This window comes from Bombus bifarius, unplaced genomic scaffold (genome assembly GCF_011952205.1).
Source record: "Bombus bifarius isolate JDL3187 unplaced genomic scaffold, Bbif_JDL3187 scf7180000010271, whole genome shotgun sequence".
NCBI lineage: Eukaryota > Metazoa > Arthropoda > Insecta > Hymenoptera > Apidae > Bombus > Bombus bifarius.
Genome location: NW_022885586.1, coordinates 6,387,980 through 6,460,068, shown reverse-complemented (window position 1 = coordinate 6,460,068; position 72,089 = coordinate 6,387,980). Strand labels below are relative to the sequence as shown.

Genomic DNA, 72,089 nt, shown 5'->3' with positions numbered 1-72,089 from the left:
GGGTCGCATTCTCGGCTTAAGTGAATTCCACGCGCGGCGTGCGGGTGTCGAAAACAAGCACAGGGTCCGAGAGTGGCTCGAAGCCGCGAAGCGTACGCGTGTGCGCGTTCGCTAGCTGCGGGCGTCGCGCTAAGTGCATCGTGTGCACAGGTTGCGGGCGCGCGTTTATGCACAGGGGCGGATCCTTTGTGTTCCATATAAAACGAATCATCGGGCGGCTAAAAGGGACCGCTGGAATTACGACCACAAGGTGCAGGGACAGCAGAGAGTTAGTTAGAAGCTTCGTGGACAATCTCCCCTCCATCTCCCTCCGGTCAAACGGAATTACGTAATGAAATTTATAGAGCTACCTCCGCTAGATTATACAGAGGGAGAAATAGAAAGAGAAGGAGAAAGATTACGTGTGTGTATGTATTCATGGTGATGGTACGCGTCTTTTCGTTACTTAAAACTGAAATCGACCTTAGCCTCCTTCACCCTTGCGTCCGTTTTCTTTGGCGCGCACTCGGGGAAGCAATTGACGCGCGACATAAGTTCGCATCCAGCGAGCCGGTGGCTGGTACATAGAACCACACTTAGGGGATATATATCCGGTCGGGAGGCGCAAGAATACGGAACGTAAGAACGATGTCCACTCGGTGGTTGTCTTCGCTCGAAGGTTAAGGTTCCTCCCAACACGCAGCCGCGGTAGCCACCTATAACCTCGCGCCAACCAGGGACGCACTAATGTTCGAGGTTTCTCGTAAACCTGGCAGATTTATGTACTACCGTGCTGCAGGCTGAATCCGTTTAAATAAAGTCATGACAGATGCTGTAAGATTATTATCGACGTGCCTTCTGCCACGGATGACGACCGTAGGATAAAGTCGTAGGAATTTATAGAGAGATAAAATTTTCAAAGGAAAGTTGGTATGAGAACGAAGGAAAAATCAACGGTTCATCGTGTAAAATACTTTCCCAGCGAAATGTAGATCGTTGTATCGGAATTTCCCTGTAAACGAGAAATTGGAAAATGTTGAAAAACGCAAGTGGGACAGAAAGATTTACCACCTAGACCGATCGCGGCCCTGCTGGAATTTGCCTTTCTGCTTAATATTCACGGTGCCGCACCGGCGTGTTAATTAATTCTATTTAACGAATACTGCTTAAGAATGCTCGACACACGCTCAGGATTACGACAATGTACGCAACGACGCGTACTCGCCAAGTAGAATTGTGTCGTGCTTCTTAACCCCGTGACTGTTAAAGTGTGGTTAAAGCAAGTTACACGTTCCTTCGGCGAACATGCAGAAAATTCACCGGAAAAAAACATGAATTTACCATTTATGGGGAGTTGGATCGTACGACTCACAATTTCATAGTGACTTAACCGAATGTTATACCCAGGTACAGTTAGACAGGAAGTAATTCAGCGTGCAGGTACAGGGTGAATATCCCATGCAAACGTTAATACAACAGGCGAACGTGGAACAGGAAGGTGGAAATTCCGTACGGATTTTCGAAAAATCTCACCGTCTCTTGGCAATCGTAGAAATTATGCGACGTAACGTGGCGCGTTTCACGTGGGCGCCCCGAGTTTCCGGAGAAGTTACGATACACGTTTGATCTACGGACAACAATTAAGCATGCCATTATAAATACCGCAGCGCACGCTTGCAAACATAACTTCTCGGCCTCTTTGGTCGCCCGGAGGCACCGTAATGGCGCCTGGAAGACGCGTGTGTGCGCTTTAACGCGCTTAGCTTCACCTACGCACCCCATGAAAAACCTCGTCTTCGTCTAGCTGTCCCTCGACTCCTTGTTCCAAGTTGACCAGCGGTCCCACCGTAAAAATTAGTTGAAGGTGTTGAAGGTGTTCTTCGGAGACGATCTACTGCATCGTTTCGCTCGCTGCAACCCATTTTATACCATGACTATAGAACGAAGATTAAATCTTCCGAGTCTCTAAAACATCATCGACGAAGGCGACCAGGTTCGGACAGTGTGTTTCACGTTGCTCGTTAAAATCGTTGCCCTCGCCTAGGTTTAAGTTTACGAGCGATACCGGCGCGAGCCAAATATGCTTAAATTATCGTAATTTACATCGGGCGTTAATGGTGTACGCGTGTAATCGATAATCGCCTCTACGAAAGCGACCACGTAGCGTCAGGCGTATAGCACGGGGCTGAAGCGGCGCTTCGTAATAAATGCTCGTGTGTCACGGTCATCTTGCGTGCTCGATCTCGAGCGTGGACCTCGGTAGTTTATAGTGGGCCCTCTGTCTTCCTCCCTTCTTCTCCCCCGCGACGATAATGCACGCTTTTCTCCGCTAGTGTCACCGACACGAGGAGGCATAGCATTAACTGGTCGTTGCTCGCGCGCAACTTGCCAGAGCATTCACAGAAGAGGCGATCGCAGCCGACCTAGCAGCCACTATGGTAAGAGAGAATCTTCGGTCTGTCAAGGGAACGGTAGTGCCATACGGTAGCCGTCAGCGTGTCAACCGCTGACTAATGGATCTACGGTGATGAGACGACGTGGTCGCGTCCCCTTCGTCGTAAGTAGCGGAGTCGGTAGCAGTGCCGGCGATCGGTAGCGTCGCAGCATCGCCTTATTATAAATAGATTCCTAGGTGGATCGAGCCGGTACTCGGTCGAGCCCATAAGCATGCGAGATTCATCTTATCGAGACCAGAGAGAAGAAATAAATTACAGTCGTCTGTTTCAGACCGAACGATTAGAACGGAGGAATGAACTTCCTCCATAGATCGCGTTCCCCTGTTTTTTCGATCGGCTCTGTTCCGTCACCATGTACGAGGATACGTAAAAATTACATAAGTTACATCTCTCGATTCGTTCGCAACGAATTACGAACGATATGATCGAATTTATTAATGAATTTATCGATCGACATAATGCAGCTATCGTCGATTATGAAAGGTCGCTGATAGGAGAGAAATCGTAATTAATACGTCGCTATCGGCTATCGACACTAAATAATGTCCTTATCGGTTTCGCTACGAACCGAACCAGTATTTTGTATTTTTATCCAATTATCAGAGAAGTCTCGCGTGAAACCCTCCAACGATACCCTTCAGCAACAAACTGGAACGTAAACCTTTACGTCTACATCGGAGGTCTGGCGAAACGAAATTCTATATCTTTAGGATCGAAATAGGTAAGAAGGAACGCACGTGTATCTCGTAGAAACGCAACGATGCCCTGGGGTGAAGATAGAAAATAAAAAAAAAGTGGTCCTCCGCGAATAAAAGGAAAAGACTGACATCACAATCATCGATGATTTAACCCCTCGCGTTCTCCGTCATCTTCGATCACCCTTTTTCTTCGAGTTTCCCACTTGTAGCTGGCGATCCAAGTGGAATCAACCCTCGAGTGATGCCCACACGGTTGATTTATCACCCGTTTGGTCTTCTCCGCGTTTCCTCTGCCTCGTCGTCATCTTACCCCACGATGTTTTCCCTTACCTCTATTTCTTCCTTGTTTCTAACTCATCGAGAATGATCGTGCATGAAACAGGTGACAGGGCCTCATCTAATACAATTACCAATGATCACCGTTATTTATAGCTCATGAAAAACGTCACTGATATGTGGACGCGTATCGGCAAAAAGGGAAAGAAGCTACGAGTTGCCTCGAGCAACGAGACTACTCTGAACACGTATCATGATTGAGAGTGCATAATACAAGGTGTTGGAGCAGGCCCGACCGCGGTACTAATGATCGGGCGTGGGTGCGAATTAAACGGCCAAAGGAAAACGGGCCACGGTAACGATGTTTAATAACGCGGAACGCGATGGAAACGGTGAATATTATACGTATTGTCTGTCGTAATAAATTACACGATATGCATATATAACTTTTTTTAACAAGTTTTTTACTTCTCCAAATGTACTCAACGAGGTGTCGAATTTAACATAGTCGTTAAGGTAACTGCGATTTTCGGAGACGTTTAATCAGACACGTTGTTCGACTCTTAAATTCGACGTACAATATTTGGACAATAATGAAACGCGAATTCCTGCGATAATCCGTGCATCGTAGCAGTGGTGTGATCCGAAGTATATATCTAAAATTTATGCACGATAGTTGTAACAATGTATCCTTTCATCTTCGACCGCCTACGAGCGAGGTGCACCTCAGGGTCAACGATGAAATCGAATAAAAAAGTACCAACGTCGTCGAGGTGGCTGGCGTCAATGTTAATTTTCGCGTCGCATGCAAATTTCACGATATAAATTTCACGGTGCAAAAGGTGACTCGAGGCATTATCGTTAAAACCATCGAGAAAAAAGTAATCGAACGTCGCGTTATTTTCGCCAATTTATTTAGCAAAAACGATTGCGGCGTAATCGAGAAATGAGCCGAGAGAGAAAAAAGAGAATACGATACGCGCGCATTCGTTGAACATTTTGGCTATCTTGGCGATTCAACGACACGTACGAGATAGGAAAGAAATTCCCCGCCGACGATTTTAACACTTGGTTCGTTTAGCGGCGCTATTGACCCGCGTCTGGTTCGATTTCAATTGGTATCGAATCTCAATTACTGAAGATTACGAAGCTTTTTTCACCTGCTACCGGTACTAGCAACCGAAGCCTACCCACGGCTCCACGGTACGATAAGGTGCTTATGACTGGAAGAGTAGGGGAGAGTACCACCTACTCTCTCGTTCTCTTCCATCGATCGTGCAACATCTGTATGTCCCTCTCGCTCGGGTTCCGCTCGCGCGGTTTCAATTTATCGGGCCTTAAGATATGCGGCCAGCGCCGAGGCGTGCTGGAATATCATTTCTTCGTGGCAGTGGCGGCGACCGCAGCTACTTACAGGAGAGGCGTCGTCTCTTCCGCCTCCGTAAAGGATCGTTCGCTAGCCGGAGTCTTCCGCGCGCTACCACGGCCAAAAGAATCAGGCAGTTCCAGCACGTGTACGCGCGTGTGCGTGTACGTCCGTAAGGGTCATAACTCATGCGACATTAACGGAATTAGCATAGCAATCTGGCTGCGCAGCTATACGTGTGTCCAGCCTTCACTTCAGTATTCGAGGCTTAAACTCGGCCGAACCATGACGCATCCAATACGAACGCGCGTAACCGAGATAGCTTTCGTTTCTTCTCCAAACTATATCGGTTCTCGATCTACTAATCGGTCTCGTAATATGGCGGTCCCTCTATACCAGACCCTGGTACACGCCGTAACTCATGCGTGACTCCATAATTTTCTAGAGCGGACCATGTATTCTGAATTGTGTTAAACAAAAATCGGTCGACGTCTGTTTATTACTTCTCATTAGGGGGACGAGATTTCGCGCGAGATCTGGCCGGGACGGGGCTACGATAACGACAGCTGTTTCGATTATCGATCCCCGATCGAACACCGATTTCACGTCGTCTGTGTATAACCCTTTACCGCCGTTTAGATCTCGCCCCACTACGCTTCCGCGTTTCGACGATAATTTACGAGGCGATGCGAAAATTTTCCACCGGTTGGATTTATATCGGCTGGACGTGCGCCGGCTGCGTTTCACGCCGGCAACCGTGAACTCCGGGACAGACGCAGAAACACCTTCGTGGGGTAATAAGTTTCGAAAGTGGGTTAGAAAAAGTGTGGTTCGCTGCGAATCGACTTGACTGCTTTTGCGTGTATCAACACCTTCGAGCGGCGGAGGCGGTGTCTTTTAACGCAACTTCAAAAGGTCGATATAACTATATAGCATTCACGAGAGGAAATGGGAGGCACTTCGTCGAAAGAGACGAGAAGGAGAGCAAAAGCAGAGAACTCGGGTTAAAGCAAAAGACAGCGAGGTATAACGCGAAGAAGAGAAAAATTGTCTGAGCTGTGATTAGACCGTGCCGCCTAGTGATTTGTGGCCGAGCGGGTCTGTTAATTGTCACCAAGACGCCCCCACAGTTTTATACGCGCGTGCACGACTGCGTTGCGCCACCTTTTATGCGCCGCTTGTAATGCACTATCAGTTGCAAAGTTTATTTCGTCGGTATACTCGTCGCAGGGAAAAGGAACACGTAATGGCTCCGAATGAACTGCGAGCCGTCGCGAGACCAGAACGCTTTATAGTCGCCTATCTACGAGCATGACGACTCTGGACGCTTCTAAACTCGTGGATGACACCGTATAACTCTGCCCGATAATTCACTTTTCTGTTTGTAATTTAAGCCTGATGTCTTCACCAAGGTTCCTTCTTCGCATGAAATACGCGCAAGTTAAGCTCGAGTTATGCGATTCTCCGGTGTCCATAAAATCCTAATAAAGAGTCTAACGATTCTAGGCGATCGAGGAAACTCGATCGTATATTTTTATGCCCGGATGGCGTGCATACTTGGAAACTATTTACTCTTCTCGGAGGTACTTTTAAACGATAGCATAGAAATGGTACGCTACCATTCCGACAACCTTTAGCGTGCCTATTAGATGCAACGACCTTTCAGATTTTTCATGCAAATCAAAAGACAAACAATTGCCGTGGATGCCGGCGCATAGGGAGGGTAGATGGGACTAGCAACGATAAAGAGAACTACAAGATACCCTCCATAAATGGCGTACGACAAGGACGAAGGGCGACGGTGTCTCGACGACGTGTACGTATGTGGATACGTTTAGGAACGCATCACGCGCGGGAACGGAGGAAAAGGTGGAAGGAGGCCTTGCCGTGCGCGTGCACAATGGCCACGTCCGTCAAGGTTGGATCCTCTTAATTAACTCGACTGGTTACATCGTTCCTTCTCTCGTGGACATTCCGTGTGCACTTCCTCCGCATCCCTTCGTCCATTCCTGAAGATGCTCTTCTCCGTCGGAGCCCCGTTCCTCGACCTTCCATTCTCTTCTCTTCCAGCATCAGCGAGAGAGCGGTATCCTTTTGTCGGGATGAGTTGTGTCGCCGAGTACCAGCCGCTGGTGTCCGTCGTTATTATATCACTCTCATTATGCGCGCTTGCGCCAAAGGCGGTACCGGTCCGATCTCTCATACGTCCCGTTTTACTCCAGCTTGAGCACCGGCATGGGTACGTATAATACGCGAACAAACCGAGCAAAGGACACAATGAAGCGCAAACGAGAAACGGGCCAGCACGGAAAACGAGCGTGAGACGATTACCGGTGCTCTCGATTCGCTCGCAGGTGCTGGCTAGATCGGCGATAACGGGAGAAGAATCGACTTCCGGGGTGGTTGTTACACACACGATACAACCAGATACGATAACGACACGGAGCAGGAAGAAACCCGGGAGAGAGGTACGTTCCTTTCGACCCTTTTGTTCCGCGGTGTTGTTCCGCTTTTTCAGCCCAGGTCGAACAACCTGTTTTCTGGAATTCGATGATATCCAACCAAGCGCACAGTCACAGGTGGAGCGAATTCTTCGAGTATCTCGAACGGCGTTGTATCTTTTAACGAGTGAAATAGAGAGAGCGTGTTTCAACTAGGTAGGAGGAGTGCGTAAAGCAAGCCACGTTACTGAGAAGTCAGCTAGATCGATCTTCCTACCAAGGAGGCCGGTGTATCCCGCGTGACGCGAGAGGTCATTAGGCTCCCAAGCTGCGTCGGATCTCGGATGTCGTCGACGCAGGACAATAAATTTCCGAGGAGGTCCACCCGGGGATAACGAGGATTTAGAGATACAGCAGGACGGTCCAGGGAAGAGGAAAAGGGTTAGGTGGTGGGGCCTGTTTCTCAACCCTGTCCGTGGAGCTTGTTGATCCCGGTGTCAGCGGAGGAGGATGTCGAGAGTTGTCGCAGAAAGGCTGCGAGGGGCATCCGTAACGACCGTAAACGTAAGGGCGTAAGGAACGTAAACGCGAGCGTAAAGAGCTTAAAACGTGCCTCGTAAACTGTCCTCTAACAATGTATATACTGTATAGCAAGAACGAGAAGTCTCTGGATGAGACTCGGTCGAGAGACTTTTCTCCCCCGGCTACTTCTCTCCGTCTTTGACTTTTTTCAACGATATATCCTCCTCTCTCTCGTTTACCCCGGAACTCGCGAGATATACGAGCGAATGCAACCTGCCCGGTAATGAATGCAAGCCGTAAAACAAGGATGCCTTGATTTACTCACCGGGCTAATGCTGAACGCGCAGTATTAATAAATTATCGGTTATTAAGTGCGCGACCATACTTTTCCATCGCGAGGTCGTTTCGTTACGTTGCTTCCTTTTTATCGCACGGACTTGTTATATTGAACGATTCACATTGGTACTATCTATGCCTGTTACACGCCCGACTACCGAATGACTATCGCAATCATGAGTAATTTAAGCACCTTACAACTGTTATTTTAATTTTATCTTCGCGAACCGTTGTAATTTTCATCGGTCTGTTGGACAGAACCGACCGTATTCTCGAATCGGGACTAAAACGACGGTATCGTGCAGCCAGAAATGTCTGGTTGCTTCTAGGACGCTGATAATCCTCGATCGAACGTGTATAAAGTAAATAAAATGGTGGCAGGCGTCGTATACTCTCTTGGACCGATGCTATACCTGTGTATAAATGGTCCGTAATCTCGGGACGAGCAGGACCACCATGACCGCTCCGTGGTCTCTCCCGTGTAATACGACAGACTCGTAACTCATATCAGGGCGCCCACGCCCTCAGGTAGCGGCGACAACGCCGGACAACATCGGACACCCAGCGCGAGGACACTCAATTAGGTTCCTCTCCTTCCATCGCGTTCTACCGATAAAACCTCCCTACTCGCGTTTATGGGCGGGAAGAGGATGGAGGATTATCAACCTGACGTCGGACACCTTGCGCTCTGTCGCCACCTTTTCTTCGCACCGCGCCACCCTTCGCGGATTCATCCTCGAAATAAATTCCACGGTCGCGTCATAAACTCAAATGCAAATTTACATATGTAATTGACTCTGCAATGATTTGTAACGAAGATAAATAAAAGCACGCGTTCCACAAATTCAATCGTGGTACTTTTCCTCTACTTCCAATTTCGCTACAGACCTCCCAAGTGTATAATTTTCAGCTTAAAGCTAAGAAGAATATTATTACGATTCCATGCACCGAGAAAACCTCGACGAACGCAGAAATTCATGGCCGTTCGTTAGACGAAGGAGGAGTTTACGGGGTGCCGGAAGGACTTGGTCGAAGTGGGCTCAGCCGGTGGTCACACACCCACGACGACGTGGAGAACGACAAGGGCTATTACGACAACTACCACGGCGACGGTGGTGCAGGTACGATCGGCAAGAGATCGGTATAATGAGCAGAACCAATATTAGTCGGTGTGGCCACCGTCCGGCAAAGGAGTTGGCGAACGAGCACCGAGCCAAGGGATCAGCCGGGTAATTGCCATTACGATATCATCTAAATGCTCTCACGGCTGTCCGTAATGAAGACACACACGGACAACACGTTCGAACACCTACGTGTACGCGGGTGGATATCGACGTACGTATTCGCGACGTGGCGATCTTTCGCGCGTGTGGTTACATCGTACCTTACTCTCGTTGGATCCTCGTTCCGATCGAGCTTCTCCTTGCCTCGATCGTCCCTCACCTTCGTCTTCCGCCGTGACTGCCCAATGCCATCGACGAGATATGAGGCGTGTCTAATTACGCGATCGGTGCACGTCCAATCAAACTGCCTTCCTGTCGGCGATCACCGTCACCATTATCGCGATCGCCCCTCGAGTCGATCGTCTCACCCTTTTCCGTTCGCGCCTCCCTAAGATCTGTAGGCGTTCACGGAGTGTGTCGGTGGTTGACCTCTTTGAAAATCGCATCCACGTATAACCAACTAATCGATCGGTTCCTCCTATTTATATTATTCGTCCGACTTATCTTAACACGATAGACGAATACATTATCCTTTTGCTTCGAAAACGAAAACGTTCCACGAATAACGTTCGATCGATAAGATTGAATCGGCGAAGGAATGTCGATAATTTACAAGCGGTTCGTGGAATAATTTTAAAATTGTAAATGTGATACGCGCGCACCGGTATCGCATAATTATGGGCGTTCGGGACGAAATCTCGTTAAGTCAACACGAGCTCTGCTGGATACGCGTTAGTCCGCGACTAACCTTTCGACGTGACTTTCCTACGATCAAACTCGTTTCTTGATAAGATCATCGGATGGCGTTACGTTCGAAGCAGGTATGCGCGCGTAATCTCCAACGCTGTTACACCACGACGACGCGGGAGAAGCGATTTTTTTGTCGATCTAAAGGACTATTCGCATCAGTGCGGGGAAAATCGACTTAACGGGGTGTAATTCAACGTGCTATCTTCACGCATGATAGCTACTGGTAATTGCAGATTTTACTCGCAATCAGAGCATGAATTTATCGACTACGTATAAGAGATTCGATTGCTTCCACTGTTCATTTGCCTGCTAGAACCAAGAAAACGAATACCCGACTTATAGCGCCTCGTTATTCGAACGTCGCTAATTAGAGTCGTTGTAACATTCGCGGACGATCAATGGGCGAGAATCCTGTAGCAATTTGTCATTTAGCAGTTCGTAATTTCCCTCGTAAAATTTTCCAGATCGTACTAAAGTAACACCGATTATTTATGCGTCTCGCCGCGAGGGAAACGAGAACCTACAGATATGTTAATGCAGCCAATGAAAAGCTCGCCGATCGAGATTATTACGCTCGAGAATCAATGCTCCCAGATGATGTAAAATAATTACTCGCGGGATTACGTTGCTCGTGCGGCATCGCAAAAGCTTTTACAAGTTAAAAATGTTTACACGCTCTGAACTAACTAAATTGCATTTTGTATCGTTAAACCTTCTGAGGTGGAGATAATGTATAGTTGTGATAGTGCGCTACTGCTGGCTGTGTGTGTAACTCCACTGGTGTGTAGAGGCCTGGGGATAGTTGCTGGTGTAGATGTTGCTGCTGGGGTACTGCTGTTTTTTTTTCTAATTTAGATGCGTGGAAGCAAAATCGGATTCCGGTCGCCGGGATTCGAACCCGGGTCCCGACGTTCGCAACCTAAGGCGCTAACCACTGCGCTGCCGTCGTCCGGCTGTAGTTGGTTGGCTGTCGAGTGCCGCTACAGTACCCCCTTACCAGTGATAACGTTTCTTCTTTCTGTTGTGCATATGGTCGTACGACTTTCGCTTGTCGTTTTCGTTTCAATGCGGGGTAAACGTGAGCCGCTTGTTGTCAAACCCGTGCAGAAATGTTGCGCGAAGTCTTCGATGTGGCGGTGAGCGTTTGGTGGACTACGGACTTTCCTATCACTTCTGGGGTCCGCCATGCTTACGTCAAAAAATTCGTAGTGCAACACAGGCTAAGTTGACTGACCGACCCATCCCCTCCCCTTTTAGGAGAAGAGGCCGCTATATAGTGACACCCATGTGTCCACACTCTCAGGAAAAAATCGGACTATGGGTGCCGAGATTCGAGAACTCGGTCCCGAACGTTCGTAACCTAAGGCGCTAATCACTGCGCTGCTGTCGTCCGACCGTAGTTGGCTATCGATTGCCGCTACACTTCCTTCCTGTTGATATCTATTCGTTTCTCGAGTGAACCGTGAAAATTTTGTCGAGACCGTTATTTTTTTTAATGAAAGTCTGCACATTTTCCATTCGATCTTGAGACAGGATTACTCGATTTTCTATTTACGCGTATGTAGATTAGCGGTATTCACCGTTTTCTGATCGACGTCTCATTGCGAACACGATGATACACGGTCCTCGCGGGAGGATATGTGTAAATCCCGCGAGACTAATGCATCGCGCCGCGTATGTTTGCAGTGCAAACTTGTCAAAAGGCGTGTTCGTCGAATATAGGGGCACCGAGCTCCGACAACTTGGGTGGCGGACACGTTTCGAATCTCATCACCCTAGTGATGCTGGGTGTTGAACCCGTTTCGCTCAACCGATCAGAAAAGATGAACCGACAGGCTTGTTGCACGAGTGCCAGCCTTTTACGAGTACGTTTAACAAAACGTCGTTTAATGAACTGCACGCGGTTGACGTATCACACGAAGCTCGCTCGTCTACTATCCTATTAAAAGAAACCACTCTTCGTTCCGTAACCGAGACGATTTAAAGATTGGCTAACGAACGATCCACCGTGCTGGTCGACAAAGGAGAAACCAATCAATTTTCACGACGTTCGTAGACATCCACGAATCCATGAAGATTCCTAGCGCATGGATATGGATATCTCATTCCACGCGATTCTCTGCTCCAATATACAACAGCGTATGGTTGAAAATCCGTCTCGGCTTACAGATCAATTAACTTAACGACTGGCAGCTACAATGGCGGCAAGTTAACGCAGAGTTTCGCGTTAACATGCCGCCGAGAATGCCGTCAGAACTGGCCTCGTGGTCCGTTCATAAAGGCGCATAAACACGAGCGTGTCGACGTCGCGGGTTTATTAACGCCGACAATTATACCGCCGCCGGCTAGGCGTGATTTACAAGGGGAGTTTGTGAAACTTTGCAACCTTCGGTCGTCTCTTTAGCCTGGCTCACCAGGTACCACACACCGACGTCGTTCTTGAAACACAGAAACGCTTCCTGGAAGTATTCTTTCGGTCCGAGACGACGAGAGAATTTAGGGTAGGGCTTGGTTCACGAGCGGGTAACTAAAGTCAAGTTGACTGTCGCGTGAAACATTATCGTAAACATGCGTAGACACGGTTCGTACAAGGTGTTATGATAGCGAAGACAGGTTATAATTCGCAATCAGCACGGATTCGTGGTGATCTGTTTGCTGTTTAAGTTCCTTTGCTCGAACGCGCGGTGAAATTACAACGAAGGCGAAAGACCGAGAAGAGATGAAGAGTTTAAAGAAAGGATAAACGAGTCCGCGGTACCTGTAACTTGCCACGTAACTCTCTCTCTATAGTGAGCAACCGGCCCAAGAATGTGGCTACCTTCTGTTCCAAGAAGAAAGCCGAGTGGACTTGAACCCTGGAAAGCCGCGGTCTCTACCCTGGGTCCAGGATTCCCCTAATTTGTTTGAGTGAAACAATATCGAGTTACGACCGATGCTATCGCTGAAACACGCACGTGCTACGGCGCACGGAAGGTTCATCGCAGCCCTCTGACGAGCTACCGTGCCGAGCTATCTTCACGAATCTTCTTGCTCGCTCCGAAAAGAAGCAGTAGAGGGAGGAGGCGAAGAAGAAGGAGGAAAGAACGAGAATGAAAGAGCCAGGGAAGGTGACTCCCTTACGACGCACACGAAACGTATATACTTTCGTCGTATATACTTTCAACTTGTACCACCGTGATACTAAAATCAGAAAGAAACGAAAAAGAAAGAAAGGAAAATAACAGAAACGTCACTTTTTATGAAGTCTCTTTTGTTCGTTAAACGTTTTGTCGGTTAAACTACGATAAAGATCTCGCGGCTTTGTATCGCGAAGAAAGTTCATTCTTGACGTTTAGATCGATTGGCAGCGGTTCGAGGACACGACCCGGGGTTCAATGTAATAGCCGGAGCGCGAGCTCGGGGTTCCGGTCACTCTTTGTGAAAGGAACCGTGCGTAGAACGTTCCCTACTACCGTGGAAACTCTTTGACAAGCCGACACGCCACCCAACGCGCGAAATTAGGGCCGTATCGAGCAAAAAAGGGCCGATATCCCGAGCTCGACAAGATGTCGCTGCTTAAAATTCCACCCATGGCCCGTACGACGTGGCATCAATGATGGATCCACCTTCTTCCTCGTCTTCTTCTTATTCTTCCACGCCGTCATCCTCTTTTTCCTGGTCCTCCTCCGCCGAGGAAACCAAGAGGAAGAGTGACAGCAAAGGGACGGTCCGTGGAACGTCAAGAACGAGATCCCAGATGCGAGTCAGGGGACACGAGAAACTGTCACGTGACATCTGTGAACGTCACTCAATGAAGTGTCAAAACAACGATATCCTTCTTCGATCAGGAAGAATCCTATCCTTCTTCTTTATACCACCTTTCTTCTTTTTCCCTCTCTCTCTCTTTCTCTCTCTCTCTCTCTCTTTCGTTTTATTTAATCTTTCTTTCTTGGTTTCCTTCCTTTTTCCTTTTACTCTTCACCCGGGAAGAGAAGTCCTCCATCGAACACGTCGTACGCGCGTGCGGACCAATCGCATTTATTAAGGCGCAATGTCACCGAACACGTTACCTTCGTCTACCTTGTACGCGTACCTACAGCCTCGAGGTGTCAGCCACATCGATCGAGAACAGGTCGCGACGCGTGTCCCCCCATCGTGTATCCTAACGAGACAAAACGAAGCAATCGAACCGGTCGTCTTGACGCATTCACCGTGCGCCTTCTCTGCTGCCTCCAGTCCTTCCCAATTTCGAACTTCCAGGAACTCCTAGCTAATTGGCATTTTACAGTCATGGAGTAGAATTACGTGCTTCTCTTGACTCCCTTATGGATGTATTTTTCAACTACTTCTCTAATTTAAAGAGAAACAAAAAGAAGGAAGAAATCCGAAAAATCGGAATCTTTCAATATATTACGACAAATACTTGGCGCTATGAAAAAGAAAGCAGGTTCAATAATTTACTTGACACGGATGAGAGATAACATTCAATGGTTTCGTAGATGAATTTTCCAGAAAGCCCGATGTATCAGTCTGCTAAAAATCTCATTCAATTGTGGATATCGTACGATTAGAAGCAATTTAATAAAAGTACGTTTGTACTCTACTGCATTTGAAAATTCTCTTTTGCAGCATCACGTGTGCGTTTCTCTATGATTAATTGAAAGTATTTTGTCGTCTTCAAAGTACCCAAGCACGGCGACAAAATACGAATCGAGGTACGAAATTACACGCGGCGCGGGATAACGATACCGATGATAGTGCGCCATTTCGTAGAGACGCGGTGTTTTACCTGAACATTCGAAACGTGAGAGGAATGCCGGCTTGAAATCGGCCACGTCGGAGCCCGCGGGACGGACAAAGGGGATCGTGATTCCCGTCCGTCAGTCTCCGTATCCTGTCTCCGCGAAAGAAACAAGATCGTGTGAGGAGGATGCCGGAGGAGGTGGAGACGAGGAAGAAGAGAAACAAGAAGGGTAGAGATGGAAGGGAAGCGGATAGAGAAGAGTTGGTCGACGAAGGGAGGAAAAGGGCGAAGAGAGTCGTTTTGAATGCCCTGTCTCCTTTCGGAGAGCCGGATGCTCTCTCGTCTTGGGCGGACGCTTCGTAAGCGTAATCCAGTTTATGAAACCCTGGACGCAACGTGCACGCGTACGCGTGCACATGTGTGTGGGTAACAGTATGAATGTACACCTTCTATTTTGTCGGTACGGTGCGAATGGACAGGAAACGGCTTGTTCTGAATACTTCTGGAATTGGATTAAGACCATTCTAGATCGAGGGCAACATAGTGGCCCCGCAGTTTCGTCATGGCTTCGCCAAATGCCGCAAACGACGCACTATGGCTACCATATACCTGATCGTTGCTCCGATTTTCTGTGAAAAGCTACAGATTAACGGAGCAGATTTTTTACGGAGCCAAGGATCATCCGGGAAGTCGTCCGGCTTCCGAAGAATTACTCGATCCAGATTCTGGAGGATCAACGTGCAAGCTGATCCCACTTTATGGGATCCTAAGTACCTCGTGATGGAGCGAGATATAACGTAACGATCCTTAATTTATGAAGGATAATATACGTGCACGCCTCTTCGCCATCGAAAACACTTTCATATTTCTCCGTCGCGAATAAGGAATCAACCTCATCGAATATTCCACGCGCATAATTTCGCCCGTGTTCCTAACGAGTTACCAGCTGCCGCTAATTGCGCAATTAGTTTGAATTTGGGCGGAACCGCGTGTCCCGTCTCGAGGAGTGCGAAGTGAGGCGTACGCCCGGTTAACTTCATATAAACCTGAGGAGAAACCGAGAAAGAAGGAGAAAGAAAGAGAGAGAGAGAGAGAGAGAGGAAAAAGGAAAGAAGAGAAGAAGGAGGCAGAAAGAAAAGGGGGTAGAGCAGAGAGGAGAAGGAAGGGAGCGCGAGGGAGACGAGAACCGCTAATTAGGCGCCGCGCGCGAATACCGTGTCGGTATATATCGGGCGCCGTGATTATGGCTAAGCGAAGTCTCGTACGTCGAGAGTGAGAAAGAGAACGGGAGAAAGGGTGACGGAAGAGACGAGGGAGAGCGAGAGCGACTAGGTACGTGCGCAGCTCATACGTGGGCTTCATTAACGGGCCGTGTTAATTAGTCGCAGATAGCCGATCGGCCGTGGTTGGTATACAGTAAGGCAACCTCGTCGATGCCCTTCGTCCTGGAGCCAAGCGAGTGTGCACACACGCTCGACGCTGATCACCGAGAAAAAACGTACGTGATCCTTGATTTTCATCGAGTCCACGTGGACCCGGGTCAAGAAAAGTCATTCGTTTAACAAGGTTCCAGGATAAACCGTAACCAATTATAACGGGACGTTTGAGGACCACCCGTATGCTCTATTTATGCCAGAAAGGTTTGCTTGCTTTCCTTATCCCTTGACTTATTCCATGCGAACCTTTTCCTCGTCAAATTCTCGTATCACGAGCCTCATTTTATCGCGCCTAATTAGCGTTTACCACGAGGATTTTATCGTGGAAATATCTTGCCCGATTGTGACTCTCTGATAGAACATTAAGGAAAGATGGAGATAAAAGATCGCGATCCGCCGGGGATGAACTGGAAAGATTCGAAACGGTTGATGCGAATACGATGCAATGGTTGGAGTTTATATTTGAAATTCTATTATTGCTATCCCTTGCAAGAGGAAGTATAAATCGGTGCGAGCGTAATGCTCAGAAATTGTTGGCAGAAATTGATTGGACACGGAACGCGTCAAGTAATCAGGAAATATGGTGTACGAGGCAAAAAAGCTCCTGAAGATCTAGAATAATTCGTGCAGCGAATATACGGAACGAGACATTAACGACACGTGGTGAGGCACGCCTACCGACAAGGCGGCGCAGGTTGGCCAACCGCCTGCCGCAATTAACATTAGAGCCGATCAGAGAGGCACGGCTCAACGTTAATTAACGAAACGAAACGAAACGTTGTTCGAACGTTCGACTTCGGCCAGCAATGCAAGGTAAGAGGGGGTGGTGCAGCAACTGTTGGAAGCGCAAAGAAACGGCGGTATCTTTCGTCTCTAACACAAACTATCCGCGGCCGAGCTATTTAACAGTTTTCAGGCTGTCGCCGCGCGTCAGGTACAAGACAGGAGACGAGGACAGCCTTCGGCCAACCTTCGTCCATAGCAACGCTATGCATCGTTGCACCGGCTACCGCGTGGCGGATCGGCAGCAAAAGATCCTTTGCGGTAAGGCGGCTGCTGCACTTGTTCATTAAAACGGGAAGATTGTTTATCCTCGGTTGGTTAAAGGAAGAATTTTTACTGGCTGATCGGAGAGCTCGACTATTGTTCGACGAACGAAAATACGTTTGTTGGAACAGGCAGGTACACGCGAAGCTGTATATCAGAGAACACAAAAGGCGCAGGGGGATAGAGAAATGTAGAAAGTCAAGCGAACTGGCGGATGACGGGAAACAAAGGACCGTTTTCTCGATGCATTATAATAATAAAGGCCCGAAGTCGCTCGTTACTCGACGAGTCACTCTCTGGTCATGCACCTACACCTCGGCTTAACAGTCGAAACGTGGAGTGGGCACACAGCCGGGGTCGTTTCTTCAATGGAATGGTGGGCGATCTACCATGAATGGAGGTCATTTATTCGCATTCAGCATCGTCCGACTGCATCGTGGACCTGCCATTGTGTGCAGGAGGACGAAGACTATACGGGGGCAAAGTCTATGATCTGACAAAAAAGTCGGACACCTCCGACATGACACCGACCGGAGGTGACGTCTATCTCTCCTTCTTTCGTCCGCGTTCCCTTGAATCATTTTTAAAGGGTATCTCTGGCGTCCTGTCTTCAAGTTATACATTCAAAGATCACTTAGCCACGGATCCTTTTACCCGGGACTTTAACCTTGCTTCTGACAGTCACAGAACGACTGTATCACAATGATGATGGAACGACGAGCAGTTAAAGGAATCATGTTCTCTAGCTAGCCAGGAGGTTATTCACCTCTCTAAGAATAATTCTCAATCGGACGCGAGACGATAGAGCGATGCAACAAAGTTAAGTTACTTAGCTCGTGTCTGTAACGATAATTGATGCTGATTAACGCTGAACTCTACATGGAGTACGAGACGAAAGAGGCTATCGAAACAACCAACGAATGTTTTCTACGGGGCCACAATGCGTCATAGCATGTTCAGAGCCGCGTATCTTCCAACCCTGGTCACCGCATGAAATTCAAAGCGGACTCGTGTGAAACTGCTAGTGCCTCAATAGCTCAATGCTCACGAAGCGGTGTAGTATATGCAACAATGTCCGGGTGGTTCATATCGCGTAATCAAAGGCGAACTGCTGAGACATTGGTTTCCCGTACACGTCCACAATGCGAAACAAGTGGTATAAGCGCTAGCAGTCGCATAACACGTGCTATTGTGCGTGGCCATAGTACGCATAGAGAACCCTGAAGAAAAGGCTGTAAATCCCCGAGTTCTCTCATGCGCATTTCATTGTACGCCGTGCTTACAATCTCGCTCGTTTCATGGCAAATCCTTCGTCAGGATAACCTGTACAACGACGTGTGTGGCCTGCGTGAACGTGTCGTTGCTGCTCCACGAAATTCATCGTATTCGCAATCCCACGCAACCCATCGCAACGAGAACACTGCCCCAAGAAATCAAGATCTCGAGAAGACAACGACGATGAATTCGAAACATGATGCTTCTTAGGCGTGGCTGCATACTCGTGACTTCTGTTATGTGAAAGTAGATCGAGGCTATTGGTCTCCTATGCGTCGAACAAACACATTTATTTATATAAGATACAGTTAAACCTACATATTCACGCGTGACTGCTGCGCTATAAAATTAAATAACACACTTCAACGTTCTACCAGCAAGAAGTATATTATAATAACGCAGCTGTATAATATTATAGCTGTATAATAGCCTATGTTACTTATTTCATTTCGTTTCATCTCATAAGAATTGTAGTACTATCGCATAACTTTTAGCATTATGTTTCTATTGTTTTATGTTACGTGTCTGATTAAGAAATTAAATTTTACTACAGGTATTCGTTGTAAGACTGGAAACTTATCCACGCGGATACGATGGTTCTTTGTTTAAATATCTAAAAGATCATTTAGAAGGCTCCTTAAAAAACAAAGACATTACCCACAATATGTCTAACCTGAAGTTAGGCGTCCATTAGAAGGGACCGAATGTTTTCCAGCTATTACGGAAACATTGGGCCAATTGGACTTCGCAACAGGTGGGCCACGAAGTCCAGAAAGAAAGATCCTCTATATGGACCCACGTCAATGATCGAGAAGGCCACGTACGAGCAAGGTGGTCGAGCCCATGGGGGTGGATAAGCTCGACCGTTTTTCCCGACACGAGGATCGATTTATTATTGGCAAGGTGGCGGATAGCTCGTTTCGTAGACCCTAGTGGGTCCATATATAGCACCAGACACGCGCCATGTGGAAGCTGAACTTGCTATGATATATTGCAGGGGTGCGTCAGAAATTCATGTGAAAAATCATGCACAATTCATCGTGGGCGTCACGGAAAGAATTAGGAAAACAAAAATAGATAAAATATTATCCCTGTTGGGAAGTATCTGTCAGAATTCGTTGGAATTTCGATTGACTGTATCTTTCTTTTTCTTCAATTCTTAACATTTACGAAAACGTAGAAAGGAAGTGGTCAAAGAATAGAAACCTGTAATAAACCGCAGTTTATAAAAGAGCAACATCATCGTGATGTCGCAACATGGAAGCGACAGCAGCTGACATTTACCTAAAATATCGATTCGGTGACCGTGTCGTCGGTAAAAATCAAATAAAGAACACACGGCTGAGTATAGACCTGACAGTTGCGACTACAAATGAGCCTGAGCCTCCATGTTCGTTGAGTTTCCTCGGATGGCCACATGGTGCAATTAAAAACGGCGCCGACTCTCTTTATGCCACGCGACCCGGAGGTGCCATATGGCTCTTCGGCACCCTCTTTTGGTCCTCTTCCATTCTCGAGGGTCGCGCTAGATAACTAAGTGGTTAAGAACACAGACTCGAGTGCACCCTCGAGAATGTCTTCTTCTTTTACGAAGAAAACCACCATAGTTGCTGGTATTCGAGAAGGAATCCTATACAACGCTTGTAAAATTCAATAATTTTGTTAACTTTGGTCGCAGAGAATATAATTAAGAAGAATGGCTTCTTTTCGCAAAGGATGCGCAATGGAAGATTTGTAGAATCGAAAGATCGTCAAATTCTAGTTTCTATGTTTCTTCTTTTATCCGTATTTACATCTTAACTCTGTATTCGTACGAATTTCAATGGGTGATGCAAACAAATAAAGGTTATCAGCCGAATAAACAGTCGTTTGTTTTTTCTGAAGCAATCGGCGCACAAAGCAGTATTTATTATTAAATGCACTTAAGAACAAAAGTACGATCATGGAAACGAAGAAATATCCCAAAAGTAAACCCATTCCTAAGATTGCTCTCTAAGCTTCTTACTTCTCTCATGGCAGCAGATTGTAAAGATCAGAGATTAAAGAAAAAAAAATTCAAGATTCGTTTGATCAGCTGTAAAACGTTTTACACGGAAGAGCTGGAGTGTGAAAGAAAGGCGTGGAATCTTACGTAAAAATCTGAAAGGATTGCGAAGCCTTCGGGTTGACAACGTCCAAGCATCAAAGATGATCTCCGTGAGTTTGTACGAATAAAGAAGGTATACACGGGGAAAGCGTCTTTCTGCCTGGTTCGAGCTCCATTCCCATGCAGAAAGTTCTCTTCTACAGGAAGGGGAAGGGCGGAAAAAACACGGAGAATAGAGGACGGTTTCCAAGATTCGGGCAATTCTGTGGGAAAGGAATGAATGAACGTCGTACCGGTGTCCTGCGGTGCTCTAGTATTATTCGTCAGGACAATGGAAATTCAAGCACAGACTGCTTCAAAATGGAGGGACGCAGAACTGTTCGAGGAAGGGATTAATTCACCAAATTAGAAAAGATCTCTCATTTCATTTTACTCTGTCCTATCATCTTCTTTCAAGATTGATTTTCCAAAAAAAAAAAAAGAAACTTTCCACTTGACAAAATTTACCATGGAAACAAAACTACCAAGTTTTTCGAACGTAATACCCCATGAAATCCGCAATCTCTTTCAATTAAACGTACCTATACCTGCTGCAAAGCATCGCTGTCACCTATATCAAAAGTTACATATATTATGTAACAATTAATTTGTATAAATTGTATTATCACATAATTTCTATAAATTAATTAATTTTGCATCGCTTTTAAACGTAATTAAAGCATTTTATTATATTTCTGATGCTATTTATACGTATACCGAAGGGTTGTCTATTCATAAGTAAATAAATAAATGAATAATGAAACCTTTTCAGCGGATTTCGAACTTTTTGTTTTGCAATATTAAGGAGGCGGCGTTTCGCCTAACTCAAGTCCAACAGCCGCGTAATTTCGAATTCCTAGGGGCTTAAGAAGGCTTCGAGAATCAGGTGTGGTCGGTCCCTTTGGGTCTTCTGCATAGGTGTCGTCGCTTCGCCAACGACAGACTCGAGCGACAAAGGACCCGAATCCGCGTAAAAGCGAACTCCTCTTGTCGGATAGACAACGCGGCGGCAAAACTTCAGAGGGACTAACGCGGGCAGAAACGGGGGCGAAGCGCAACTCGAAAGGAAGGTGCTGGTAAAAGGGACAGAAGAAGAGGATGAGGTGAAACCTTCGTCGCTCATGGCGCGTATTTCGCGATGCGCTCGGCGCGACGCGGTCGAGAAAAAAACTTGTCAACAACGAGAGACGGAGAGAAAAAGTGCATTGTACGGAAGAACGAAAGGAGCAAAGAGGTGGAGAGAGAGATGCCCTCCTCGAGTCGCAGACGAGAGATTAGCAGCGATGCCCGGCTGGTAAAAAAGCCAGTCCACCGACTGAATAATGCCCGGTTCCCGGGGAACTCGTTGCCAGGAATGCGAGACGTTTCTGCCCCGAACGCCAGCGTCCATCCGTTGCCTCGTACAAATTTGCTCTAATACGATAAAAACGCGAACATGCCGGCTATTTACTTTACAAATTTAGCCGGCGAAAGGATAAAGAATCCGGAGACGCACGACTCGTGCTACGTGAAATATCCACGAAGCATTTCTGTAGCTACTGTGAAGGTTTCTTTAAGGTGTTTTCTCTTCGACGAGAAGTTTGGAAAATTGGAAGAATTAAAATGAAGATCGTATCGATCAGGCGTAGCGTTGCGATACGTCAAGTTTCGTCCGAGGACTCGATATTTTTTTGTCTTTTTCATAGAATTGTAAGCGCAGGTTCATCGAAGGAAAAAGGACGGCGGTGTCTATTATTCGATTCGCTGAAAAAAACGGGGGAACCGTCGACGAAAGAGATCCGTGGTGCGTCGATGCACAGTGTGGGGGCGTTCTTTCGTAAGAATAGGAGTAAGAAATAAATACGTATGGAAAGGAAGAAAGACGAACGGACAGGTCTAGTCCGAGAAGAAAAAGACGTTCCCTGAAACGTAAACACGATAAAATCAACAAGGAACACGAAGACCGCGGAACAGAGGCGCAAAGAGAGTCAGATAATTCTCGATACCGTGACGACACGATCGAGAGGAACTAAAAAGCACGAAACGAAGGATTCTTTTCTATTCACCGACGTTTTTACAATGAATGGAACGTTCGACCGGTGTGTACAGACCGATGTATACCTATGTATGGGGTACATCCAGGCTCTATGGAAACGTAAGGTGCAATGTATTGTCGCGCGAGCATGAATGGACGAAAGAATGGAAAGGCTGGAACAAGTGTACCGACCCACAATGCCGAGAATGCGTGGAATCCAGAGTGATTTATGGAGTCAGTCTTGGCCGAGCTCATCGACGTTGGTCGGTTGGTTCGAAACAAGTCGAAGGACGAAGTCGATGACGACGGTGGACGAAGTCGACGCCCACACGGCCTGCAGCGTCTCTATACCCGCTGCCAATTACCGATACCGTGAACATTCATAAATCGTAATTCGTTAATTCGCGGTGTTCGTGAGCGGCGTGCGAGAGCGCAGACGTGCGTACGGCTAGCGGGATTCAAAATACGAACGTCCAAGTCCGCCTGCGGGCGGAATGCTATTCATTCGGTTCGAGAGATTCGCGTGGCCATTGTTCATGAGTTATGTTCTGGTAACGAGAAACGAGACTCGGGACGAGATGCAGGATGTTAACAGTCGTCGATTCGATCGTCCCCTCGGTTTTGTAACCAGACGTAAAATAAAAACGGGTATGCCAAAAATGGCATTTTTTGAACGATTGCTTTATAAATCGAAAGAATTTGATCTAAACTGAAAGAGGAATTTAGACACTCGTTTTTGGTTTCCGATCATACAACGCGATCGACGTTCTGTGATAGATTAATAGAGAATGGAATGCAGTTTCCTATGTCAGGTTATTGAGATCGATACAGTGCTTTTCAAAGGCGAATAGACCAACTTATTCCTATCAGAAACGATGCCGGTCCTTCAAAGATTTTCGTTAGATGGATGAATGAGACTATTATTCGCTTCTTATGGCTGCAGGTTGCGAATGCAGGTTGTATGCGACCCACCGCCAAAGCCGGATTATATTATGGAATTTCAAAAGTACCTTAAACCTAACCCGCGTTACCTGGACACCTTCTCCTCCCACTTTCCTCCGCGCTCACGACTTCTTCCTCGCATTCTTTCATCGTTCAAGTACGTAATGTAGCGTGCAAGGCGACGCTATAGCTTCGAGGATCCATTAATTTTTAATGGTACATTTTCGGGTATTGTATGGGCACAGCCATAAGCGACAGAGAGTGGAGGAGCTACGTTTTTAAAATGTATGAACCGTTCGTTCGTCGAATCGTTAAAAAGTTAAATACATTGGAGATCTTTCGATAGGGGATGTTGAGAAACTAAAGGCAACGTTTCTGGTTAAATAAGGTGAATCAGGGAAAAAGATCACGCGCGTAGATTTTATTATACGCGCGAGACCGTGTCCCGAGATTCTCTTTCCTATAAATCTTGGATCCCGGTCCTGTTTTCGTGCTCGAGCAGTCGAGCGTGCCGGCTAAATCTTCCTGGCACAAAGGATTTCATAAAGTGGGTGGAACTTGTAAAGTGACCTTTTATGATCTCAACGAATGAGTGTCACGTGAACCGCTGCTACAATGCGGCTGGGATTTTCCAATTTCCTATGTCACCGTCGAGTCGGGTCGTGAGAGATCGAAGAAGGCGTCGTGTGAACAACGGCAAACGGGCATAAAACGGGAACAATTTTCACTAAGTTGCAGAGAATGGAGGTCTCTGCCGGCTTTTGAGTGATGTGAACACGACAAAGCGGTAATGGACTCTCGCTCCGGCCGATGTCAGAAGTGAAAGTCGCATTTCGTCGTTTCCATCTCGTCCGTATTATTCCACGAAATCAGCTTAACTCTTGTCAACGATCGCGGACTCTTATCGTAAGCACGAGGACAACATTAAGTGCCAAGATAGAGATGGGGAGGAGAGGGAGAGAGAGAGAGAGAGAGAGAGAGAGAGAAAAGAAGGAATAAAACGGTACGATACACGGTGCAGGTCTCGGAGAAACGAGTTATTTGGCTCGTTCGCGCTACCGAATATCATTAGACAGGCCCCATTAACATTTAAAGCACCGTGTCCACGACTACCAAGATTCTACCTTCGATCAGAATCCCATTGATCCGTGTTTGCTACGGAGAGAAGGGAATCCACCTAATGATGTTGATCAGTCAATAGAGTTGACAGGGAGACCGAGATCAAATCGGTAGTAACGCTTCCACTTATGTGTCCCATTAGAAATGAAATTCTTACCCATGAGATATCTTATCGAACGAACCTGCCTCAATTTTCTCGGACAAATATAGATCGGGAACGAAAAGAACGCATTAAGCGACAATGTGTTTTTGTGTCTCGTGGTTTATCGAAGGATCGTGGCTTGCAAAAAACTAAAAGGTTAACAGTCGAAGATCGCGAGATATTGGGTTTTCGCAGGTGGTGTTTCAATCGTGAGGAGCAGTTGCTGGTATATTCGAAAGTAACGGTCCAGTCAATGACATCTCTTCGATCTTCACGGAATGACGTGACCCCTGATCGGTCATCGGACGATCAGACTTAACCTAAAGGATTCTTCGATCGATTGGTCATTGTTCTCTTTCACGTCCGTGACACTCCGAGTCGTCTAGAATCGAATCGTTTCGTTCGTGCGAATAAAGGTCCTCTAAATACTTCGCGATATAAAAAAGTATCGAAGAAAATCCTGGCTGTTAACCGAGACACGGATACATTCCCACTACGTTTGCAGACACGACGGATACTTTGTTTCAACGAAGAGAGGAGGCACGCTCTAGAAGAGACGCAAAATCGTGCGAGGGCGTGACTGGGAACACTTGGACGTTCCACATCTAGGATTCGCTTCGTGCCCTAGTGGCCGTAGAGACCATACGGTACTCGTCGTTTTCTCAGCAGCGAATCCCGCTTCGAGTAGAAACATCCCTGCAGCATATCGAGGGAACCCGGAGTTCGAGGCAATGGTAATGACACCTGATACTCCAGCGTCTCGACGGACGCGTGACCCGGAAACCGACCCGAGGCCATTTTTCGAGTCTTCGTCCAAGTGAAGCGGACGCGACGTTCCGCCGCGATCTAGATGCTCGCTCCTCTTGGTCCTGTTTTATTCCTCCCCTCTCCTTTTTCTTCTTCCGTCTCCTTTCTTTCTCTCGTTCCTTCTGCCGGTACCACTCGGAGCTGTGGCAGTCGAACTTCGTACAGCCGTGGCCGAGACGTTCTTCTTCATAGCACAGAGAGTCCGTGTAATAGCATACATAGAAAGGAACGGGCGAGATTAGAGGGACGATGGTCTCAGCTCCGACCGTCCTGGACCTACGGAGTCTACGGTCTCTCGAGGTCAACCCGCTTTGGGGCATCGTGCTAACCGCACCGGTGGATCCTTCTACCCGGAAACGGGTTTCTATCGGGCTCTCGCGCGCTCGATCCTAGGGTAAGGCACTGCTGCCTTCTTCGGTCGCCTCTTCGTTTTCTGGTTACGATCACTCATAGGGGTTTTATGGTTTCTTTGCTCCGAGGCGGAATGCACTCTTCTCGTATCGACGAGATGGTTACGAGAGAAACACATTAAGCAGAGAATATTGAATTTTGGACATTACCGCGCCGTTTTCAAAGCTTGCTTCGATTTAAAATGACGGGAGTGTAGAAAAATTTAAGGTATTTATATCTGAAAACTATTTCTAATATCTGGACTTGGACAAACATTTAATACATCGACGAATAATGTTATTCTACAACATATATCGGAATATCTTATTAACATAGAAATACGAAAAGATTGGTCACGGAGAAGCGATTCGGTGCTGTTAGAAATGTAACGCAATAGACTACGAATGGAATTAAGCAATATCCCTCGATCGATCGGCCACGTACTCGGCTTCCTACCCGTGGTTGTTACGAAGATGAACCTTGTACGAGCGGGTAGCCGCACCTCCGTGCCAGATGATTATCCGTTCTCGGAGGATCGTCAGACTAGAGGCACACGACTTCCTTCCTCAATTCTCGTGGCAATCAGACCGCGATTTCTACCCTCCCATAGACACAACGGGCAATTAGTTCGTCGAGCGTGTATCGGAGTGTATCGACCGATCGGCACGGCGGCTGGCGTCCTGCTGCCGTTCGTGATTTATGCCGCATTGTCTTCTGCCCCACAGCAGCGGTCGTATAGCTTCGACCGTTCAAATCCATCCGTCGTTTATATATCCCTTCCTCTTTCCTCGTTGCTTCTTCCACCTCTGTTCGAATCACTCGCTCTCGATATCGTGATTCGGTATCGTTGTTCCAGTGCCTCGAACCGGCGAGCTGGTTCTACGCGTGACCGAGTCCTCCCTCTCTTTTCTTCTTTATTCACCTCAAGCGAGTACTGTCTCCTTCATCGTTCGATGCCACGCCATGCCACGCCGACGCTGTTGCCGAGGAGAAGTACTCGTCGCGGCACGGCGTAACCTCATTAGTCGCCTGATGTCTTCCTTAATTGCCCACCTTCCACCCCGTCGTTTATTTATTGACGCTGATCGTGATCGCCATGGGTCGTCGCGTACCGTACCGTTCCATCCTTCGCCGAATCTCGCTTCTTCCTGCCTTCTCACTTCTCCTTATGATTCGTTTTATTCAAGTTTGTTCGCGATCTTTCGCCATCCAAACAGAGAAGACATGCATCGATCGGCACGTTTCATCCGTGGCTCGGTGAAAAATCGCAACGCAAACGCGTCGGTTGTGTTCCTCTCGTGTCACTGCACCACATGGCCATATATTTTCCGACAACGAACGTCGACTCCCCTATATCCCTGTGCCGTCCGTGTATCGATCTCTTCTCACGAGTGATCGATGCGCAGATCCGAGACTATGGTCTCGTCGATCGTCACCGTCGTCGATACCGTCGTTGTTACACGATGATTTAAGTCCCTAACCCGAGACTCCTGCTGTCAGCCGCAACACAACGCCGTTCCCACTTCTACGCGGACTGCACCCTGTTCCCTCTTCCCTTTGCTCTTCCTTATCGACTCTTTTCGCTTTTTTCCATTACTTATGTTCATGAATTACGACTCTTTCGAAACATGCCCACTGACACAAGAGTCACGTACGCGTGCTCCACTCTGTGTCATAATTTATACGAGTATATTGGTCTACGTTCCAACAGTCGAGATCCTTATTGTCCCAAAGATACTTCCACCTACGATGTTTCGTACAAACGCTTCCCATCGCACGAGCACCACCGAAAATCCTGTTTCGACTCCTTCGATTCACTGATTCTCCTTCGAATTTATGCTATCGCGGTAGACACGTGTGCATTCGAGGATAATATTGTTCTACAAATCAGACAGCACGCACGCGTAGAACGTGTTCAGGTGCGGCCGCGCGGCCGCACGTTCCTGTTCGCGTCGGCTCCAGTCGAAACGGAAGAGGGAAAAGATAGGAGAAAAAGGAAAGAACGAAAGAAAAAACGAAAAAAGAGGAGCGAACGCGTACGTCTTACACGTACGATCGCAAGAGGATCGAGAAGGTAGATCCGGAGAGTCGGTGGAGAGACCCGCTGAGTTATGGACACATTCGGGATTTCTTCAGGTTGTACCTGCTGGCACTGGTTAGAGGGAAAGGGCATAGTGCTTTATTGAATTGGGTTACATGATTTACGATACCGCCTTCCGATCTCGCTCGATCAGCACTCCCTGTCCAGGTTGACTCGTAACGCTTAACCCCTTTCGGGGTACTTGCTCTTTGCGTCGACTTTTTGTCAGAGACACGCTCTTGTTACGACTTGAAACAAACAAATCTCCAACAGGTGTTGATAATCGACGAATTCAAAGAATAGAGTTCCAAGAACGTAAAAGTTACTCGAACTTGTTTCGACTAGTATAATGCAGAATTTTCATGAGAAGCGATTATGAATGAAATCGACAGGGTGATAAGTAAGAAGAATACAATTATAATAAAAGGGTATTTATCTTGGCCAAAGACATCGCGCACGATATGTTGCATCGAAGTGAACAGGAAAAGATAAGGGAATAAAACGGTCGAAAGATCGCTGCTTCCCTGTGTTCGTATTATTAGAGGTTTCGTCTTATCGCGACAGGTCGAAGACAAATTCTCGACAAGCGCGGACGTTAAATAGTTCTCCTCTCACGAAGCGTAGAACGTACACGCGATATCAGGCGGTCAAATGAGAAATGTAAATTCTCTCGCGGCGTAGACTGATGTAATTTAGTGATGCTCGAGAAACCTACCGATCGTCGAGAGGATTGTAGGTGCGCGCTCGCGGAGAGATATTAGCGATAAGGTGTATCTGCTTCAACCTGTTGCACGAACGATATTACCGCGGATTGATATAGTGCCGCGTCCTGGTGAATATGTTGCTTCGTGTACTGTTCAGCATAATGACGTTGTACAGTAATGGCATGGTAATCACTGCAACTATTAATACACCGACGCGATATTTGTTCTCGAGCCACGATCGTTCAGCGATCTCGGTCGCGGTCGAGATAGTAAGACGGTGGTTAGTAAGTTGGTATCAGTGTGCATTATAAAGATATTCCCGTGGATTTCGCTCGTTTTCGGTGTTTGATAAATATCGACAGAACCTCCTCAAGCCTCTTACATAGACTTGCAGACTACGCCCAGGCGCGTTCTTAATCGTTGGCGAGAAATAGGATCGTTCGATGAAATCGTACGGGTGAAATTAAGCAACGAACGACGAGGTCTGTGCGATGAAACGGATAACATTATTTTCACGAGACGCTTGACGCAACTGGATCGAACTTGAGCTAAATGCGGCACGTGGGTTGGAAAATATTCCGTGGATACGTAGCGATAAAACAGAAGTGAAATCTTTTCGCGGCTACGCAAGGTAAAACGATTTCAGCACCTTCGGCCAAGATGCGGAGCACGCGCCATGACCGCTCGTACGTCAATAAAATCAGCGGGTGTGGCTCGGATCATTGACAAACTCGTATAGGGTCGCTTAGATGTTATGATGCGAGAAGAGAGCCTCGTAAAACTAGCGACAGAGTGCCGTTTGTTTGCAGATCGAGTCACGGAAAAACCCTTTCGAACGCTAATCGAGACGCGACTAAACCAATCAAGCGATCGAATCGACATATCAAATTCGTATCTTTCGATGTGAAGTTTCTCGCAAACCTCGACTCAATCTAGAAGATTATAATATGGTAGAATCGAACAGGAACCTGCCGAATATAGAACGAAGTTCTGTTATAATCCGAATGGATAAATTTAAAGCCGTCTTCAGGGAAGCTGTATCTCGTGTAACCTCTGTAACGAGGCGATGGAGTGTAACGGTGTTCGCAGGATCCTTCGATCAAATTTAATCGAGAGCAGCTCGATCGGAGCTGTCGCAAACGCTTGACAAGCGATTGCATAAAGAATTGGGTAATCCGACAGGACCGGTACGCAACGACGGATGCAAACGTTTCTCCAATTTGGAACGACCTCGCAATCACGATACATCGCGTTGGACCAGGCTGGACTTGTTGCCGGTGTTGACGTGTACGGAGGCCAGACCGATGGCACGGGCTTAGAACGTGTACCATAAAACCGTTCCACTATATCAATCTCCTTGCTTCTTTCTTACACAGAGCTATATCGCGGTAAAAGCCGACGAGCCGTCGACATAATTCTTATGCTCGCTTTGCTCGATTGCGTGCGTTAAAAGAGGAAGAAAAGAACGATGAAAAAAATAGGCTGCGCTTTCGCGAGGAAGAAATAATCCGGGTCGTACAAAATATAAGTTACTGGTCGACCAAATCGATATCCTGAATTATCGCCAGTGAGCAAAGGGCGAGACCGTGCAAAAATGTATGACTGTTATACGTTACGGATCGCCCGAAGATGGCGAAGAAAAATGTCGTTTCAAAAGCGGTTTTGCGTGCACCAAGAAAATTGGCGATATACCTTACAGTAGGCATACACGTTCAGAGCAAACGACTTTCGTCGAGTCAACAACAAGCCCTGAGGATTTTATCGCTCGGTGACACCCGCAACAATTTCACGAATGAATTACACGCGAGTCGTTATTCCCTGGAATCCTTGGACGAGGACAGGCAGCAACAATCGCGGGTACTAGCATCGCGGTAATTACTGTCTCGTAACAACGGAGTTCCACGTTCGGTAATAATTTATATCCAAATGATATACCGCGACGTGGGTCTGGCTAATACGGTCGCGGAATAAGCTAGTGTAACCCAGCGCGACGTGCGTCTATCGCAAAAATTTCGCGAGAGACAGAGCGAGGCGGGGAAGGCTGGGACTATTGCTTAGAAATTACAACGATGCGTTCCGCGAACGGAGGAGTCGTAATACGATTTAACAGTGATTTAATAAGTGGACGCAGTGTGTGTACGCCAAGGAGAATGTCTCCAATATCGGTGCTCTCCGTTCTACGTCCTTTCTGAATGTTATTTCCACCTTTCTTCCAGTTCCTCCATCTCACTTACACGATCTTTCTCGGTGGAACTCCGCTGGACGCCGCCATAGTGGCGCCACGCACTCCCACCCACACTCACGTGTGCGGTTAAAGAAGGTTGCACGTATACACGCGGTGGTATAGTGCACTCAACGGCAGCGCTGGCCGGCCGTGCAAGTGCAACGTGTGCATCACGTACATCGACGATGATGTCAGAAGAATTTGCACCTGGCGGTACGCGAATGTATGCCGACGATCGTACGCTACATCGTCCAGAGGAAACGAAGAAGGAGAAGCGAATTCCTGGTGTCGTTAGGAGGTATATTGTATGTATATATATGTATATACGTATATACGAGGATCCGCGGACTACGGCGGTTACATGGGAAATCCTGCAGGCGATGGAAACTCCTGGCGAATGTATGGCTACGTCTTACTCCATGGATACACACCGGTTGAATGCAAATAATTATCGTGGTTAGTTTACGGTTGCTCGCACGGTATCGTTTGCTACTGCCGAGATAAGAACATGGAAGGGAAATATGCGCGTCTGATGTGTGTACGGCATGTGAGAGAACGGACACGTTGTCTCGTATAGCGTAAGTTATCGGAGACGCTGCTACGGTAATTTCTTGTCATTCCTTAATAAATTCCCTAATAATTACGCAGACGATCGTACGACTAAACAGGAGGATATGTAAATCTGGTCGAACGATGATTAATATACGTTGAGAAGCGTGGTCTCGTCCATGGTGCAGGTAGACCGCCACGAACGCGATTGCGAAAGGAAGACAAGGCGGGAAGGAAGGGGTAAGTGCACGAGATACAGGTTGATCGATTTGGTAGACAGGTTACCGGTTCCTCAGGGGCGGCATCAGTGGATCTTCAGAGGTTCCAGAGAGGCTACTGAATTACTGACAGCCAAATAACAGGCCGATCCCTGGCGTGATGTTCCACGCGTTGTCGGCGCCCTTTCTCTTCCACCGTTCCTCGTGCTCTCCGGCGTCTCGCAGCTCGAACCTGCGGTGCTTGGTTGTCCCAATATGGGCCAACATATTATGCATATCGGCCATCGTGCCTCTTATCTAAACGACGTAAGTACGGGCGCTTCTCTTTGGAGAAGCCGCCTGCAAATGTTCATCGTGTCCCGGTGCTTATCCGAGCCGCTGCCATTCGTCGGATCAACTTGATTAGGCCAGAATCCTTCGGACAGCTCCGTAAATGAAACGTACCCATCTCGAAAACTAGTAAGACGATCCCGCAGCTACCGTCCTCCGACCGCTAGAAAATAACACTGGTAATAATACCAGGTTTTAACCAGATGCGATAAAGCGAATCGTTCCTGTTTCGTTCTTCGTTTAGATACTTGTTGCATCACGGCATTCGGAGAATAGCGTTGCAATGGTTCGTGGATAGTGCAAATGCGTGCATCGAACCTGCGATTTCGTATCGGTGTATAAGCGCGCCGATGTAATTATAGATTATGTCTCTGCGCGATCCATGCGCCGGATCTTATCGAACCATCCTGGAAATCGTTAGATCGTAATTATTGCGGCAACCACGGTTTAACGAATGTCTACCTTTATTGGATAACTTGGACCGGGCTCTTAGATCCTCGAGTAGATCGAGTTCTATACTCGTAGGAGAACAGAAGGCCGAATTCGGGTGCGGCTGTCTCGGAGAGAGGAACAAATGGCAGCGATTATGCATACATACATTAAAATGGATGAAACAAATTGTCACGATTAATCGTCTCGCTTCTACGATACGCACCTTGTGTAATTCTCTGTCAAAATAGTTTTAGACGATTATGCGGATTAATGACTGGCGCTCTTCTATCAGATTTAATATTCGGATATAAATCTAATTTTTCGGTGTCACGAGACGTGTCCGATTCCCCTGACAAGGTTATTAAACCGTGGATCACGCGTGGAGTCGTTCGACGCTCGAAGGTGCTGACTTCACCTGCCGTCATTTGAATGCCAGTATCCTTTGGTCGAAGCTTGTATATCAAATATCCATTGAACGCGTCTTCGTGCCAGGTATTTCGATACGTTTCATCGCCTTGTCATCGATAAGTTCGACCGATACTCGCATATACGGGCGACTTGGTTACTTGGGACGCGCGAATACGTGTCCCCAGAAACTCCGAACGACCCAGATGTGGCGAGCAAACATTAATTTGTTCCCCGTCGAATGCAATCGAGTCTCTGGAGAGTTTAACCGGGTATGGCAGCTTGTCGTGTCGCAGTTAGTCAACGGTGAAGTCGAGACCACCCCGGTTTGCTCGGGTTGCCCTGTGCTGTCTTTCCTTTGCTTTCCTTCGTGGTGCACCGACCTCCGCCTGTCTCTCCGTCCCCTTCCTTCTGCATGTGTTTCCTGCTTACCCCCTTTGTACTCTGTCTCTCCCTTTCTTACTCCTATGTGATTCATAGACTGGCCAGAAAGGAGCTACACGCGGGTGTAGATACAGCTCGGTTGAGTACCGCGGTAAGAATCTACCTGCTTCTCTTGGATCACGCTGGGTTCGTTCGCGTTCAACGCAAAAATATAGGTCTTCACGATGTACGAAACGTTTATTCGCGTTCGTCGTTAGTATGCGATCAATCACTTCCATTCTCTTTGCATCCACGATCTTTTCGACGTTCCAGAGAAATAAATAGTTACTTCGATAAGCTGTGCTTCGTGATAGCTCGCGCGAGCGTAGGATTCTTACATCGAAAGGAACGGTGATTATCTAGTAAACCAGATCTAAATGAAACCTGAAATTCAACGTTACGATTGGGTATAATCGGTAATAAAGACTTTTGGTATTCGGTGTTAATTGCTGTTATTATTCTCTCTCTCTCTCTCTCTCTCTCTCTCAAGAGTAATATCTTGTCAGATATTAGATGCCTGTTTGGCGAAAGGAGAATTCGCAACTTTGAAATTTGTCACGGCGCTCCCAACGTGTAAAGAGACGTACTGGGACGCTGCATTGCACGAAGTGACGCGAAAATCGGCTTGGTCATCTTGGGGCATCGACAGAAATATCAAGGCTGCGAAAGTGTACACTTGCAACATGTTAACCAGCGATGTCAATGTAACGATGACAACGTTCTATTCGCGCATTGTCGCTGTGATTACGCAAATCCAAGATTGGCACTGTGAAATAACGGACGAGGTTTGGTTTAGAAAATACGTAGATCGTAGCTCGTCGACGTCTTCCTTGACTTTCGTTCAAAAGTAAATTCTACATACTTTGAACATTCGATCAATCGTTCTCGTATTAAACCTGTTTCTCGAATAATCGAATGAATTAATCAATATGATAGACATCACGAATTTCAACGGATTAATAGTCGAGATCTTTTAATAGCACTGACAAAAAGTACGATCACGTTGGTGGAAGTCGGTTTAAGTAGCTAACAGTAGGCACGAGATAACACGGGAGAACACATCGAGACCCGGTGGCTTAAAACATCCGATAAGGAGCACACGCAAAGGATGCTTAACGATTTCATAAAAGAGATAGCAGCCGAGGGTAGAGCTAATTAAGCGATATAATCCCTACATTCTGATGGTCATTAAAGGCAACATCAAATGTACGCTTATCCATAACGGAAGATATTTACGATAACAGGCTGTAACATCATTCTGTCTAATTATCGATGACATTCGTATACCAAATAAGACTGTAATGCGATTCAGTGTTTAGAATTCTATGTTTTAACACGCTATAAAACGAGCCATATCACTGACAGATACGCAGCCAGGGCGGCATATACCGACGCGTATTCAATTTGCCCAAGTAATAGTTAAGGATCAACGAAAAACGCAATTGCGTCGAGAAGCGGCAATTGCAGGACTAGTATTCGCGAGCTTCGTTACAACTAGTAATTCTTGTTTAACCAGTTCCCCTAGAGTCTAGCTCGTCATGAAAAATCGTTCAACGATGAGTTAAATGTTCTTCGAATACGATTAACTTTCATTTCGATCGATTAGGACCTTCCGAGTCTTTTCCTTTATTTTTGTAGGATCTTAAAGTGAAAATCCAATATCGTCTTACTATAAGAGTACTATATGAGAATGTACGCTACGATGGAGGATAAATAGGCGGAGCCGGTGGTACAGAGTGTTCGTACCTGTAGAGGACAGGTCCATAGCCAGAAGTTGATCCACGATTATAGCCGTGGCTGTCCTTGTTCTCTCGATCTGGCCCGATAACCGGGGCACTTGATATAGGGATTCGTGGAGCAGTTTTCGGCCAGAACAGTTTTCGATGTCGAGCCAATCTGCCTCGACCCGGAATGTGTGCGTACTGCCGTTGGACAACCCGCTGCGCCACCGATTTTTCGGCGCTTAACCCCGTGATCTGTAGGACAAACGACTTTCCGACGGAAAATAAATTCCGCAAGCTGTTCTCCAACAGACAGAACAATTCGAATAAAAATACTCCTGAGATCTGAATTATGCACACAAAGGGACCAAAGAACGGTTCGATGATAATTGTAGTACAAACTGGCTGCATAGTCGATATGTGTTAGTACTGAACGCGAATCAAATCGCGAAAAGAGTACGATAATCGAAGAATATGGCTCGATGACATTTTCTATCGCGAAACACCCACTCGCCGACAGGACGAGCGCAGGTGTGTCCTTCCGTTTCTTTTTGCCGTGCATTCACCACCACGATCGAACGCTGTTTCGCGCTCCCATGTAGACCACACCGGTCCAGGAATGCATGGCACTTTCTTCGTCTCTTTATGGAAACGCGAGAAGTGTGCGAATCGGTTCCTCGCGTCTCGTGGTTCCGTGGTGGTAGCGAAGAGAGAAAGGTGCCGAGAAGAAAGAGAGAGGAAACGTGAATTCTCGTACGGTTCACGAGTCAGACCGCACCTGCACGATTCCTATTCCTTACATGCAATATCACTGTCCATGATTAGGTTCCGTTCGTGTAAGTGCGCTTGCATTGTGGAACCGTGCACACCTGATTACGTTTAGGTGAACCATACGCCGACCAACGAATCGTATGCAGAAAGCTTGCGTGCTTATCAGATGATAAACGTCCAATTCATCTCCATTTATTTACAATTTAAAAACCATAAGCGTCTTAAATGGGTTCTCTAATGATTTCGAAGCTGCCGCCATTGCGCCTGGTACAATGCAACCGCGCCACGTCGCGGCACTGTCAGCCACCAACTGCGGGGGGTTACGCGACATTCGGTATTTCCGCTTCGAGATTATTTTCTCCCGTGAAAGTTCCACGTGTCATGATGATAATTAAAATAATTTGCTTCCAATATAAATCATGGGGTCATGAACAAAATGCATAAACCCAACATGTGAGGTCGATACCGAGCTGGATTATGGGAGTGTATAACGTTAGGCACGCGTAAAGATGGCCATAAAGAAATCGAACGAGACTCTGTGCCTTGACGCATTGCTCATAGTGGGCGTTGAAGAAAGAACGTAAAACAACCTTCTGAAACTATCAACTAAGGAGTCCGTATCTTCGAACCAACTGTGTACTACTTTAGAAAAGATTCTGAGCTAAAAGAGAACACAACCTTTTCTAAGTAACATCTCACGGTTTAAAAAAATCCGTGTCCTTTGACTATCCGCTTGATTCATACCGTGGTCACACTCTTGAAAACGTAAGAAGAGAAGCATCTTGAAAGGGACACCAAAGTCGTTGTCAGAGATTACCAACCAGGAGATCCTCTTAACAACTGCTGACCGAACCAAGGGCTCGGTGCAGTGGATATATCTGGAGAACGAACCGTGAATACGAGTCGTGGTACGCTCGTAAAAAGGTGAGCCGGTGACAACCGCTATGACGCAAAATTTACGACTCCGAGGTCGTAGCCCAGGTCGAATCGTGAACACCGCGGGACAAGTTGTCGTTCACGTTAGCAAAAACATCCTCTATTTCTGCTTCACCTCTGGCGCGCGTCCATCTTAGAAGCAAACACTCGTACTGGTCAACATTCGTCAAGACGTTTCGTCTTCCTTCGCCAATTTATTTTCCGGATATGAACAGTTAGAGGAGCAATTGCCTTGTAGAAACGACGAGCCAGTTAGACGATGCCACGCTTAAACGATCGTGCTAGGATTTTTGAATCGCAGAAGATTTTCGACTCTACGGTTAATGTGGTAGTCGTGTCCCTCGGAAGATTAAGACACATTTAAGATGGATGATGTGACAAAGCTTTGATTTATGGTTCCATCGCAATCGACCTGTGGAGTGATAATAATTCGTTAGAGTCCTCGTGTTATTCGTAGCCGTACACATTGTCGTTCGAACCCATATTAATGCGACCAAGCCTTCTTCCGTTTACAACTTTCATACCAACATAATAACGTATCATAGCTGCCGTGTTGTCTGATATCTCATTAATATTTCAATTACTGTCTTCCATTTACGATCCAGAGACTCTCGAGTGTGAGTACATATTGTATAACGAACTGCGAGTTTGTCATCGTCAATGATAGATCGCATTCCCATTTATTTATTGAATTTATTGTAATAAGACGACTATCGTTAACATTTTCGTTTTACAACGACGTAATGCGCCATCATGAATTATACGAGATTACGATGTTTGCCGTATCGCTCGAGTATTTCATTACTATACGCGATTTATACCTGTGATTAGGAGTATAACGTGTGTTTATGGCTGTTTACAATGTGGAATCGGTGTCAACCGTAAGTATAGGGTGATAGAAAGGAAAGTCGATTTAACAACTACCGAACATTATTTATCATCTTGATCCCTGTTTCCCATACTTTTCAATTAGTGACATAATTATGAGGAATTATTCATCATTGTTGCATCAGGGTAGCCAACATTTTCTCGTTCGTGTTGAAAAAAATCCACTCATTCGTCGTTCTATATAAATGCTATATACATACATGTATACAGTTCATTATATAACTTTGATCTGCACCGTTAACTTCGCGAACAAAGATCGGTACAGCAATTGATATTAATTTCAATGGAGGAGGGTTTTATGCTTGTCGCGCTTCGAGAATTATTCGATGCCGAGTCGTACGGTTTTCGAAAGAATCGCGTCTTAAATTTAAAGATACTTCATGCGCGAAGGAAACCTTAAACTCACTTCGCCAGCCCCCATGCGATATTTTAAGATTCGCGCGTTTTTTTCATTCGCACGACATCAGGAACCATAACCCCGTGACCTCGTGATGGCGCAGGAGGATATATCGTTTGTCGAAAATTCGAGGGCCCTTACGGTTGATAAAAAGATGACTTTCCTGTCCCCTAAGTTGGATGCAGGTCTCCATTTAATCGTTTCCTCTAGATAATTAATTGGCCACAGTAACGAAGTACGTGTAGAGGGCCGGGAGGCTCGCCAACGGAATTACAAACATTTATCATCTATTAATTAAGCGATTAGTCCGGCACTAACGAGAAGCTAGCGTGTGATGGAATTTCTCTGCCGTGCGTCTAATGCCGCCGGGCAATTTCTGTCTAAGGTACGCCGGTTCGAAGCAATCGAGATAATCGGATTCTAATTTGGTTCATTATAAATGTGGATAGATTAGATCTCGGTTTCTCAATTACCGCGAGATCTGTTACATGGTACTTCGCACCATAAATCGGATATTTCGAAAGATCGGGCTCTTTGTTGCATTCGAAATTATCATGGGATAATGAAGCAAGTTTTTTTCTATCGAATCGAAGAAACGACTAGGTGTAAACGTATCGTACGAGAATAAAATACCTAATTTCTGACTTCCAAACGTCGTCGGATACCTATCTTGCGAATCGAATATACGCTTTAATTCTAGAACAAAGTATCTCCGATCATTGCAATGACTCTCCAAAGCAAAGGGCCGAGTCACCCATTCCACGAATTGTTCCATCGGAAAAATCAGGATTTACGTCGATTATTTTATAGGCAGTAACCCGTACACTTACGATTGTTGTTCCAAGGATCTACAAAGCATTGTCTACCGATAACCGAACGATTCTACGTGGCCAGAAGGACCGGCAATCGTTACACTTTATGTCTGTATACGTATTCAAATGGGATGCGTGGGTGGCAAAGAGAAAAGACGCAGGTAGATTCACGATAATATACGACGCGTTGCACGCTTCGCACAGGTTGATAGACGCAACTATTCGGATCCGGCCATGGAAACGGCAACTTTTTCTGGAAGAGCGTTGCACGAGAAATGTAACGAAAAGTACGTGCATCCGGGGAAATTTGTATCCGCGAAATTTTTTCACGCTCCGCGTGGGTGCCTCATGTTCTGGTTTCGCAAGACATCCGTTGCAATCGCGACTGGTGACGCGCCGCCCCCACGATTTTCTCCATGTTACCACGGGAGGACCCCTAAGAGCTCTATGAAGAAAACATTATAGCGCTGAATTTCGCGTAGGCTGCATCGTGTCGCCCGCGAAGCGTGGCGCCACCGTGGCGGGACAATCCGCGTTATACCGATGCCACGCGCTCGTTTTACAACTTGCACGCCACATTTCTACGTGTTACAGTTCCACGTGAAGCCCGTTTATCAAACCGTTACGCAATCCTGTCGCGAAATTGATCATACAAATGCTCCGTTACCGGCCATTATTCCATTCTTCGAAGCGTGGGTCGAGAGAGCTGGTTCGATTCAGTAATTCCCGGCGCAACGGCATTTTTCATCCCGAGACTCGATCAATAACGCTCCCCGATCAGATCGTACCGCGAACTTACAAAAGCCGATTCAGACTGATAAAATTATCAGAAAGAAAGATGATGGCGATTTCGTCGATAATGGACAACGAAGAGGTACCGTTGTAGCCGCACCGTGCCCGTTGCGGATCAGGGTGAGGGTGCCGTGATCGTGATCGATGTAGATCATTTCCTCCATCTATCCGCGGCGATCCATGCCGGCTAGTCCGGTATGTCTCCACCGATATATACGTGTATTTGTACATACATATATACCGGCTTGTTCGAAGCGATCTGTTTCCGGGTCACGCCATGGCAGGTTGACGCCAGAGGTACGCTATTGTGTCTCCTATCCGATATCTCGGTTCTCTGGCATCGATTAGCATTGATTTGTGAATTATCGATAAATACGGAACTCAAAGAAGAATCGAAGTGTATCCATGTTAATTCCCACAGATCGCGTATAACCATGTGAAACTGTCCAACACCGATCGATGTTGTCTCGATTAGAATTCTGTATCTATCTCGAACTATTCCTACTACTAAAGTAGAAGTTGGGGTTACAGAAGAAAGCGGAGTTACGCTTTTGTAGCATGAGTGTTTCGAAACAAAGTTTTCACTGTAGTTTCACGTCCATTGTATTCCCACGTAACATTAAATGTTTATCCAATTCGCCACGAGTCTCCGCATAGAATATATACGAAATTGAAATTAGAAAGGAATCGTTGTACCAAATAAATAACTTTCTTAGCCCGACGTACACGTACCTTTTGTTGACCACAATGTCTAACTGTACCAAACCTGGCTTTAATTGCATAGAAAGGATTTCTGGCGAACAGATAAAGACACCTGCGAGCAACGAGAACTGCAGCTATCCGAGTCTTCCAGATTACGTAACGATTCATGCCTAACCGAGTGTGGGACTCGGTGTATTTCAAGCAGTACACATCGAGACCCTTAGATTCAAATCTCTCTTCGACGAACAAAATCGTATAAACTGCGAAGATACGATCTACATCGGCCACGCCTCGAGAGAAGATCGAACTGTCTCTACCGTATACATCGAAACGGTTTTTGACGTATCCACGAGGAATTAGCATAAGGTGCGTCTCGTGGGCTTATCGAGAGTCAATACAGCGTTTATTTTGCGTGCAAACATGCTGAATAACGAAACCCATCAGTCTGTACTGACATTGGACAATAGTAACGTTAGACCTACCACTATACAGTCATGCCTTTTACGAGAACAAGGTACGCCATGTACGTAGATATATCTGTGAAACTGATTCCGAAGAATACAAATTTCTCAAGTTAAAATCTGGAAAATACAATTTCAAATTTCTTGCGAAAGTTGACGATACTTGTGAGGTAATGATTCTTGTATTTCCTATAACTTTTTAGCTATTGGGAATTATTTAGCTAAATGGCATATGTGATAAATGCGATCGATTCGTGTAAAAAATATTTAGGAAAATTTAAATTGACGTTTTAAGAAGTATAAAACCAATTGCAAAGAGAACTAATTTATGTAATTTTCTGCGATACTCTAATGTAGCTTTAGTTGGTAAAAGAGATTTCTAGTAGAAGAATGACGTGAATATCTACGTAAAATAATAGAGAAAAATAAATAAATTATACTTTGTGCACCAAACATTCAATGACGAGTACATACAAAATAAGATGAAAGTAGTAAATTGCATTTCTTTAATTCCATACTCAAAGACTCTAACTACAGCTTGCTTACCATTACAATATCATTTCCAACTTTGCCGATTGAGCACAGAATAAGAATGCAACATTAGTAGTGGTTGGAATTACAACTAAATTGAATTATGAAATTACTAGCCGCAGTCAATTAGCACATATTATTTTCTATATAATTCTTAATCGTATTATTCACAATTGTATCTATTAACTATTATTTATTTATTATCATCATTATTATTGTGTTGAGTCTTTGCCTTATTATTATAAGCTTGTGTTATTGTAAGCTATACATATAATAATGCAATTAGTAATTATATACGAAATAATACTGATTGTTCAGGTTTCACCAAAAAACCGACGTGGTATAGTAGATTTGAAACCTAAAGATGAAATTCAATTGTAACATTTATGTGATTCTGTACTTGTATAAAACTCTACTTTATATGTATATATATATATTAATATTTTACTCTTTTATTTTTAAAATATAAAATAATCTATTATTTTTAAAAACAAAATAAAATGAGGTGTGAAATATGATCGCAACACAATATCAAACCGAATTTGGAATGTTCTCGCTATTTTAACTCAAACCGAAATGAATATTCATTCGCAATTCTGACTCATATCTCAAAATTTGAACTATTTTGTAATACTCAAACTGACATTTATCATTCGCAACACTAATAAAAATTTACCATTTGCTAAGCATGATGATGTACCAAGCTGTACATCGGCAAAAAAACAAAATACTACTAAATGCAAACATAATGACAAAGTAGTAACGAGAATGACTTCCTATACTCTGAGTGATCCAGTCATCCAGGAGATGGGGAGTCATTAATAGTTGCCCTTTTCTACGACAAAATTGTGCCGGGCCTGTTCGCTTCGTTGCTTTTACTGAAACTTCGTTGAAACTTACCTCTAGACTCGAAATTCTCTAAACAAAAAGAAAAGAAGAAGATTATGTTTGTCTTCCAAAAGAATTACATCATTTTTTTTTTAAAATGTTGTACTTTGTAATTGGATTGCCATTTGCAGGAATCATTCCGTATTCTTAGTATATCTTCTTAATATATTTTATATCCTATATATATATATATATATGTTTCTCATATGTATATTCAAAATTATTCTGAATACAGTAAAAGAAAAATCAACGTAATTCAACAGCCTAACCACACGCATATACAATGTGAACAATACGTCGTGCATGATACGCTAACACGTTGTCAGTCGCTGAAAAATTGTTGAGTTATAAAGTCATCGTGCTTATGACCTTTCTCCCACCCAAGTAGCACCTTGGCACGTGAGTGAGGTCCTGACTGTTAACACGGAGAAGCTTAAATCTGTAGGATTTAAAAATCCTGGATTAGAAAAAAGATTAATTTATCCATTTTGTATCTAACGAATTCACATTTCCTAATTTCGTACTTTCTTTCTTTATTTTACGTGATACTGGCTCTACCTTATTAATTTCATAAATTATTGAAATTCTAATTTTTGTTGGAACTATTGACTGAAGAAATTGATAATAAATAAAAGATATATTTATCGAAAAAGATACTAAGAATTTTATTAACTTTATAATAAGTATTCGTTAGTAAAACTCGATGAAATGAAATAATTGACTCTGTTTTAATATTGATAGAAATGATACCAGGCGAACCCTTTATCACAGCATATTTTCAAAAGCATTGAGGCAGTGTTTCAATTTATTGCTTTGATTAAAAAATCCACCTGCAGCAAAGTATCTTCTTGCACGTAAAATTTAATACGTTCTCATACGGAAAACATTGAGTTTTATATTTCATATTGTACTAAAGTTTATCATATGACGGTCATGTAAAAGGTTCAGTATTATCATGCAGGAGGAAATGAAATTACGTCGCCATTATCGTTGCACATAAGAGTTACTGCTTTTATAGCAACGAAATCGGAGGTTATTCGACTTCTACGCTAGAAGTTCAAAATTGTCAAATGAAATCACTTCTGTCTGTTATTTTTATTCAAATTTATTTTGTATTACATTAATTCATGTATGTAATCATACTTGTATGGATATTTTTCAAGTATTTATACTGAATTCCTTATACTATAATATAGTATATGGACTTATAAATAATTACCATGAACATATTTTTAAACATATATTTTCAAACTAATTATTAAAATCTCCACGTGCAAGAAGACCTAGCCTGAATTAATAAATATAACACAGAAAGAGTAATGTTACTATTCACGAGTACAATAAGTATTCGCGATCATTATGTTCGCCAAAAATTCTACTTAATACAACCAGCCACCCGTGTCGACTCGGATCTTTCATGTTACGACATGATCGAGTGACCAGAGAAACAAAAATGTATATGACTCGCGATTAGATGCGATGAACGTTACCATCGGTGATGCACTAGCCCGGAGAAAATTATCACGAAGATGGTCACCAAGCAGGAACCATCGAAGTCCATGGTGGAAACGAAGGATGTAAAAAATCTACCTGTTACAATGCGTGGTATATTATAATTTCTTTTTAAAAATATAACGTTGATTATTTAAAAAGTTTAAGAACATGAAAAACAAATCTTTAAACATGAAATAAAATACTTCCTAAATTTATAATAGAATTGTACTTCCTAATTAATAATAATTACAATATTAAAATTAAATTACAATAAAGTAAGAAAAAAGAAGGCGAGGTACAGAATTAATCAATGTTGCAATTCCTTTCTGTACCTCATCTGTGTTATAATCTGAATTTATCCTGAATCGATAACACTGGTAGTGACATTTATTACAACAGGCAAATACGCTTTTTCCGATACTTGATTATGAAGAAATTTTATTAACAAGTATTGTTAACATAGAAAACCTAATATCCATTTATGGTATATATCAGGAATTTAAAAATAAAAATATCTATGTATGTATTTATGTATATTAAACGTCGATTATCGACGCAGTTAATTGACCTGGAAGTGAAATCAAATGTCTGTTCTCCCAAGCTTCTTTCGATAAGACCGTCATTATAATATTTTTACACTCTAAGAAAAGATATCAACATAATTTTTAATTTAGGTTTTGACCATTTTAATCATATAGGAATGTAGCAAACGAGGCATTATTATTTCTGCTGATTCTATCAACTTTGGTGATTGAATTCAATGTATGTATGTATATAATCTCTAGATTCTTACATTCAGCACTCAAAACCATAGAGGGCACAAACAAACCCATTGATTTTTTGCACGATCGGTATTTCAGGAAATGTAACATGAAATCCCATAAGGTGTTGAATCTATCGTACACCTTATCTGTGATAGTCACATTAGTGCGCCATAAATGATGTAAGTTACCGCGTGTCTACCTCTAACATTGACTTTCACCGATTTTCTTAAGAAGATACGCGTTCATGTGGGTGTACATGAACGTTGGTGTTTGTGTGACAGAGCCTACGCACAGTAGGTGAGGTCATATACCCATTCGCTCGTACAGGTGGTTCCTCCTCCATTCACGCCGTGCAGTCACTCTGTAAAGCGAGTGTACGACACCATCTCTCAGGGAATCTCGATTTAATTTTCATTAGTGCATCTCGCTAGGATGACAGATAACGCGTTAAGTATTAAATACTCAGTGACGATCGTACTGGTGTTCGCGGTCACACAAACATACAGTAATTACACGGAAATTGATCTGCCGCCTGATCACATCAAGTATTACTTCAACTCTTTTCCCACGGTGGCCGAAGAGTGCCGTAATAATACCGCCTGTCCATACAAGGTAATACGCGGTTTGTTAATAACGTGATTCTGTTACGATTTATTGATTAAAGGAGAAATTATATGCCCGGTGTATTTCTCATTGTTATTTCGTTTTCATTATTTGCATGAAAGCGTAATACGATAGTCGTGGAAGCATTGGACACACGCGCAAACACTTGTATAAAATTCGAGCTTACGAAAGATATTAACGAAGAATTTTTCTTGGAAAATCTTAGGATAGCCTTGATACCAAAGCTTGTTGGGGTTACGAGCCGAATTGCAAAGCCGAAAATTCTTTTTCCGTTCCTCAATGTCCAGGTGATCACAGAGGATGGGTAACAACGAAAAAAGCACAGGTAGAGACATTTTACGCTCAAGGCGATTTTGGCTACGTACGCGACCAAAGGAAAGAAATGTCGATATTTTGCAAACCATTGTTTGTGGTAAGTTTCATTAAATTAAAAGAAATATATGCTTTCTTTTATTTCTTATTTCATACTTTCGATCATAGGACGACTCATCGCTAGAGTGTTCGGAGCACATGAGATTTTGTCGAGCAAGGAACATAATGATCAATTTCACGGATTTAATTCAAAGAAAGGAACCTATACGATACAAGATGGATGTTCTGAAAGAGGGCCAAATTGGAGGATATTGCACGTAATTAAAGCAACACGTTAATCAATTACTTTTATCTCGCTTAGTATTCATATTATCTCGATCATCCAGATTAAATGAGAAAAGATTGCAAGAAAACGCGGACCATATTAGCCCATTGCAATCTTGGGGACCTGAATTGCGAAATTTCCGGAAATTACCTCGACCGCCGATTGTCAACCACGACTGTGATATCGTGATCGAAAAGCCAACGTACATAATGAAAATAGACGCTAGTAAGTCGTAAAAAATGATTCTCCCGATTAATGACTGTGATGCAAAATTCGTCGAACACGCAAGTCATTCTGTTTCAGTAGTAAATATGTATCATCATTTTTGCGACTTTTTCAACTTATACGCGTCATTACACGTAAACCTCTCGCACCCCGCTGCATTCAGCACTGATAATCATATAATGATCTGGGAAAGCTACAGGTAACTGACACTGGTGCAATACGAAAACTACGAGATACTAGATACCATGAGTTCTCTCTTACTTTCAGCTACCGTTCTGCATTCCAAGACGCCTTCCAGGCTTTCACGAGAAATCCGCTCTGGGATTTACATACGTTCCGCGGAGAAACCGTCTGCTTCAAGAATCTCGTGTTTCCCCTATTACCACGAATGATTTTTGGTCTTTACTATAATACACCTCTTGTACGATTACTCACTTTTTGTTTCTTGAGATCACGATCATAAGGTCAAAGCAATTTTTGTATCAATGGATACGCTTTTAGATTTATGGCTGTGAAAAGAGCGGATTGTTTAAAGCTTTCGGCGACCACGTGTTACATAGATTACGTATACCTCATCACGGAAGAAAGAACCAAAGGATACGTGTTACTTTACTTAGCAGAGATACTCAATATAGAAGAATTTTAAACGAGGATGAATTAACAAAGGCTTTGAAGGAAAATCCAGAGTATAAAGTGCGAAAGGTAGAGAGGTTCTAATAATATGGCATAAGAAATTAATTAAGGTGTTAAATAAATATAATTACAATATATTTAAAACATGTTTTCCTTCTCAGGTAGTATACAATAAAAAAATATCATTCAAAAAACAATTAGAAATTACAAGAAACTCTGACATTTTTATTGGAATACATGGAGCTGGATTAACGCATCTTATGTTTTTGCCAGATTGGGCTGCAGTATTTGAGATGTAAGTATAACAGACATGATTTCCCACGGAAATGTATCTCATACATAATTACTGTGCAGATATAATTGCGAAGATCCAGGATGTTATAAAGATCTCGCCCGTTTACGCGGTGTGAAGTACTTTACATGGGAAAATGCCTCAATGCTAGTGCAACAAGATCCCGTAAGCGATTGTATTCCAAATAAAAAAAAATTTCTTCAACATTTATTACAAGACTAATTGAAATTCTGTACAGGGTACACATCCTGATGGAGGAGCACACGCAAAATTCACTAACTACAGTTTTGATGTCAAAGAATTTTTACGTATAGTTTCACAAGCTACGGATTATGTGAAAAATCATGATTTGTTCAAAAGATTTATCAGTGGACGATTACAACATAAGAGAACAGGAACGAAAAATCAGACTAGAACAACAAGTGATGTAAATGCAACTCCGAAGTCGAAGAAAGTAACCAACTTGAAATCTGACATTCAATCCAAAGATGAATTATGATAAATATTTTAGGTAATGTGTTTCGATGACAACGAAACCTCTGAATAATAGGCTCACGATTATTAGTATTAATATCGAGTGAAAGAAACGACTTGTTACCAACTAAACTTTTTACTTATTTTTATACAAATATATGTATATACTTATTTTAATAAAAAAAGAGGAGCAATAAATATGGAATACAATTTGACATGTCTACGCAATGGCAGTGTAAATATTTCGAAGTTACTAATTGTTCACGCTGATTCGTTATTTTATTATACGATATAGAAAAGTGCATACTCTAGAATCAGTACAACGAATTGTACATTTGTATTTATAATTTAATTTGTACCTGTTTTCTGTACAATAATAAAACCGATAATATATTTACAGCCATGTATGCAATCAATATTAGCAAAGCTTTTAAGTGACTTAAATATAACGTACGTACTAACATATTAATCGCGCCAGTCATTAAGTTTGACAATAAAAAGAAAAATAGACCATTGTAATTTACAGCTTCGAGTATTTCAATTATATTTTTATTCGTATCTTTCTCGCATTTATCAGGCACACTATCTCGCTTACTTTTTACATTCATTTTACATGTTTTTGTCTTCTGGTTAAGTTTCGAATCTATGGTTGCATGAATTAATATGTCACATATTATTTCTATCAATAGTAATAACGTAAGTACCATAACACCTAAAGTAAGAATCCACATACAATAACCTGCATTTGCTAATCGTCTAGATACTCCAAAATATGCATCGCAAAATAAAGTAGCTGCGCACGTTTGCGCTGATATCAAGGACAATTTAATGCATAAAATCATAGACTGATTATAGTGCGCATCAAATTCATATCCAAATAATTTAATATGAAATGTTTTATGGCTATGTAGTAACGAATCTTGTGCATGTGAATTCTGATAAGTAGAATGTATTAACCTACCAACTGCTACACCTATTAGATAAAGCCCAACATATCCAGGTACAGATACCACACCTTCCCGATTAGCAGATATAAAATCATTCCTTGGTCTATTACTCAAAACCCATTCCTTCAACCCCTTAGTACTCAAAACATATTCATGCATTCCTAAAATCCAAATTCCTGATAACAGTGAGTACTTTGAATTGATAGTACTTGTTATAGAACTAGTAAATAATTTAACAAAGGCAAGAGTAATAAAAAAATTCCAATGAATCCCATATTCAGTAACATGCTTCTGATAACCTAAAACTTCAATGGCAACAGACCTGCTAAAGCCTAATATTAAAAGTGGAATACAACTTCTTGCTGAATGCTTTATATTTTTTGATATAGTATGGAAAAAGCCTATTCTAGGTTTAAGAACAAAGTCTTTGGCTTCTGGAGCCACTAAAGCATTAGCAAATATAAATAACCCGACACCAGTATCCATTAAACTATACCCAAACAATTCAGTTTTGGCAAATTTACGAGGAAAAATGTGAAAATCTATCGCTAATATACATATTGCTGTTATTAAGTTAGTGAATCCTCTAAAATTTGTAATGAAGGGCCTTTTGCCATTAGCCGGTCTCATATTGTACATTGATGTAACATCAGAATTAATTCCTAATAATAAAATATTAATAATAGATATTATAATCATGGCACAACATACTGTAACAACATAATCAGACAATACAGTACAACATAAAATACATGGCATTACAATTAACGCAAATTCTATTATAACCCTAATATTTTTATGAATAATCCGTCCTAAAAGACCCATTGCAGTTTTAGTTAAAAGAATACTACAAATATTTGGCATGAGTGCATATATGACCTCTCTGGAGGTTGTTCCACCATGACCAGAAACAAATGCTTCTTGTTCTTGGCGATAGATATTTCTATTCCATGTATTTGACATATTTATGCAACGAATAATTATTTGTCCTGACAAAAAATCTGTAAAGAAACAATATTTATTGGTAATACAGAATACTACGAAAATCCCAACGTACTTGGAAGAACATTATCTGAATATCTACCTCAAAATATTGCATTTTATGCAAACTGCAGTTACAAATAATTCAAGTCGATCAGTATTTTAAGTTAATGACAATGTCTATAGAGACATAGACAGAGTGCGAAAGTCAAATATTGCCGTGTAAGTGAATGGTAGAAAGGAATAGAAAGAGAACGCTGCATAGAGGTCGCTTCTGTCTTTGCCAAATCAGCATGCTCACTTATACCCCTCATTGATCAGTGTTACACGTTACATTTATAATTTATTGCGTGACTGTGCGTGCATTATTAGATAAGAGATCAAGGGGACAAGGGACCTCCATGATTCGTTCTCTTTCTACTCTATTGCTTTTTCAGCTCGCACACGCACTCTATTTTTATATGTATGGTCTGACCAATGAGACGAGGCAGTAAACGTAAACAAAATTTGATTACTGTGGCTGCAACTATTGGCTACCGACTAGTATCATTCGAGTGTCACTAGTCGGTAGCCAATAGTTGCAGCCACAGTAATCAAATTTTGTTTACGTTTAGTGCTTCGTTTTGTTGGACAGATAATATGTATCTCTGTAATAACCGAAACGTATACAATAAGCAATAGATGACGCTACGACTCATCTTAATGTCAGAAATTTAATTTAAATCGTTCAAACTAAGGAACGCATTTTCTTCACGCTTAATTTTGATAGAAATAATCAGATTTTAATGATAAATAATATATCTGAATATTATAAATTGATTGAAAATAAACAATACAAAATCCAAACTACAACACAACTGATACAGTGTATAGAACAATGTACAGAAAAATCTGAGTACTATGTTGTGTCCAGTATGCAGAAAAAATTACTCTATAGATGATGTAGAAAATCATATTGGTTAATGCTTTGGTTCAATTGATACGATTTTAATGGAAACATTATCAACAGCAAAGAGATCTCTTTCATATGAAGATATTAATCAAACAAATCCACTAAAGAAACACAAAGCCAATACAGTGATTAATATAACAAATATGAATCAACAGAAATCATTACCAAATAAAGAATTCATTTCTCTTTCTGAAAGAATGAGGCCTACATGCATTGATGATTACATAGGGCAGGAAAAAGTTATTGGATCTCACACAATACTAAAACAATTGCTAATAAAAGGGCATATTCCTAGCATGATATTTTGGGGTCCACCAGGATGTGGAAAGGTAAGATATTTACCAATTTGTATCATTTTCTAATTATTGATACTTATTTCTTGAAATATTTTTCAGACATCTTTAGCTAATGTTATATCAAAACTAATTAAAGAAATACATGGAGAAAAAGTACATATTAAAAATCTTTCTGCAACATCCTCTGGTGTGAGTAATATCAGAAATATTGTTAACACAACAAAAACTAAATCAAAATTGAACAATCAAGTTATTGTATTTATGGATGAAATACATCGCTTTAATAAATTGCAACAAGATATTTTTTTACCACATATTGAGGCAGGCACATTTACTCTAATTGGTACAACTACAGAGAATCCATCTTATAGCTTAAATTCTGCTCTGCTAAGTAGATGCCGTGTATTTGCTTTAAATAAGTTAACGGTATCAAATATTGTAGATATTCTTTGTAAAGCCATTTCATCTATTAACGGAGAAATATATAGTTTTCCACAAAAAACTTTATTGACTAATTTAAAGTATAGTTTAAGCTGTAGTTCTAAACCATGTTTCTCCATTAATCAGATGGTAATTGATTGGTTAGCAGAGGTATGTGATGGAGATGCACGTGTTGCATTAAATAGTTTAGAACTGGCAGTTAAAAGTAAAGTGTCAAACGAACTAAGTTCTTCTCATCTTGTTTCAATAACTCTTGACGATGTTAAAGAAAGTCTTAAACAAGCACATACATTATCTGATAAACATAATAATACTCATCATTTATATTCTGCTTTACACAAATCAATAAAAGCTGGCAAAGAAAACGCATCTTTATATTGGTTAGCACGGATTATGGCAGTTAAAGAAGATCCAGTGGATGTAGCAAGAAGATTAGTAAGAATATCAAGTGAAGATATTGGTTTAGCAGACCCTGATGCTTTAGGTATATATGATTAATAACAGTTTATTTATTAATGCAGGAAAATGAAAAGCTTGCAGTTGTCTTGAAACAGAATGCACTTTGAAGTAAAACTTTGTAATATTTTATTCTAATTAAAATGACATTTTTATAAGGTGCACATTGATCTTTTTGGGTGAAATATATTGAAATATATTGATAAGTGACTTAATATTGTAATGAATAGCACAGTAACATAAGAGATTAATTTTAAATTCTAGGCATAGCTGTTCATACTATGCACGGATGTCAAATGATCGGAATGCCAGAATGTGATGTGATTTTAGCACAATGTGTCATATATTTAACTAGAGCACCAAAGTCGCAACTTGTGTATAATGCTTTAAAATCTGCTAAAAATATAATTATAAACCACAAAGATCCACAACCTAGAGTACCAGTACATATCAGAGATAGTACGGGACAAGAAAAACATTATGCTATTTTTGGTAAGATATTAAACATTTAACATAAAATTTTATCATTTTCTCTTATTATTATTTATAGGTTGCCAAGAAGGAAATTTATTGCATAAAGAGAAAGACGTTCAAACTTATCTACCATTTAGCTTACAGCATGTTGATTTCTTCTCCGAAAGTTGATAAATTCTTTATATCGCCCAACATATTTTCTTCTAAAAACAATTTTCAATTTGTTTTACCTACACAAGACAAATTCTACTTCATACACATTGAAATAAATAAAATAAAGTTATATAAGTCTAATTTATTGATAAGTCGAACATATTTTACTGAAATTACAAAATCGCATGAACTACTATTAAAATTTGAATAACAATTAATAACAATGAAGAAGAGTTACGATTTACCTCGCTGCCAACGTCAACATTACGAAATGATTATATGAGAAAGTACAATTAAATATTAAAACCAAAAAACTATTGAAATTGTTTACTGATTTGAAGTAACAAAGAAGTAAAAAGTAAACAGAAGCAATAATCTTGACAATATAAAAAATTATAGTTCACTGTTCTAACGAGATGATTTTCGGATGTAATTCAACGTGACTTCCTCGTCCGAACGTTTTTGAATTAATAGAAAGTACCGCCTAACGATAGACCAATCAGATTCAATTGAAAAATTTGCAGGAAGAATAGCCAATCAGATTGAATTAGGGAAAACCTCATTGGTTGTGAAAATATTGCAAGTAATATTACATTTTTCAATTGTTATTCTTTTGAAAAGAGTACATATATTTACCGTTGTTCTTCTCAAATTATATTCTGCAATAATGCCACTCACCGTCTTCCTTTGATTGGTTAAATGCTTACACGATCTATTTATACAAAATACAAATAAATATTAAAATTCCTAACTACTTCAATTGTTTAACTAAAATTACTAAAGGAAACTTTTTATGACTAAATTAAACGTGATTTGATTAGTTAATATTTTTGAATTAATAGAAAGCAGCGCGCTGTGATAGACCAATCAGATTGAATTGGAGACAAGCTCATTGGTTGCTAGAAGCAGGTATACCAACTCTTGGTGGATCAATATACAATATACAATAAAAGTGGAGACCTTTCGTACTGTCTTTTATATTACATCAGGTTTTGGAATTGGTAGATGAACCTTGTAGTACTAGAGAGTAATGTTTTCGTGTGATTATTAACAATTTAAATTATAGTCTTAACCATACGTTATATTGAAAAATTCTATAAACATGAAGTTGTGGACATCACACCATACTTTTGAGTAAGTTTTCTTTGTAAATGTTTTCTCATTTCTAACTGTTAAAAGTAGAATATAGAAATGCTTTATTATATGCTCTTGTCAGAAAAAAAAATTATATGACAGAAAATTTCAATCTGCTTTATGATTGTAGTCATCCATGGGACACTGTTGTGAAAGCAGCATGCAGAAAGTATCCAAATCCTTTAAACCCATCGGTTTTGGGTACAGATGTCATCGACAGAGAAGTCAGGGACGGTGTTCTCTATTCTCATAGATTGGTCACCACTCAATGGCGTTTTCCTAAATGGCTATCACCAGTAAGTATTGTAAATTATAGTTATTGAAGTTATTCATTTCATGTAGTATTGAACATAACCTCTCTAATGAACTCATGTTTTGCAACCATATAGAATTTAATTTAATGGATGTAACTGAACAGAATTCGATAAATAATGTACAGATTTATAAATATGTATATGTCTTTAACATATTGTCATTGAAGTTTAATCATATGATTATGTGTAACTAGAGTGCTATAGTATGAACTCTGTAATACAATTTATATATTAGTAATAGAAGTACAGAGGTTATTTATGAGCTTTCTTCTTTCTTTAAGTATTAAATCCTTAGATTCATGAATATTTCAAGTTAGAGATAATCATATTATTACAACGTATTACAATGTGTTATATTATTAAATTATTTTAGTTTATATTATATTATACCATTGAAAAGATCTTTTACTTTTATTTGCTATCATTTTATTTTGAAATACTGAGTATTATTTCACATAAAAAGATAGAGGTTTTTGAATAGTTTAAAGTTTAAATTCTCATCTTGCAATGCATGACAGTGATTGATGTGTTAGAGAATGTTTGTTTGTTTCAATTATTCTGTATCAGGAAGTATAATTACTTTACTTGTGATGCATATCTAGCTAATCATTCTGCAAAATTCCATTTGCCTCAAGGTCCTAAAATCTTCCATTATGTCAGTCTTGATTCTTACAGTTACCACGTTAGCGCTAGCGTCGATTAAGATTGTTCATGTTTCAGTTAATTTTCTGGCTGAGGAAAATTTAGAAACGGCTTAGCTTATCGATTTTCAGCAGCGAGCGTCGTCATAGATATGTTATATACAAATTATTCATGCATCGCTGATGTTTATCGAAATCGACCTTTTCATCTCTCTTCCTGTCTCAGCCGCGAAGAACTTATCGTGTTAACTTATTTTGGAAATTATAAATATCAAAGAAATTTATTTATAATTGCATTTACAATATAGTATGAATACATCGATACGAGTAATTACGCTCGTAATACGTTAGAAGGATTGGCAAAATGCCTCTCAGTGCAAGTTAACAAGATACGTTTATACTTGCGTAATCAATGATTTTCCTTACTTAAATGTAGCATAGATTTACATTTGGCGCGTGCAAGGTCTTCGTTACGTTGTTCCTACTTTCTAAATAGATTATGCGTTTCTATAATCAGACATCGGTTAACCCTCAATTAGATAACATATATCTGCTACATAATTGGCTTAGTAACAGTGATCTTGACGTACCAGAAACGTCCAAGTTAATGCCAGGCTAATCCTTTTTACAGAAATTATATAGCTTATGAACATATTGGCAAACCGTAATATTAAATTAATACATTATATCAATGTAGTAGACATAGAGCATGCAAAATGCTAGATAGACAATTATAGTCGTTTTTCCCCTATTCTATATTCACTTGTTCAGTAAGTACTTTTCATACATTACAGTCTTACTCTAAACTAAGCCTAAAATATCATGTACATGTATCCAACAGTGGAGTTTATCACGAAGTTTGGATATCGTAAGAAATCAATCTACACGGGGTGTTATGCATTCCTTCTTTGCCGGATAACAGTTTATAGGCAAAACAGTTCCCTGCCGTTTGACCAAGCAATCTATACAAACAGCGGCAGTAGCTAGCAGGAAATTCGAAACTTTCGACAACGTCGAGCAAGAAGAAGATGCGGGGTGGACTCGGGTTCGAGACTAGAGGGAATTACAAAACAACGACACCGTATCAACTTTCATAATGAGCGCTTCCACCAATGTTACGCTCTTTGGCAATCATCCAGCTAGGCGCCTGCGTTTTGGGATATAGACTGGCCTCCCTTAGAACCTCTTCTCTCAGTCCTGTTTCTTCTTCAGCCAACGGGAGATCCCAGCTTCGAATCCTTTTCGGCTCGGCGAATTGCTTCCTTTCGCAGGATTTTCTATAAGCTTGGCCATTTCGCAAAGCCATCCTGTTGTGCTGGCGCTCTCGCTCGAATGCCTCGAATCACAGTTTTGTATATAACGAATGCATAGTAGGTGGAACGAAAAGATAGAAAAGAGGGAGAAAGGTATCGCCTTCACGTTTAGGCACTCTTGAAATTACTTGACGGAAGGGAAAGTGCAAAGCCTCGTTTCAACTTGAGTTAGCTACCTCCTCCCTGTTTTTCTTTTAGTTTTTCCCTTTCTCTTCCACCAGGAGAACGAATTCGTCGAGCCTGCTGCTGCATCGACGAAAATTTTTGACTAATTAACAGATGTACTCAAATAACAAGTTTCGTTGTATATTCGAACATTAACCGATGCGGGAATGACTTTATAGACGTTGTAATAATTGACTGGGTCGCGCAATTAAAGTATAATTAATCAGAGGAACATAATTAATTAGAAGCGAACAGTAAGTCATAAACACAGGTAGACTTATGAACTTGCTTTTAAATTAATTTAATATGCTTTGATATAAATGTAAATGTATAGTGACGTAGATGTTGTACTTTTATTGATAAAATTAAATTACTCTAATTTGTCGTATCTTTGTTATATATTATATAACATTGAAAGATTTAACAAATTCATATCTTGTTGTTATGCGAACATGCTGCACCTTCGACAGAAATTCCTCTCATTTTATAGATAATTGAATCAGCAAATGCTCCATGTATATTGATATTATTATCGCTTGCAGTTTGTACTCTTTGAATGAATCTTTGTGAAAAAGAATTTTGTTTGTTCTTGTTGCAGTTCTTCGGTCATCAAGGTCCATACTACGCCAGCGAATGGAGCGAAGTAAATCCAGAATCTAAAGAAATGGTAGTCCGAACGGTAAACGTAAGTTGATTAATAATTCTGTATTATTTATTTAGATTACTTTAATGTAATGTCAATTGTCAAACAATTTTTCAATTAGTGAAATACTTTGAGAGATTCACGATTACATTAGGACGATACTTCACATTAACGCTCTGTTAACAAGTTGACCCGATATGCAGAAATAGTTCCACGGCTCGTTCCCACTTAATTCATATTGTTAATCGAAATATCGTGTATAATGTTTAATCAGTCGAATGAGAACTCCTATGAAGCATGCTTTTACGGAGATTTCATTACATTTGCTCTTTATTACTCACATATTACTCGACAAAGTGCTCTGACCGCATTTGTAATTTATCTTCGTGAAACGAGATAAATGGAGAATGAATAAATCGATATCGAAGGTGCAAATGTTGCTTCGTATCGGATCGTTGAATCGTATTATATTCGTATCGATCTAATTGAAACGAATAATTCGACGATAAAGCCTGCGAAAGAACGGATGCTTCTTTAATATTAAACATGCACACGTTGGTATTCGAGCATTTTAATGTTTCACACCATCGATATAGTTACTCCTTTTTCGTACTTGCATTAGCAATTCATTTGAGCAGTGAAAATAAATTTGATGAACGAAGTGCAATGCATACACACGTGCTGCTCGTGTGCCCGTGTAATCGAACAATCAATATATTCTCAATTCCATTCGAGTCGAGATCAGCAAGAATAATTGGAAAATAGGTTGGTGGAATTTCATCTGTAGCATTACACTCCGTTTTTTTCGACGACCCATGCTCATCGTGTATACTTGTAATACACGGTATAATTGAAAAACATGTTGACATACGTGAGTAATTTTATATTTTGAAAAATAACTACAAACAAAAGTGTCACCATCGGTCTTCCTGTTCTTTTTCACGGAAATATTTACCGCGGTGAAAATTATGGACGCGTAGAGCTTGTAGCTCGAGTAGTAGATACATTTACTCGAGTTACAAGCACGAAAAGATCGGCACATCGTAGAGTCTGGGCGTATAGCATCGCATCGCATCTAGAAGGTTGGATATGATAGGTTATTGATGCGCGCATTACCGGGAGTTGCATAGCTTCGTGGTCTCTTCGGAGGGACGTGCCAGGAGGGTTTTAGGAAGACAGGGCGGAAAACGGCGAAGGAAAGGGAACCGAAGCATTGCTCTCTTGCTACGCGTCGAAGATCGTTCGCTCGCTTCCTCGCTCGATCCTCGGTCAAAAAAAAAAAGGAAAAAAGGAGAAACTGGGCGGCTAGATGCATTACAGGTATGATGAACGATCCGCAGATGGCTCTGTACAAAAAGTGCAACCTTTCCATCTACAAGGAGTTGCCGTCGTGTCGATCGTTTTTACTTATCGAGTCTTGATACACGAACAAGCCTTAGTATCGGGTATTTAGACGTGCACAAATTTGTACACGGAGATGCTTTTACTGGCGCGCAAAAAAGCGTGTTTGTTTTCCATGCGTGAAGTATCGGGATAATTTTTGGAAAGAAGCGTATGTGGCAAAAAGCATTTTGAATTCGGTAATATCTGCGTTAGAAAATTTTACTAAAATATGAACTGAAACATGTGCAAATTCGCGGCTGACTTGTTACGTAAACATTAACAGCGAAACACTGAGCGCAGCTACTAGCTGTCCATTTATCAGCTGTTTTATATGTAACTTTACTGTTTGCCGTTATACATCAAGTATAAAGCGTAAACGGAGCTATCGTGAAACGAGATACAACACGGATCTCACAATACGTGCTCATTGCCTAAATAGCATGTTTGGATACATTATGCGTTGCCTGGTTCCTTTAATACGGTTAATTATTTAAAAACAGAACACATTTCGAAGCGTTATTGTATAGTGACCGGAGGTAATAAATTAAAAAAAATGGAGCTTATATTATGCAGTACCGCTGCAATGAATTCCCAGAAGTAATTCTAGAGATTCCGGATAAAATATGTCACTGTTAAACATCATACAAACGAATATAAAAGTGTAACAGGAAACCGTGCAAGAGTATACAAAAAACATGGACGTATCCTGGGAAGTAGAAAGACCCATTCGTGATCCGACACATTCGAGTGCATGCTGGTTAATTTTTGACTGTACCGTTACTAAAGGAAATGTACACGAACTTATGGATTAGTGCGATACATCAATGCACAGTGAAATAGCGCTGCCAGTAACGATACAAACGTGGAATTTCCTCGTCACGCGGGTCGTTCGTCTTGTACACTGTACGCAGGACACGGGCATCCACGTTCACAACCCTTGACGTCCTCTTTCCCGCTGTCGTCTTTCTAATTAAGGTGAGACAGCAGTAGGAAGCGTCGTGTGATATTTCCTCGCTGATCGTCCCACGCTTGCGTAATCTACGGGGACGCGTTTCCGCGTTTTCTGCACGCTGAGGGCTAGAGATGAACTTTAACTAAAATTGAACAATTCCCGGCGGGATGTCAACGCTTTCTCTATGCTCGGCCTGTTTGGCGAGTATAAGTGCAAGCACGCTGTTGATACGCTCGCATCCTTGCACGCGTACTAAGCCACGTTCTCTCTAATATTGAAGGGCGTACGCACCACGCGGACAAACGAACATTGTAGAGAAGCGTACCAGAGGCAATGTATTCCACATAAGCTCGAGCAGAGTCCGGGCCAGGTTATAACCTATCCCCGTCGAATCCCAAGGGGGAGATATCTTTTAGCAATTTACCCCCTCTCAGCAGGCCGTGCTGCATACGTTACACGAGATGCATACGTATCGTGCCGCCGTTTGGAACGTAATGCGGCATCGTATCGTTGAACCTAAATGCATCTGGCGCATATGCATCGAGTTCAAGCTGAACATAATGGGCTTGAGTCTCTCTAGTGTTGCTGGTATGTACTGGTCAGACTACTGGTCGGTCGTTGCATATTTTGGAGTTGATCATGGATTCAGGGATATATGCAGAGAGATGGATCTCCTGAAGAGATACTGGATGTCGGATCGTTGTTCCGATACTCTGGTGGGGATTGTTGTTCCGATACTTTGGTGGGGATTGTTGTTCCGATACTCTGGTGGGGATCGTGAAGTAGCGGAACTGTAAATATTGTGACGTTGTAGAGTCGCCTACCGTTAATCTAAAACAATGCCTGCGTTAGCGTCTGGGGAATCACGTTGCAATGAATACAACCGATCGGCAGAAAAAACGATGAAACATTCTCCCGGTGGTGCAGGTGGATGGATGATATTATCGGATTATCAAACGGACACACTGCATTCGTGCAACATATGACGCTTGATCGCGTTAAGTTAATCGTGTTATTATTTAAAACGTGTTGCATGGTGCGCCTGACTTTCAACCTCGATGACGTCTGCGTAAATGTTTTGCAGCTGTTGTGTGCATTGATGTATCCAACGGGGATGCTGGTAGTAATATTTTTTATTGGACTCGTGTCGCACGGCAAATCATAATCAAAGCGTAATATAAATATACAATAATAGTAATAAATATATAATAATTATAATACAGTAAAAAAACGGTAATAATAAAATGTGTATATACATACTTCGTTCGTGCGTTAGCTTCATTATAAACCTGCACTAATAATTTTTTTAAAGAGAGTTTTTCCAATTATCTGATTAACTTTTTAGAAAGTTTAGGTATGACAAACTCTATCGGTTCATATATATCGTATTTTCTATGTGGCACGATTTCCTAGTCAAAAGAGATATACGGGAAATTGAACCGGTAGAAGTCGATCAAAACATAATGATACCTCTGGAAGGAAAAAATGTTTGAGTGGATTCGCGAAAGCCTTACAAACGACCCGATAGATTCTACATATTCGAAATCGTAGAAAAGTAAACGGCAATAGATCAATCGAATTTCCGTTCCCGCGCGTCTACCGCAATACGTTGCCAGACACAAAGTAAATCGGAACAATATTTTATCAGCGACGACTCGTGTATTCTCTCTAACGATCCTTCCTTCGTCCTGCCACGAATTTCCGTGCGTGTGACTGCGAAAACCCAAGACACGGTAGAGATAGAAGTATATAGCTAGGTACTAGGGACTGAAGGGGATGGCATTGGACGAGAATTAATAACGGACGCGTATATCGGTGATGTATCCTAGTCGTGTTCGGGGACTCCCCGTGGACTCTGCTGATGGAGATCTCGAGGGGGTTGCATTTGGGTGGTGGTGCACGATGCTGACTGAATGTGCCACCGACTGAATTATTATACTCGCGGCTCTCTAAATCATAAAAACAACAAATTGTACGTGGCTGAATGCGCGCCGTGAAGGGTACGTGTTCCTAGAACGCGTACCAGTCCGCCGCCATGGCATTTACGTATTTTTATACGGACATAGCAGCAGGCAGCGGCAGCATTTTTTGAATCGATTGAAATATGGAGTCACGGAGACGGTGGGCCAGTTTAATGAAAAATGGTAACTTCAGACTAGCGGGATTCGCGCGTTGTACGATGCTAGTGTACATGCTTCGGGTTGAAACCCCGTTGATCCCTCTGAACCCTTGTCGACTGTGTGTTGTCACGCGACGCTCCCATCGAAATGTTTCCTGCCGAGTTGATCCACCAGACTCGTTGGGAAAGTTTCACAGAATGGATATTAATGATCTCGCGACAGCAGATGCGCTAACGTTGAGGGTGAAAATGTTTGGTTGCGTATCGCGTACGCATTTTCACGGGTAGTTTGTCACGCGTAAAAATCTCACTGGGAGATACATACGTGTCTGCGCCCATGCCTTTTCGAATATTTCACGAGTATGAATCAAAATGGTCACAGAGAGTATCGATTCGGATTAGGAATGCGGCTCTGTTTGTTCAGAAATGTACATACACGTGGAAACAAGTAATTGAATCGAATGTGCAAGGAAACCACGCGTATCCATTCGACTGCAGAAGCAGATGACTGGAAGCTCCCGTTTACACGATCTAATACGGATTTGTCAGCACACGATTCCGAATCTCCCCAAAATCCGCTGAAATCTGCGATTATCGTGCGCAAGAGAAAGCCCGAGGCCCAAACTCTATTGGAGGTCGATTCAGTTTCCGACGTTGTGTCCTGCTAGATTTGAGCTTCCGGCCATGGCACCCTCTCGAGGCATCGAATGGTACGGTCGAATTGGGAGCATACCATGGCTCGAATAATGCTGCTTGCAGCTAGATCCGTAAAGTCCTCTCAATTATGCGGCGATGCTAATTACTCGCGAGTGCGCATTGAAGAACGTCCTTTAGCCCGCACAACGACCCTTCACAGAGCTTGGTCTACCGTTTCGTTCTCTCCTCGTTATATCGACGAAGGATGAAACGGAATCACGGGAATTCTTGATTGGACGCGTTTGTACGATAGTTTACACTCTTCTTCTATAACCGCGATTAGATCTTTTCACAAAACGTCCACACATTTTCCTTATTAAGAAAGTTTAATTCTGCTACTTTGTACGGACTGGTAATCTCAGTGTAAATCAGAAATGGAATAGAAGATTGATAAGTTTGGAACTTTTTCAATTCATCTAACATCCTGTATGAGTTTACTTCTTTCGCAAAATCTTTACTTTTCCTGGAGAGGCGTTACCCTGTTTCTTCCGATTCTAGGTTAAAAGGATTCAAGCATCTCAAGAGACTTAAAAAAGTTATTTAATAAGAAGATAGGAGACTCGGTGTGATTAGGATTACGTTAAATTTTGCGGCTTCGCGTGCCTCGGATGTGTATTCCTTTCTTTTACCGCGGTCTTGATTTTAGTTAACGACTTTCACCCTAACTGCGCTACTAAACGTGACCATACCGCAACGCTGCGGTAAATGAAAAGCAAACGCCGTGCTTGCTGCGGAGACCGAGGGATTGGCAAACATCGGTTTCGACGCGCGGCTGATGAAAAAAATTTCAATTAACCGATGCACTAGATCGGACGCGGGGTAGGGGAGACAGGATCGACGATGTACGCTTTTCGTACTCTCTACAGCCTAGCCGAAAAAAAGTGAAAATTAATTACTTCGTCGTTGACGCCAGGACCGGAAGAGGGATCGATCGTCCGCTTGATAGGATTAAATTGCGCGCCAGGCGTTTACCTTTTCCACGTGTTCTTTTTTTCTTTATTTTTATTTCTATTTTTTTCGCGACGATACTAACGCATCACTCTTCTGATGCTTTTCGTTGGGCCACTGATGATACACAACGAAAGATGATTACGTTGTGGCAGAAGAGAGGGGTGAATATCTCTCTGGCAAAGTTCTTCTTCCGATGTCTCCCCGTGGAAAAGGGATTTGTTGTGACGTTGAAGAAAGAGTCGATGTTTCGAAGGTACTCCCGAGAGTAGGTTGAGCTCAAAATGGATTTTCATTTTTTCCAGAAATTTATATTTCAAATGGAACTTATTAAGGGTACGATTACGAAGTAGCTACTACACGATTTCGATGAAGATTATAAATTTATTATGCGCGTTAGGTTATGCAAGTACGTTGAGATCTTGGATCTCGAATGAGGAAATAGGAGAAACAAAAGATTTTTTATTTGACGTCTAATCACGATGATTTCAGTTCGCGTAAAGGTAGGAAGCATGCTCTCGTTACCGCGCTCAAAAACACGCCTTTATCACGTTCAGAGTCGCTTGTTACGGAAGCTACAATGAAACCATCCGTCCTTCCAATTATAGTCTCCTCGTCTTCTTTTTCTTCGTCTTTCTTTATTTCCCATACACCGAGCAGAATCTCCGAACCAATGTTCTTGAAACGTTTAAATAATAAGAGAGACGCGAAGTGCTAATTATCTCCACTGAAAAGAATTCTATTTACACCGTTCTCGTAGTTTCCGCGAGAAAATTACTCTCAACCTGCATAAAAATCGCAGCTCCGCGTGCAAGACTTGGAAAAATTCCCTCGAGTGAACCGAGCTTCTGCCAAGTAACTTTTATCAGGATTAAAGGGAAAAATCGTTCTCGATATTTACTTCTTTTATTATACAATCGTCCGTATTTTCGAGTAAATAACGAGCAGGATAAAAAGAGGGCAAAACGAGAGAGATAGAAGTAGATGTGTATAACACTCGTGTAACGTCAATAGAGGTTCTATCGATGGCGAGAACAAAGAACTGTATTCGACAGCGTTGAACGCGTCTCAATAACGATTCCCCGATGGCTGACGAATTAAACCATTCGCATTTTCCCTAAACCCCGATCCGCGTAATTGATGAAACGCTAGTTGAAGCGGGGCGTTAATTTTTTGACCTCTTGCAATTGTACAGGGGCGATGGCAGCGCAAGATTGGGGGCTGGAGAGACTACGAAGCGTACGGTGACTGGATAGTTGGGCGCGATGTAACACAGTCGACTTCACTGATTGCCAATATGGCGGAGGGTATAGAGAACCGCGTCTCTCTATCTCGATCAGCGTGGATCCACAATGTGCCGCGGGCGTTAATTCCCCCGTGAAACGTATTGCACCCCCGCGATTCAATTGTTCCAGCTCCGCGGCCACAGTGCTTCAAGCTGCACTGCTGCGAACGAGTCGTATGGAGCTCATAATGATGTAATTTTCGAAGTGGTGGGCGTATCATTGTCGTTACCGTTCAGACGTGTTCATTGTCGGCACGTACTCGTGAACTCGAGGAACGTAGAACACGCGAATATCTCATTGGGCTCGTCTTTGATTACGATTCTTTGCCAGACGTACTCTTGTTTTGACTCTCGTATTCGAACATTATGATTACTTAGTATGGAAGTTTTTGCAGGCTCTTTTCATACGTAATAACATAATAGAGCATAAGTAATAACAATTTTTCCAATGTAAAAGCAGACCATTAGACGTTTGTACTTTGGTTCTTTATCTGTTTCGTAGAAACCCCGTGATGTAGTTACATCGCCCATATATGCTGTTAAACGATACACACGGGTACCGTGAAATCGTGACCATTTATTTTACATCTGTACTATCATTTGTACATATGTACGTGCCATTATGTTTGCAACGTGAAAGGAAAGAATGGAGAACCCGATGTCTTTTGAATAATTCTAAAACGCGCACGAATGTTTTATTTAACGATCAGTGAACGGGATAACGAATCTTTAAAAGACTTCGAAATGCAACGTCGGTTAAATGGTCAACGGAACATCGATTTTGTTCAGTCACAAGGGCCATCACGAACCCGTTGCCAGCCTTTATTTCGTGGCATCGATTATTCATGGCACCGCGTCACTTTCGTGGAAACCTTTTATCTCGATAATGTTGGCTAACCATCTATCTGAAGGTTGCTAACCCCGCGAGTTGTACAACACGCGATGGATACAAGAACACGTAACTGAAATAAGAGACTTTCAGCATCTAATGACAAGAATTGCGAGAAATTGTTCTATGTGCAGTTTACATTATTTTCTTTTGCTTGCAGATAAGCTTGGGGAAGCACGTTTCGGTCGGTGAAGTAGTCACGTATTCACCACATCCAGAGAATCCGGAGACAACGCTTTTAACACAACAGGCAGTAATTTCTATCCAAGGGGTGCCGCTCATAGACCATCTAGAAAGGTTACTGACACTAACGATCGAACAAAACGCGAATAAGGTTAATACTTCTATCTTTTAGTAGCTTTGAATTTAATTGTTTAACAAAGTTTCACGCAGTATATAAATTTAGTTGTGTTTGAACGACAGTACAAGTTCGAGCTCTTTATAGAATCTTTACGCACTTTAAATTTAGAACGAATCAATGATTTATTCGATAGATATTTATAGGTCTCTTCATGTGCAAAGATTTCGTAAGAGTTTGCTAATTATGCTGAAATCGCGATACACAGGTGCAAATTGCTTGATTTTCGCACGGTAACGATGTGTTTTCGCCTGATTCCGTTTCAGGGACGACAAGCAGTGGAATGGGTCATCGAGAAACTCCAATCAGAAGTGAAAGATATCGCGTCCACTGCCGCGAAATCGACAGACGACTTACTCAATCAAACGCGTCGGCAATTCGATGACATCACGAATATTACGAAACAGGGCATGGAAGATATTCAAAACGTAGCGAAGAAGTCGTTCGATGAGTTTCAGAATTTGACAGTACCACCTCCGTCACAGTCGATACCAAAGTTATAGCTAATATATCACGCTAGCTTCAATCTCTTTAACTAACGCCATGTAGATCTTCGATGGAACGATTGTAAATGAAATAAAACGATTCGATGAGAAACAATTCCCTTCACTATAGTTTCGGTGCTATTTCCAAAAGTATACACGGGAGGGACGGAATTAACAATTTTTATATTGTTGCCCAATAACTGTACAGCCAATAAGATTGATGAGTTAATCTATTGAACTGTTATCAGTTAGAAGACTATTTTATCAAACGTATAAATATCAAATTATATAAATGGATTTTTCATATGGATATAATATATTTTTTAGAGCTCAGAGAAAGACTTGATAATTTTCGAATGAAGGAATAGAGGTGTTGCAAACAAGGTTATCGGTGAAAGTACAAAATAACGTTAGTTTACTAATTTATATAGAAATAAAAAAGAAACATTTTTTACCGTCAATCGTTCCGCAGAAGTCGCTTTAGTAAAAGAGATGTGGCTGCGGTAGTTAATGAAAAAGAGATAACTGATAATATCACGATTTAATATTAAAAGGATTCGTTTTTGCAGAAATTCTATTGAAAGCAACTTGCTAACGAGAAAGTCATTGAAAATATAACAGTAACGTATTTTATAGACAGCTGGTATGTTTTATGTACGTGTTGTCTATGAGACTGATTGAACATTTCACCAAACGCTTATTTCTTTAGCTTTATATTTGTTTGAGTATTAAGCCCACAGAATTCTTTAAAACGATGTCAAACGTTGTCTGAGGCAGTTGTGCCTTCAAACGTGTCTTCAACCTTATACGTGTTCAAACTTAGTCTTGTCGTATTAAATCGTAGTGTCAGCGACATATCTTTCCTATAGTTGCTAAAAAAGAGCATATCAATGTAATTAATCATTTGCATAAATGTGAGGCTTGTGCAATTGCAGTAGTAGTTAATTTAGTAAATAAAGCGCAACATAAATCATAAGAGGACGCAACAAACTAGATACATCGCGTAACATTTAGTGCACAGATAATTCATGTCAATTGATCAGGATCTAAAGCAGAGCTTGAGTTCGTCTACTCTGATAGTTGAATTGGAGACCATAAAAGCCGAAATATATATATTTATTTTCAAAGCAACAGGTATATTATATTGTTTCCTATCGTTGTTACAATTTATTATTACAATAATGAATAAATTCAATTATAATAATGATGAACAAATTCAACAGTAAATGACTATAAGAACACGTAAGCTGTCTCTGTTTTAGCCAGTTTGTAGCGGTCACTCGCGATACGGAAAGAAATAAGAAAACCCAGGTCCATCTTTGGAAAACGTTGTCCCAGGTGGTTCGTCGATACTCGTATCATTTGAAATCGTACACCACGAAATACCTGATATCTCTACTCGACGTCCCTGTCCTCCTCCGATTTCCCTGAGGGAATATTCGCGCGAGTCAGCGAGTGCTACCACGCGTCGAGAACGAAACACACTCGTATAATACGGGCCAAGTATCGATTCAACGATGGAGGACTGGTCTCGACATTCCGCCCGAGCAATTTCCAGCGAAGCGGAATTTCGACCGGGTCATTATTGTTCTCGGTGGTCTAGAGACAATTTCCATCGGTTTACTCAAATCTGGCTGGCCAACTCTCTAGGTAAGTAGAAAGAGGGACAATGGAGAGCGAATAGGTGGGATAGAGAGAAAGAGAATGAGGGAAGGGAAAGAGGGTGGATAGTGGCACGTGAGGTCTGCAATCGTGGCATCGTGCATGGGGCAGGAAACAGACGAAATTTGACATCAGGCTTGACCAGTGGTATGTAAGAGATAATTGATGACGTTACGGTTCATCGCTCGCTACTCGGTTACCGGACATAGACAAATATTGACAGCTTCCGATCACAGAGCCGCTAGTATCCTTTGTAGGTAGCTCACGCACACGATCCTCCGATGTCTGTTCGGTTTTCCTGTCGAATCACTTCGCTTAGTCTCTGGTACGTTAGTAAATCAATGTCCCCTGGACGTGCATGTCGAGCAAGTTTCGTAAATTAAAGTGGCCTCGTTTGTTCCTATAAAGCTTGCCTGTGGCTATTGGTTGCACGTGACGTCGCGCACCACGCTTTGAGGACAAAGTGGCAGTTTTCCCTTTACCTTACTTTTATTATAGTCGGTCGTGCCTGTCTTCGTGCCACTCCGGCCGGAACACAAAATTGCAGCCGGAAACTTAAGCCCGGGAATTTGAAGGGTTCTCCGGCCAGTGAATCGGAGAGGAAGTACAGGTGACCGAACCTTCAGCCCGGGCATAGCTTCGAGCGCATCAATGACTGTACCGCGTTGCATTGTTCATCTTTAATTGTCTGTACGGTTCTCACTTCGGTATTTTGCAAGCGAGTGCACCTTCAAAGGAAGCACCGTGGCAAATCAGTTCATAACAAGTTTTGCAAAATTCGATTAGGTACCTTCCTTATTCTGGATCGTTTGCGGCGAGACAAAGGGTCGCTTGTTATCTAACTGTTATTGTTCTTGTACTCTATATAAGTGCTTAGTATTTCTATCAAATTCATTCTAAAACTTACATAGTTAAATTCTGACTAACGAATAATATCACTTATTCGTTCAGTATTTTTTTCATTTTATTACAACAGTATTATCAAATAAATCTTGGAGGCTGATATTCAACCGCTTGAAAATATTCGAGTTAGCTTGTTTAAAAGCTACTCTCGAGCTTTGAAAGGAATATTGTCAAGGCTGTCCTTGGCTGCTCCATTTTCCATTCCTTTAGGTTCAGCGCCGAAAGAAAAGGAGAGCTTCAAAGGCTCGAGCGGCTGTCGAAAAGGCTCATGGTTTACACATCGTGACGTTACTTTCTCGTCAAGGCTCGTAAAAGCTCTCGGGACGATCGACTGTAAAAGTCGGCGACACGGTCAAGAAGATCCTTCTTGATTTTCCGGTTCTCAATTCACGAGCTCGTGAAAAACCACACTCCACACATTCCCGGTCACTGCCTCGTTTATCCATTCCTTTCTATTCTCAACTTTTTCATTGTTCTCTTGACTTTAAGAGACGACAGCAAATTATTCGTTGGTAGTTGAGAATTTTGTTCGGAATAATAAATTCAATTCTTGATTCTCTTTTTCGATGTATTAATTCGAAAACTCGTTTGGAAGTTTGCACGATTCCATCGAAATTTTCTACAATTTCGAGAATGACCTTTTCAGCGAAATTGATCGTTCGAATAATTTGAATGAACAATTGAATTAATTTGAATTAAAATCAGTTTGCTCGATTTATTTTTAGTACCTTCTCTATTATTCTATTAATGATCGTTCAATTAGCTTAAAACGAAGTTTAATACATTTGAAAGTAGTAAGAAAAAATAGTGTATCATATAGGAATTTGATCATCAACATCAAAAGTATTATAGAAAAAGATGAAAGCAAATATAAAATAAAAAGATGAAAGAATGGTTCTTAAATGAAATGGGGACAAGATATAACAGGTTATATGTTCTTTTTTCCGCATGGCTCCTTTCGCAAAACTTGATCACATGAAATTAGCTCGTGTCAACGTCGTATCACAGAAATTGTACGGCGAGAAACAGTGAAGATTCGTGTGTGTAGGTGGTATAACGCAGCTACGTAGGTAATAACGGGAGATGTTGAGCTGTTCTGGGCGACGTGGCGCATACGCTCTGCCTATTAGCATACAATTATCTTTATGCTTCTTTTATGATTCATATTTAGTACCAGTTTCGTCCGCTTTTCGCTTCGTCGACCAGCGCAGCTTCAAGTTTGCAACTTTTACGATCGTGCTTGTTTCTAAACTTAACGTCCTCCGGTTTTCACCCCTTATCATCGTTTCTCGGTGCAACGCTGGTATTCTTGCTAAACGTGCTTTTGCAAATATTCGCAACATCGGCAGCGAAAGGGGGGGGGGGAAGCTCGAAAATTTGTTGTCGTACGTGCTGAAAATCAGCAACAACTATTGATTTCGTTCACGCTCGTTTTTGTTCCTCGTTACGAACCAAACTCATCCAATGGCAAGGAAGTTCATTGAATAGTTTTTATGGTTTTACATTGTCCCAAATATCGATAAAGCGACGCATAAAATATTTAAAATTGGAGAGATTTTCTTCTGTATTTTTTGGTAGAGACAAAATAATTGAACCGTGAAAAAGATTAAAAGAATAAAATTGGATAACAAAGAGGTAGCTACGCATCCCCAGAGTACCATACCATTTCGTACGGTGTATGGGTTTGATCGTGGTTCCAATGACCCGGCATTGCTACCGGCTACAGTTGAACATTAATTTAATTAATTCAGATCCATTTGCAGTCGCACGCGAGCTAGCCATTTCGGCATTTATTTTGCGCCATTTGTACTTTATTTTTTACAAAATCCGAACCTACTATGATTGTCTAGAATATGTGTATAATGCGAAATTTGTTTACCCAATCTAGATTCTAGCCTCGTTCGTATTTTCATCGTTTTCTCTACTCTTCTTTTTCTTGTCTCACCTTTGTGGCATTATGCCATTTTAGGTTTCAAAGGAAGATAATGCGATAACAATTTTTTAATGATGAAATGATACTAGACACTTTTTTAATGACACGTGTAATTTCCTAATTATTTTATAATTGAATCTTTAATTAGTTTGTAAAATTCCATTAAAATTTGGTAAGCTGCCCGAGAAAAAAGTTTCAGTCTGTTACATAACTTGTGACGCTCTATAAATTAGTAAGGAGGGTCGTTCTAGATCGTTGAGATCGATTCAGATTTTAGTAGTTTTAGACCACATTCGGCCGAATGGCTAATAACGGACGTGCTCTGACTACTAATCGGCTTTGCGGAGATTTCCTGATGTACGAAGGGGTGTATGGGCTAAACGCTACGGGGAGGAGGGTCAAAGGGCAAGATTAGATGCTTACGATAGACTTCTACGGGGTTTGTGCATAATGCGTAGCTCCTCGATAATTTGTCCACTAATAATAATGTTCATCCTATCAAAATACATTCCATTTTCACGTAATTTATACCTAACACGAATAAAATGGGAAATTCTTTGCTAAATCGTGTGAATAATTCCTGTAATTTTTATCCGATTACTCTCTTCTTCTTCAAAATCCGTTGACTTCTTAGAACCTGATACGGAAAAAGAAAATTGCGAAGAAAATTACGCCGAATCACTATCCCGATTTTCTTTCTTTTTTTTTTTTTTTTGCTTTCTCTTGGAATTAATTTATCTAATCCGACCAAGTACTTCCGTTGAGACTTCATTTACATGTAATCCGGGAACAGTTGATCGTATCTCTAATTGCTTGGCGGCGAACACTGGAACCGATGCTCGTGAAGTTTGTTATAATATTAATTTCTTATCGTTGATCTTGCGCGGCGACGCTATTCTCCGAATATCGCCAGTTTCACCTTCCATGTGCAAACATACTATGGGAACTAGTTGGTTGAATATCTTGCGATCTCTACGAAGCAGGAAGGTGTAAGTACCGTGTTAGTCTTTGGGGTTACGTCGCTGCTCGCAGAGCTAACTAATAGCCTCTTAGCCTCGGCTTAGGGAGGATCATGCTACAGGCAGCCGCACCCTCCATTGCTCTAAGACTCAGACCGCACATCCTCAGCCCTTAGTGCAATCCTTAAGCCACGCCAGGCCTGCAAACAACCGATCTCCTTCTCGAACGTAGACGATGGATTAACGATAATGATTGATTGGATTCCACATTCTTACCTATCTTTCTTTCCAACGACATACCGAACGACCTGGTCTTAAACGACTTAAATTAGGTTGTTACTCGGATTCTGTTCGTAGATTACATGGACTTGGTGGCTATCTAGAGAAAACGATAAATCTTTATTTCGAATACACGTACGAGAGGCATATGTATAAAAATGCAAGTTAAGAATTGGATTCGTAGAGTTTGTATTAAGAAACAACATGAAAGCGAGAGATACCAATGATTCCTGAATTAGTCACAGCTTGATTAAACCGGCATGCAGTCTAATTTTCATTTTCATTCGCATAAAGAAGCGGCGCATTCAATGTAATAAATTCTCACCGGAGATGCAGCAAAGATTTTCATTCGCGCGGTTATTCGCTTATTCTCGTCCGGCGTTTCTCGTACAAATGAACCTGTTACCGTAGGGTTTACGCGAAATTTACATTCGCCCCCGAGGTGAAACAGTCCGAAGGAGATTTCTCCCGTTATAGTTCAGTCAACGGAGGGCTGTCTGTGCTTCTTCCCCATAAGCAGACTTTCAGCGAAAGCTCAATCGGTGGATTTGCGGTAACAGTTCGCTCTGTATGCGTTCGCGTATTTCTCAAATCCCTCGCGGATAGTAGGACCATTTCCTTTCGTTCCTCGGATATCGTTCGCTCGCGTGGTAAATACGCGCGTATACGTATCTGTATACATATGTACATATACGTATTACGAATACTCAGAAATACGAAGATACCAACTAGACATCCATTTATTTGATACAATCCCAAGATCGTACATATACACAATTATGTAAACGGTAGTTGTGTAAAATCGTGAAAACTGAAACGTGTAGCTCCATGTAAACATACATCGATTGGATCCG

At 42.4% G+C, this 72,089-nt stretch overlaps 4 protein-coding genes across 5 annotated transcripts; 3 read left to right on the top strand and 1 right to left on the bottom strand.

Moving 5' to 3' along the window:
- The first annotated feature begins 44,710 nt into the window (after positions 1 to 44,710).
- LOC117216544 (EGF domain-specific O-linked N-acetylglucosamine transferase) lies at positions 44,711 to 47,873 on the top strand. 2 transcript variants are annotated; one of them, XM_033463310.1, is made up of 10 exons: positions 44,711 to 45,201; positions 45,419 to 45,625; positions 45,694 to 45,842; positions 45,912 to 46,075; positions 46,157 to 46,274; positions 46,343 to 46,496; positions 46,577 to 46,777; positions 46,870 to 47,003; positions 47,063 to 47,165; positions 47,239 to 47,873. In XM_033463310.1, the coding sequence occupies exons 1-10, from the start codon at positions 45,022 to 45,024 to the stop codon at positions 47,497 to 47,499; spliced, it is 1,671 nt and encodes a 556-aa protein (XP_033319201.1). In that variant the 5' UTR covers positions 44,711 to 45,021; the 3' UTR covers positions 47,500 to 47,873. The 2 variants fall into 2 exon arrangements, with proteins under 2 accessions (XP_033319201.1, XP_033319199.1); XM_033463308.1 differs by having other exon boundaries at positions 45,022 to 45,201; positions 46,154 to 46,274.
- LOC117216545 (uncharacterized protein At4g17910-like) lies at positions 47,793 to 49,652 on the bottom strand. Its single transcript, XM_033463311.1, has 2 exons — positions 49,506 to 49,652; positions 47,793 to 49,422 (listed from the first exon to the last, which is right to left on the bottom strand). The coding sequence occupies exon 2, from the start codon at positions 49,382 to 49,384 to the stop codon at positions 47,816 to 47,818; it is 1,569 nt and encodes a 522-aa protein (XP_033319202.1). The 5' UTR covers positions 49,385 to 49,422; positions 49,506 to 49,652; the 3' UTR covers positions 47,793 to 47,815.
- A 538-nt stretch (positions 49,653 to 50,190) lies between these two features.
- Positions 50,191 to 52,231, top strand: LOC117216547 (ATPase WRNIP1-like). The gene is made up of 4 exons (XM_033463313.1): positions 50,191 to 50,683; positions 50,750 to 51,575; positions 51,812 to 52,039; positions 52,098 to 52,231. The coding sequence occupies exons 1-4, from the start codon at positions 50,393 to 50,395 to the stop codon at positions 52,190 to 52,192; spliced, it is 1,440 nt and encodes a 479-aa protein (XP_033319204.1). The 5' UTR covers positions 50,191 to 50,392; the 3' UTR covers positions 52,193 to 52,231.
- An 880-nt stretch (positions 52,232 to 53,111) lies between these two features.
- On the top strand, positions 53,112 to 66,630 carry LOC117216548 (protein slowmo). Its single transcript, XM_033463314.1, has 5 exons — positions 53,112 to 53,308; positions 53,439 to 53,604; positions 56,340 to 56,426; positions 64,817 to 64,990; positions 65,281 to 66,630. Exons 1-5 carry the CDS (start codon positions 53,277 to 53,279, stop codon positions 65,515 to 65,517), a joined length of 696 nt encoding a protein of 231 aa, XP_033319205.1. The 5' UTR covers positions 53,112 to 53,276; the 3' UTR covers positions 65,518 to 66,630.
- Positions 66,631 to 72,089: the final 5,459 nt, after the last annotated feature.

Excerpts from the sequence above, each read along its gene's own strand:
- LOC117216544 (XM_033463308.1), top strand. The coding sequence starts at position 45,022 with ATGACAGATAACGCGTTAAGTATTAAATACTCAGTGACGATCGTACTG. Across the intron at positions 46,275-46,342 it reads ATGATCTGGGAAAGCTACAG|CTACCGTTCTGCATTCCAAG; the intron begins GTAACTGACACT and ends TCTTACTTTCAG. Across the intron at positions 47,166-47,238 it reads TGCTAGTGCAACAAGATCCC|GGTACACATCCTGATGGAGG; the intron begins GTAAGCGATTGT and ends AATTCTGTACAG.
- LOC117216547 (XM_033463313.1), top strand. The coding sequence starts at position 50,393 with ATGGAAACATTATCAACAGCAAAGAGATCTCTTTCATATGAAGATATT. Across the intron at positions 50,684-50,749 it reads GTCCACCAGGATGTGGAAAG|ACATCTTTAGCTAATGTTAT; the intron begins GTAAGATATTTA and ends AATATTTTTCAG. Across the intron at positions 52,040-52,097 it reads AAAACATTATGCTATTTTTG|GTTGCCAAGAAGGAAATTTA; the intron begins GTAAGATATTAA and ends TATTATTTATAG.
- LOC117216545 (XM_033463311.1), bottom strand. The coding sequence starts at position 49,384 with ATGTCAAATACATGGAATAGAAATATCTATCGCCAAGAACAAGAAGCA.
- LOC117216548 (XM_033463314.1), top strand. The coding sequence starts at position 53,277 with ATGAAGTTGTGGACATCACACCATACTTTTGA. Across the intron at positions 53,309-53,438 it reads ACATCACACCATACTTTTGA|TCATCCATGGGACACTGTTG; the intron begins GTAAGTTTTCTT and ends TTATGATTGTAG. Across the intron at positions 64,991-65,280 it reads TCGAACAAAACGCGAATAAG|GGACGACAAGCAGTGGAATG; the intron begins GTTAATACTTCT and ends ATTCCGTTTCAG.